We start from the raw sequence: 71757 nt of genomic DNA, 5'->3' as shown, positions 1-71757 counted from the left end.
ATAGTTTTTTGGCAATATTATCAATAATATCGCTGATACATTAGCGATTCAAGTGACATCTAGAAATTATGCAGTAAAAAATATCGCGATACATTGGTCTTATTGGGAATAACAAGGGAATCATAGCATGTCAGTACCAAGAAACTACCGGGGTGGGACCAAGGAAGTATAGAGTTTTTGAGAGGGTCGGGCGAGATATTGCAAGTGCATTACAAGATAGTGAGTGGGCTATTCAATCAAGGAAGCCGTCATAATAGTTGCCATGGGCTCAGCGGTTTGGCTGGCTTGGGAAAATAAACAAGTCAGATGAGATCGAGGCGAATAGTAATGATCAAGAACCGGCTGAAAAGGAAGTATTTAACACCATGATGGCACCCACCCGAGCCGTGGTCACTTTTCCAATGCTAAAATCAAATTAGTGTGCGGTGAAAGCATTTAATTACATTAATTAAGAAGAAAGTTTTCATTGAATGCATAGTTAGTTGGACGAAAATGTAATGTCCAACTAGTTTTGTGTGAGCATTACTATATATATATATATATATATATATAGAGAGAGAGAGAGAGAGAGAGAGAGAGAGAGAGAGAGAGAGAGTAATGGTCTCCTGCTAACCATCCGACAAGATACCTTGGTGCGGTCCAAATTCCCACTGCAAGAGGGAGGCGGATTTCTTGAGAAAGCCTTTCACAGGAAGTTCCTGCGCAAGGATGGTGGGTGGGACCCACCACTATGTTTGTCAGAAATCCACTCCGTCCATCCAATTTGTGAGCTCATTTCATGACATGCGACCAAAAATCAGGAGAATTAAAAACTCAAGTGGGTCTCACGAGATGGAAAATTGGGGAAAGAAATTCCTAACCTTTCTGGGCTCCACCTTGATGTTTATATGTCATCCAAACCGCTTATAAGGTTATTCCCACTTGGATGAAGTAAAAACACAGTAAATTTGGGCTGATACAATACTTTTATGGCCAGTAGAATGTTTGAACGGTGCTCGCTGAAAACTCACCGTTTCCTCTCATGTGGCCCACATGAGTTTTGAATCCTCCTGATTTTTTGTTGCATGTCATGAAATGAGCTCGAAAAACGGATGGATAGAGTGGATTTCTCACAAACATAGCGGTGGGTCCCACCCACCATTCTTGCCCGGGAACTTGCAGGAAATCCACGTCCCCACAAGAGACCTTTGTGGGGGTGCGAATTGGCTACTGATAGCGAGACTGCTACTGAAGTGACGTCACCAAATTCTGTGGCCCCACCATGACATGTTTTGTATCAACGCCGTCCATCCATTGGGAGAGATCATTTGAGGGTAATATCCAAAGAATGAGTCACATCCAAAGCTCCAGTGGACCCCACCACAGAAAACAGTGGAGAGAGTAACGCCACCGTTAAAAACTTCTAAAGGCCACAAAAGTTTTCGATCAAGCTTATATTTATATTTTCCCTTATTTAATGTCTTTGTTAACTTTTGAACAGGTTAGATTTCGAAAAAACATCATGGTGGGCCTTAGAAAGGTTTCAACGGTTGGCATCAATCTTCCCGCTGTTTTGTGGTGGGGTCCACTAAAGCTTTGGATCTGCCTCATTCTCTGGCTCATGACTTAAAATAATATCTCCAAATGGATGGACGCTGTGGATACAACACATACGTCATAGTGGGGTCCACAGAACTTGGTGAAGTCACTTCCGTAGTGAGTCTCGCTACTCAACCGTATCTAATCCGCGTCCCTTAGTGCACTCCACCTCCCTATCCTCTTGGGAACTTAGATAGGGTGGGCCCTATAGTGATGCGTATGTGAAATCTACTCCAACCATTAGGTAACTGTTGGAAATTTGGTCGTAGGGCTAAGATAACAGGTAGATATGAGTCGTGGTCTCCTGCACACGGTCTTAAAGTGGGGTTAGCTGAAGTGGGGCTGACCATAATGTTTTGGTGAAATCCACCCCGATCATCATGTGAGTCACCCTGTTTTAACTGTAGGGCCCAAAAATCTGCACAATCTTTAATTCAAGTGAGCCATTCCAAGGATAATATGTGATCCTGAAAGAGTAGCTCCAGAGGAGGCTAAAGTTGTGTGTTATTAAAAGACTTAACCGAAGAAGTCTCTATCATCATTGTGTCGTTGAAACACTGGGTTTAGTTAGGCTGTGATCTGGACCATCTTGATGTATGTGCTATATATCCACTCCGTCCATCCATATTGCCCACTCATTTTAGGGCATTGACCCAAAAATGAACCAGATCCAAATCTCAAGTGGACCACACCACAGGAAACATTTGTGGTTGAACGCCCGCCATTAAAAATTTTCTAGGGCCCATCGTAACGTTTATTTGTCATCCAACCAAACCATTAGATGACACAAATTCAGGTCAGCGACTTAAAAATCAGGCCCATCCATGATACATGCGGCCCATAACTAGTTAAACAATTTGGAGGGTAAGCGTCACCCTCATACTATTTCCATTCTTATGGTCCATTTGAATCATGGTTGGGGTTGGTTTTTCACCCATGGGCCTAAAACTAAGGCATTTACTTGATAGTCAAAGTAGATTTTTTTAATGTATAATGGTGGGACCCACCGGAGGTGGACCACCCCTTCCGTGAATGGCTTTCACAACCTCAAATGGTGTCCGCCTGATTTTTGGTCGCATGTCATGAAATGAGCTCATAGAATGGATGGATGGAGTGGATTTTTCACAAACATAGCAGTGGGTCCCACCCACCATCCTTGCGCAGGAACTTCCTGTGAAAGGCTTTCGCAGGAAATCCCCGTCCCTCTTGCGGTCGGAATTGGACCGCACCAAGGTATCCTGCGGGATGGTTCACAGGATACCATTACTCTCTCTCTCTCTCTCTCTCTCTCTCTCTCTCTCTCTCTTTTTGTGATTTCATTGGGCAACGCCTGGTGTGACCCATTTACATTCTTTTGAACCTGTGTGTATATATATATATATATATATATATATATATATATATATATATATATATATTATTGATTCAGACGTGTTTCACTGCTGAGTTTGAACTTAATATTTGGGACTTGGACCCAGTCAATTTGGTTAAGTCCTGAAAGTTAGTCTCAGAAGTCAGAACATTGGTAGATGCATGCTTTCTGTGTTACTTATAATGAAGATATGGAAGTTACCGTGTTTCATCAGAATGGCCATTGACCCAAATGGCCATTGTGCTCATTTCTTCTATTTAAAGAAATGAGCGCACTTGCCTTTTGGAATCAGTTTGATGGACTTTCTCCATTCCTCTCAATATTAAAAGGGATCTGAGAGTGGACAAGATAATGACCCTTTATAGAGGAAATCTGAGGACAAGGAAACCGATTTCCTCAATCATCCTATTTTCGCAAATGCAGGAAACCATCACATGAAATCAATTTCATTTCCTCAGTTACATTTTGATTTCCATCAATCCAAACACCCTTGGCTCTCTCTCTCTCTCTCATTGTATAAATCCACAATAGCTAATTTTAAGTTTTTCCTTTCTTTCTTTTCTTTTTCAGCTTCCAAAGCCTAAGCCCCCCACAAAGTGGGAATTGTTTGCCCAAAAGAAAGGTATCTCAAAATTTTGTGCACTGTGCAAACTATTTACCAATGACTGATACATATGTTAGAATTACAATTCTAGGAGAGCGATCTGCTGACCCTCTCAAATGTAACATGCTAGTTACTATTGCTTGAAATTTCTGCAGGAATAAAGAAGCGCAAGAAAGATAAGATTGTATATGATGAACAAACTGGAACTTGGAAGCGCCGTCATGGCTATGATCGTGTAAATGATGATAAGGATGTACCAATCATCGAGGCCAAAATGACAGACGGTATAGTTTAAGCATGGAATTTCTTCTTTTTCTTCTTCTTTTCAAGTTATAACTATCTTCCCAGTGTCTAGTGTTTTTCAATGATTGTATGAGGAAAAAAAATAAAGAGAAATAAGGCTTCATACTTTTCACCCAAAAGAGGGGGGGTAGTGAAGAGGTTTGCTGAAGGAACCTTGTTCTTGATTATGTTGATTGACGATCTCAACACGTGTGGAAATCATCTTTTTGATCGTTCCCTTTGTCCATTTATGTTTAACTCTCTCTTTTTATTCATGTCATATGTAACTGCTGTTGTTGCAGAGCCAGGAGAAGATCCTTTCAGCAAGAGACAGAAAGAAAAGAAGAATCGAGTCGAAAAGCAGGAAAAGAACCGTTTGCAGAATCTGAAACAAGCTGCTAAAGTTAATGCCTTGCCAAGGTTGTCTTTTCACCCTCTTTGATAGGGTTGGCACCCGCTATTTTCTTCCATTACATTAGCCTATGACTGTTTGTCAAACGTCAATCGGGAACAAAGAAATGTTCCATATTAATATCCACTTGAATTATATTTGAGTTATGGTATTCACAATTTTACTTGGGATTTGAGACTCCTATTCCTAATTTACATAATCATTTTGCGATTTTATTTTATTTTCCTTATCCAACTTGTGAGATGTTCCCAACCTTGCTCTCAAGCTCTTTCATTAGTTGTGTGATTATCCAAGTCCAGTTATCCTTGAAACTTTTCATCGGTTCACTTTTCTTCCGGTATCGAAGTCTCTGGTTTAAAACCATGTAACAAGGTTACTCCATAGTTTTATCCTGTCTTCCCACATATTCACCTGGCTATTAGGATGAGACCTTAGAACTATTTTACTCCTTATTTCTTGATATGATCTATATATTATGTTTATCTTCAATGTATTTTTATTTCTAAATATATCTGTTTCTATTTCATATGCTTTTGTCTCTTAATGTTTATGTAATAACTATCATTAATTAGTACTGTTTTTAAAAAAAAACAAAAAAAACAAAAGAGCTGAATTACACTATTATATAAAACTATGCAGGATGCTAATCTCTTGGGTTTTTCCATCACTGCCTTGCCTGACACAACGCATTGATTTTTAGAATTTTAGAATTGTTAGAAAATCTGTCTTTCAAAAAAAGAAAAAAGAAAAAAGAATTGTTAGAAAATCTTCAAAACATCTAACAAAGATAGTTTGGCAGCCATGTGCAACTTGCGGCGACAGCATTGCCCATAACAGGAACTCAAGCAGCACCAAAGAAAGCTAGTAAAGACGAGCTAGCCAGTGTTGCTGGGATGGCAGCGACTTCAACTGCAAGTGGTGGGAAATTCGACAAGAAGCTACCAGGAGAGAAGCCTGCAAAGCATTCTGGAAAGTACCGTAAGGTTGGTACAATGACAAATCTCCTTCATCATGCAAATTACACCTCCATATTTCTTCAGTACTAAAATGTAAGAACTTGTGCTGATCCACTTCTCTCAATCTCTGTTTAGTTCCTCCCCGTTGTGGAAGGAAAGGGAATGGGAGCGCAAGAGAAGCAGCAAACTGACAAGATCCTGAACAAGCTAATGTCCAGACACTCCAATGAGATACTTGACGTTGACAAGGCAAGCATGAAAGTCGAAACTCATCTATTTATCCTTCTTACTTTTGGGCGGACTCAATCTTCATTTATTAGTGAATTTGTTTGCATTGTGAAACAGGCTGTTGCAGTGTTCAATGTCAAGGGTGAGAAGAAACGAAGAAAGGCTCGTGAGTCATCTTCTACAACCTCAAGCAAGCTGAAACCCAAAAACAAATCTTTTAAGAAGAAATCTTCAAAGAAGGAGCGTTAGGAAATGAGGCAACGGAGCTGTATCCATCGATTACATGTAAGGTTAGATGAGCCTTTTGTGTTATTTAGGGGGGGAAAAATACAAACACTTAGGACAGATCAATGGGCTGTTTTCTTATTCTTTTCATCCTATGTTTGTCTTGGGTTGGAAGGCAGGTTTTTTGAGGTTGAGCAATGAGTTTCTGTTTTCCTTTTGTCAGTAGAATGATACATGAGAATATGGTAATATCTATATTTAATGAAGCCAGCTCAAATAACTGGGACACATCTCCAATGATGATTATACCTACACCTAATCAATGAGAAAGTTCAGTAGGAATGTTGGAGGCTTCATCTAATTAGGAAATTCTAGTCAGTGCTCGTAGACCATGGTGTGCAGACGCTGACAACCCAACTTAGCCTTTGGATAAGGTTTCTCATGATTTCATGGTCTTCAGCTTAAACTGGAATATTTTTAATAGGTGGTTATGAATCTCAGGGTGTTGATCATTTAGTTATATGGTAGAAGAGGAAACTTTGGTATTATTGCAGAGTGATGCATGATACCCAGATACTTGGAAATTACTCATGGATTGCATGAGTAGCATAAAAGTAATTCTAATTAAACTGTCCTGAATCATGGTTTCCAGGTTACATGTCTGTCGACATTTATTGGACAGTTAAAAATGAAATATATGCCATAGTCCTACTTCCACAAACAATTGTCCAATCTGATGTTGGGATTGTGGCTTAGTAACTATAAGTTCCAAAATTTAGTCGTTCAACTTTTGAGTTTAATGTATGCCATGTGTACAGTTTCTGAGCACCCGCATATCAAGAGTAGTACCCTGCCAGAAAATCATATTACTGATCAAACACCATATTTTTGTCTCATGGTCATGGTGCAAAATCACACTGTTGTCTTATGAACACGGTCATTACTTGCAAATGGATGGTTGAAACTAAACAAAGTAAGGTAATAACGGCTGTAATAATATATATTATCGGACTGTAGGGAGGCCCTTCTATATGGTTTTAAGGACCAAAATACAACCATAATATGTAAGCTTATCACGATACATTATTTGCCACCACCATGCCCCTTGGATGGCATCTGAGCCATGCAAAAGGTGAGCACCACTGCGAAGGCTGATTGATGGATGGCCAACTACTAACCTGTGTACCGCCTTGGCTCACTTAGACTGATTCATGATGGCCACACCTATGCATTATGTTAGACTGCCAGTTTTTCATTAGGGTCCAATAATGCAGCCCACTTCACAGGTTGATATTTTAGGGCCTGTTTGATTTCAAGGGAATTGGGAAATACCCTTGCAAAAGTTCATTATTACCTTTTCCTGGATTTTCAAATGCAATTCTGCCTCGAAATTTGGTCCGAAGAAGTTGACTTGCATTTGTGGACCCCATTGTGATGTGTATGACATATCCACACCGTCCATCTATTTTATCAGAATATTTTAGGGCCTAAGTCTAAAATTGATAAGGGATAAACACAAATATCAGCTTCAGCCAACACATCTAAGCGCCACAAAATTTTTATACGGCAAACATTAAATTTCCACTCTTTCCTGTGGTGTGGTCCACTGGACCTTTGGATCTACCTCATTTTTGAGTTCATGGCCTAAATGAAGCTGACATACAAGATGAACGGTGTTGATATATCATGTACATCACAGTGGACCCTATAGTTCTTTCACAGCCATCCTCGATTTTAACGCCAAAAGGCTACGCCGTCAACAACAGCGCACAGGAAACGAGAGGCAATTCCCTGGTAAGTAATTATTACTTATTTCACAGGTAATACCCATTTACTTCACAAATCAAACACGCCCAAGGGACCAGTGATTCATGTTGGGATCCACCGTTGATATGGTATGGATGTCCTACACATGGGACATGTTGGATAGTGGTTGGAACCATTGCAGGCACATGTAGACGATCAGTTCTCTTTACTAAATGCGAAACAGCTATTGTGTATGGAGGCTGGATCTGTACAATGTTTGTAAAGTAAGCTTATTTTACAACTCTTGCACATGCGGCCTACCTTGATGTTTTCATGGTATCCAATCTGTGCATAAGGCCCGCCCAAAGTGAGTCCCACTATGATCATGATCATGGGATTTCTATAAGTCTTAAGCCTATTTGGAAACATTGTCCTGAGGATCAAACCCGGTTCCTTGTGCTTCCGGTAGCCTCTGCTGAGACCACCTCATTTGAAACCTCAAAAATCAACCTTTTTAGCTCTTATCAATAATTCCATTCTACGCTATTTAAGATATTAGATTAAGTGTCAATAACGAGAAAATGACCACTGTAGACAAAACCTTTTACCCAGCGGTTTTTATGAAAGAATACAAACTTAAGTGACCAACTTAGACTAGCACGTGCGGACAGCGACTTTGAGGACGAAACTACCCCTCCTTTTCACTGCGAAGACGAGCGCTGACGCTCCTCCAACTGACAGTTGTACGAACGGCTTAAAAGAGATCAAAGTTACATGGCCCCACAGCTATGTATTTATATATCCACAACGTTCATCCATATTTCGAGATCATTTCGGAGCATTATCCAAAAAAAGAAAATCATATCCAATGATCAACTGGGCCACACCACACAGAGCAGCGGAAAATTGATTTTCATCGTTAAAACTTTTGTAGGGCCCACCATAACATTTATTTTCCATCCAATCTATTCATAAGGCCACAAAGACCTGGATGAAGAGGAAAAACGATTTTCATAATGATCCAAAACTTGTGTGGCCCCTAAAAGGGTTTCAACGGTTGACGTTCAAGTAGAATGGTAATGGCGTGGGGACAGGGATACGGATACAGCTACGGCTATAATCCGTAGCTATAGCGGTAAGTCGGCGTTCAATCGTGGATTCCATGATTCTACCGCAAGTTGCTGTCCTTATCGGCGATTAATCGTGAATCTCGCGATTGCACCCCCGATCTATGGCTACGGATTATAACCGTAGCTATTACCGTAGCTATAGCCGTATGGCTACGGATCATAACCGTAGCTATTACCGCAGCTATATCCGTATGGCTACGGATCATAACCGTAGCTATTACCGTAGCTATAGCCATATCCCAACACGGCGATTAATCATGAACCTTGCGATTCCACCCCGATCTATGGCTACGGATTATAACCGTAGCTAAAACCGTAGCTATAGCCATATCCCAACACACTTTCTTTCTTTCTTTCTTTCTTTCTTTCTTTCTTTTCTTTTTTTGTTTTTTTTTCTTTTTACATGGCGAATTTTATTCTACCTACATTTTTTTTCTAACACATATTTATATAAATATGTAAATATAAGCATATAAAAAAAAATCTCTTTTTTTTCATTTCTTTCTTTATTCATATAATAAGAATATTTTCTAAACCAAAATTAGTTACTGACGTACCATATATAATTTTAGGGCTGAAAGTTGGGCGGGCTCAACCCGACCAACCTGTGACCGACCCGACATTGGGTTGGGCTTGGTCAAGATGTATCGAGTTTGGTCTTGGGATTGGGCCATACAAACAGCAACTCAATAAAACTTGGGTTGGGCTTGGGTTGAAGTCTTGGAAATTGCTAGGAAATGCATGAAAATGACCGTGAAATGAAGGAAAATGACCATGAAATGCATGTAAATGACTATGAAATGTATGGAAATGACCGTGAAATGAAATGGAATCACTAGGATTGACCGTGAAATGCATGGAAATGACCATGAAGTGAAAGGAAATGACCGTGAAATGCATGAAAATGACCGTAAAATGAAACGGAATCGCCGGGATTGATCGTGAAATGCATGGAAATGACTGTGAAATGAAACGAAATCGCGGGATTGATCGTGAAATGCATGGAAATGACTGTGAAATGAAATGGAATCGCCGGGATTGCCCGTGAAATGCATGGAAATGACCGTGAAGTGAAGGAAATTGACTGTGAAATGCATGGAAATGACCATGAATCAAAACGGAATCGCCAGGATTGACCGTGAAATGCATGAAAATGACCGTGAAGTGAAGGAAATTGACCGTGAAATGCATGGAAATGACCGTGAATCAAAACGGAATCGCCAGGATTGACCGTTAAATGCATGAAAATGACCGTGAAGTGAAGCGAATTGACCGTGAGGGAAGCTAGAAATTCAATGAGGCAACCTAAAAATTGAGTGAGGCAACCTATGAATTGAGCAAAGAACCCTAAAAATTGAGCGAGGCAACCTACGAATTGAGCGAGGGAACAAAGGATTTGAGCAAGGGAAACTAGAAATTCAACAAGGCAACCTAAAAATTGAGTAAGGAAACCTAGGAATTAAGCGAGGGAAGCTAGGAATTGAGCGAGGCAACCTACGAATTAAGCGAGGAAAGTTAGAAATTGAGCGAGGCAACCTACGAATTGAGCGAGGGAACATAGGATTTGAGCGAGGGAAGCTAGAAATTCAGCGCGGCAACCTAAAAATTAAGCGAGGCAACCTAAGAATTGAGCGAATGAAGCTAGAAATTGAGCAAGGCAACCTACGAATTGAGTGAGGGAAGCTAGAAATTCAGCGAGGAAACCTAGGAAATGAGCAAGGGAACATAGGATTTGAGCAAGGGAAGCTAGAAATTCAGCGAGGGAACTTACGGATTGAGCGAGGCAACCTACGAATTGAGCGAGGGAAGTTAGAAATTGAGCGAGGGAACCTACGGATTGAGCAAGGCAACCTAAGAATTGAGCGAGGGAAGCTAGGAATTGAGCGAGGGAACCACGAATTGAGCGAGGGAAGCTAGAAATTGTGCGGGGCAACCTAGAAATAGAGCAAGAGAACATAGGAATTGAGCGAGGGAACCTAGGAATTAAGCGAGGGAAGCTAGAAATTGAGCAAGGCAACGTACAAATTAAGCGAGGCAACCTAGGAAATGAGCGAGGAAACCCGGTCGACTCCGCAAATGGCATTCACACCCCAAACATTTGAGATCGTTTTTTATTCCTCTAATAATTGAAACTGGAGAAACAAGTTTTTAAAATAATGCAAAAACCAACTTTGGTGTATGTGAAATCTTTTCGTATTTCAATTTTTGACTCAAGGTCAAGGGCTATTGATAAGCATAAATGTTGGGAGTTTTGATGTTTTGAATGATTTACGAGGAATTATGCTTGAAGTGGCTTGTTGTTGCTACAACTGATAAGAAAAGGATAGCTTGATCCTGGGATTTAGGAGCAAGGGTTGTTGAATGTCATCGTTGAGTTAAGAAATCCTGTAGGTAGCCCTAGTGAATGGGTTAGTAGTATGTTTTGTGTTTCACTTGCCTAAAACCTCAAGAAAATCAATTCTTTTTTATATTATTTACACTGCTACAAATTAGCATGTTGATTTTTTGCTTTCACATGTGTGCCTCTTCGAGATGCAACTGTGTCAGAACTGGAATATTTAAGTTCTCATTTTATTGGTGGCTTATGCATGATGTGAGTGAGGTCAAACAAATGAGTATGGATTAAGACTTACCGAGGATTCTTTTCTTATTTCAGGCTTCTTATGCCACCTGGTACTCCTCTTTTTCTTATCTGGAAATGGAGTTAAACATGTCAATCAAGTTCAACTAAAGTGGATTAAACAAGCCAATTGTGGCCAGCTCGGATCAAGCAGCTCCTTAATTCAGGTGGTTAGTTGAGATTCCCATGAAATTTTTGAAAATTATGTGTCTCCGTGGCTTGACAACCGCCGCGATACTAGCATAATGTTATTGTCGGGCCCACACAGGGATTTCGTCGAACATAAAACACATTGGTGGGTTTGCGCATTTATATAATCATCAAATTTAACATATGTATAGCATTTATAAAGGAATTATGAAAGAGAAAACCCGATTAACATATGGTTTGGTTTTTGAGTCGTCTGAACCTATCTAACATATGGAGTTTATAAGGATATTTGGAAAGAGAAAACCCGACTAGCTTAGGGTTTGGGTCAAGGGTCGGATCTCACCTCTTTGTCCTAAGGTTCTTTTTGCAAGGGCCCTGTGCCTAAGGAATCGCATGTCAGGACACATGCATGCGGCCATAGCTAAGAAAAATGGAAGAGATCTCAAATTTGTTACCTTTTATCAGCCACAATTCGCATTTACGGCGGTAGGGCCGCAGTCTCCAGCGAATGACGGATGTAGGAGTGTGGGAATTCCAATTTCCTACTCCCCAAGCACTCACACCCTTTCCCCAATCCTCTCTCTCTTTTAAACCCATCCTTCTCTATTTTCTCTCTCTCAGCTGCTATAAATTTGCTGTGGGAGTTAGGGAGAGAGGGTTTAAAGGTTTATATATACCCTGCAGCTTAGTTCAGTTGGCCTTAGTTCAGTTGGCCCCAGGTGCCACTTATTACCTGAGATGGCCCTTTGGGCCCATATATGGTAAATCGGGCTACCCTGATGGCCCCTGGCCCATCTGAGTTATGAAATGGGTGCCCCATGGTCAGATAAGGGACTGTCCAATGTTTAAACTCAAATGGATGTGGGGATTTATCGCAATATTCCGATTTGCAATTAATAGTTACCGTTCCTAAAGCCAACGTAGAAAACGATCGAAGCAACCTATAAATTGAGCGAGACAACCTAGAAATTCAGCGAGGCAACTTATGAATTGAGCAAGGCAACGTAGGAATTGAGCGAGGGAAGTTAAAAATTGAGTGAGGGAACCTAGCAATTGAGCGAGGCAATGTACAAATTCAGCGAGGCAACCTATGAATTGAGCGAGGCAACGTAGGAATTGAGCGAGGGAACCTAGAAATTGAGTGAGGGAACCTAGCAATTGAGCTCGGCAACCTACAAATTGAGCGAGGCAATGTAGAAATTGAGCAAGACAACATAGGAATTGAGCGAGGGTAAGTATAAGGTGAGATAGGGAAACTTGAAATTAGGCAGGGCAAACTAGAAGTTGAACAAAACAAGCATGAAAGTTGAGTGATGGAAACATTTACACGTTATGAAATTTAATTCATTGTAAATTTTCTGAAGTACAAATTGTGCGGGGTACATACAACACTATATATAATACAATATTCCTCAAAATTATCCTTTTCATCTCATGCCTACAACAAGTATCATTTATAGGTTACAGACAAACAATTATACGCTATCGACTTCCTCCAATGTATAGTGAATTTTTACATGTCTGTTCCCTCCAAGGTACGACTGCTGCACAGTATATCGATAAATTTAATTACAAATATGCCATAGTCAAAACCATTGCATTGCTTTGGCACAGATTTCATGGATTTGGCAGTCCAAGTCTTCCCTTCATGCGCGGTGACGTCTCCGGTGGCATGGAAGAGAATCGGGAGCGCCTCCGTCATCAAATTGATCATCTGCTTATACTTTAGGAGAGCATTTGACACTAAGCTATCGATAATAATGATCTCCCGTTGTCTTGGATATAGGACCATCAAGAACCAATGAGAGTTATCATGGTTGACGGGTACATAAACCTGTCCATGTTTAAGAAGTAGGCTATCAGTTAAAAAACATGATCAAAGAACACATTACGACCTTTTTTGATGTTATGTGATGAATAAATTACCCGTTCACTATACCAAATCTCCTTGGCGTGTGATTTACCCCACTGCTTGGCAATTGCGATGACATTGTTCATCATGCCTACCAACTTTGCACGTTCCGAAGCAGACTTCGAGTCCCAATACGCCCTTAGAGTCGGCATACTAGTTTGAAGGTATGGCTGTAACAAAAATCAAAGATCAATACAAGTAGAAAAACACGAATTAATTGAAAAAATAGGTTAGCGATACTCCGAACTAAATATTTATCATAAAATAAGTGGGACAGAACTTGCAATCTTGGGGATATGCAATTGCACAATTAGACTGCCTTTCCTCTAGGAAGTCAACATATTTGTCGATAGCCTACTCCACAAGATAATATGATTCAACAATAATCGATTAAAAGATATAACTATATGAAAGTCAATGTATATAGACACTCTCATACGAATGCTTACCACGTTATCAACCCACGCATCATCTACCCATATAGACTTGAACCATGAAGCCTCTACCGTCTCCTTATTTGCTTCATAGTATTTTTCTACCTCTTTGAGTTCATCCGTCGATAGCATCCTGAATGGATCCATCTGTAGATGAAATGGTATCGGAGATGTAGGAAAGTTTACGGCTTCCTCAGGTTGCCTCACCACGTTCGGGGTTGTATTGATCGAAGACAGGGACAAGAATGGAGAAACTATATAATAAGATGGCTTAAGTACCCTTTTAGTTCTCCTTACATAAACAGGAGGAGAAACGGGTGCTTTATCCAATAGATTATGCTCCGCCATACCATACGATTGCACCTCCAACTCCACATTTCCCTGTTCTTTTTCTTCCATATCCTCAACTTTGACTTTCTTCTTCAACTCCTCGTCCTCATCCCTCATAAACTGTCCTCTCTGTATATAGAAATATTCCTTCTCCTTCTTTAAGGTCTCCCTCTCTTTCGCTAAGTTTTCAGTTTCTCTCAATAACTCACACATCCGCCTATTCAACTCCTCGTTCATGATGAAAAATAATTCCATCTCTTTCTTCAACTGCACTCTCTCGTTTAGATCTACTCTCTCCATCTTTAACAATTCTTTCTCTTTCAACAACACCTCCCTCTCATCAAGCCTCTCTTCTCTCTTTCTCAACTCTTCCTTCTCTTTCCTTAGCTCATCCCTCTCCTTCTTCAACTCCTCTCTCTCCTTCTTCAACTCATCTATCCCAACCCTAAATTCATCCATCAAAAGAGATGGTTTCACAATATTCCCCCCTGATTCCTCTCCCTGTACACCTTTTTCATCACTTTCCGCTGATCCCCCCTCATCGCTCAATTCCTGAGTTTCGATGACCTTCAAAATGTATCAATGCACATATAAGAGTCGAAAAACTTTTAACGGTGAATTAAACAAATTTCATTTTAATTAAACGCTCATGATATCTCACCTGAAAACTTTCACGGAGCAAGCGAATGGCGTCCGTTTCCCATTCTCGTAGTGTGGGTTCCAAGTTCTTTATTAAGATAGTCTGTAAAAGAACCCAGATTGATGTTAATATACGGAGTGTAAGTGTCAAATCAAGCAAAGTGAACAGCCGAGAAATACATATACTTACAGCTTCACTCTCAAAAATTGCATATATTTTGTTGTACCTCCAACCCTTCCAACCTCGATATTGAATGAAGCGTGAAATTTGCGAGGAAACAAATGAAATAACACACTCTTGTAGGACCGGTAATCTCTCTACAGCCCATATCTGTTTTAAAGAAATTGCATGAGGATAAAAATCCACAATTGAATATAATCATGTAGAATAAATAAAGAGTTCTTACCTGCAGAGGAAAGACACAACCATATACATTGTAGCGAACCGCACCTGATGCCATCACAGCAGCTGCGACCCCTTGCGACATTGTATTGTATGCCAAACTACCCCAAGGATAGCTATAGAAATCCTCTATGGAGTCTACTAGGTACATATAATCTATGTTACACATAGTTTTCGATTCGGTTCCCCTAACAAAATACTCTACACACATAAGTAGAGCAACCTTCACTACATCCTCGTGCTTATTGGTATCAACTAATTTATTAAACGCATCTAATAAATGCTTCTTAATAATTGGATATTCTCTGAAGTATTTGTCCATTAATGTACTACTGATGGGACGCTTTTCTGGTATTGTAAGCTCCCCAGTCTTAAGTCCTGTTATGAGGGCGAAGTCCATCTCCGTGAATTGCAACCGTGTCCCCCGTATCTCAAATATAAGATCCCCTTTATATCTTACAAGAAGAAGGTGAAATACAGCCCCTATAAATCGAAAGGATGAGAGGTGCAACAAGAAGGAAAATAGAGATTGCTTGAATAGGCTTAGCCGAGTATCATGCTTCTCTAATCCACCCTTCACCGTGTTGAACCACCATCTCAATGAACACTTAGAGGATGGGTTTGGGAATTGAGAACAAGAATCGTCACCTACAAATATGTAATTGAAAATATATTAATAGCAAATTTCACTACTTAAAGAATCATAACGCAAAAAATTAAACATAGTTGAAATCGAGCGAAGCAAACTAAAAATTGAGCGAGACAAATTACAAAATGAGTGAGGGAAACTTGAAATTCAACAAGGCAAACATTAAATTTAGCGAGGCAAGATGAAACCGAGCTAGGCAACCTAAAAAATTGAGCGAGGCAAGGTGAAATTGAGTGGAAAATCTAGAAATTAAGCGAGGCAACTAAGAAATTCAGCGACGGAACCGAGACAATGAGCGAGGGAACCTAGAATTTGAGCGCGGCTACCTATCAATTAAGCGAGGCAACCTAGGAATTGAGCAAGAGGAGTTAGAAATTGAGCGAGGGAATCTAGGAATTGAGCGAGGCAACGTAGGAATTGAGCGAGGGAAGCTAGAAATTGAGCGAGGGAACCTAGGAATTAAGCGAGAGAAGGTAGAAGGATCCTAGAAATTGAGCGAGGCAATGTAAGAATTCAATGAGGGAAGGCAGAAATTCAGCGAGGGAACCTAGGATTTGAGCGAGGGAACCTAGAAATTAAATGAGGCAACCTATAAATTGAGCGAGGCAACGTAGGAATTCAGTGAGGTAACCTAGGAATTGAACGAAGGAACCTAGAAATTGAGCGAGACAACTTAGGAAATTGAGTGAGGCAACGTAGGAATTCAGCGAGGTAACATAGGAATTGAGTGAGGGAAGGTAGAAGGAACCTACGAATTGAGCGAGGCAACGTAAGAATTCAGCGAAGGAAGGTAAAAATTGAGCGAGGGAAGCTAGAAATTGAGCGAGGGAACGTAGGAATTCAACGAGGTAACCTAGGAATTAAGCGAGGGAAGGTAGAAATTGAGCGAGGGAAGCTAGAAATTGAGCTAGGCAACCTAAGAGTTGAGCGAGGCAACCTAGCATTTGAGCGAGGGAAGGTAGAAATTGAGCGAGGAAAGGTAGAAATTGAGCAAGGCAATGTAGGAATTTAGCGAGGCAATGTAGGAATCCAGCGAGGTAACCTAGGAATTGAGTGAAGGAAGGTAGAAATTGAGCGAGGGAACCTAGGAATTGACCGAGGCAAGGTAGGAATTGAGCTAGGCAACGGAGGAATTCAGCGAGGTAACCTAGGAATTGAGCGAGGGAAGTTAGAAATTGAGCAAGGGAAGCTAGAAAATGAGCGAGGCAACCTATCAATTGAGCGAGGAAAGCTAGGAATTGAGCGAGGAAAGCTAGAAATTAAACAAGGGAACATAGTAATTGAGCGAGGCAACATAGGAATTGAGCGAGGGAACCTAAAAATTGAGCGAGGCAACGTAGGAATTGAGCGAGGCAACCTAGGATTTGAGCGAGGAAAGCTAGAAATTAAGGAAGGAAAACTAGAAATTGAGCGAGACAACCTAGGAATTTAGCGAGGGAACCTAGGAATTGAGTGAGGCAACGTAGAAATTTAGTGAGGGAACCTAGAAATTCAGCGAGACAACCTAGGATTTGAGCGAGGGAAGAGACAGGAAGCCTCCAAAGATATTTTCAGGCCACAACAGCAAAAAAAGGCTAGGATCTTCCAGAATATGAGATTTCAGCAAAGATGATATGACCTCAGCAAGCAAGAAATGTGCCACTTGTGTAGAGAAATAGAATAATCATTCAATCACCTATATCTTGTTCGTAGAATGCCTAGGGATATGGAACTTCTTCAAACGCTTTTTAATTTGTTGGGTTCTCCAAAAAAGTGGCCTTGGTCGTAGGTGGGAGGATGAAATTGTTGTTTAATCAAGTAGGGAGAATTTTGAGGATGCTTTCATTTGACATAATCTGGTGGATCTAGAAGGAAAGGAATAAGAAATTCTTTGAAAACAGAGTATCATTAGAAGTGAGTGAGAGACATGATCAAGAATTTTTTATCAGTTGGTTGAATTTAGTGAAAATGAGTTTTGTGTCACTTTGGCATCTGTATGGAAAGAGCTTGAACAGCGACAACACGGACCAAAAAATTTAGTTGGTGTTATGAGAAGTGACTAGGGAGAAACAATATGGTGTTTCAGACCGGTGAGACTCCAACAAGGCAGGTGAGTCTCATTTATTTTCTAGGCTGGTTATAGTGGAAAGAGATGTAGAAAATGCAGATCAAATTTCATTGTTAGCAAAACTAAAAAAGTTGGTATAAGGTATGTGCTGATATTTTTATCATGTTTTGAGGGAAGCTAGTGTGGTCACTGACACACCAACAAAGGAATGCATTTTACCTTTACCTTGATATTGCATTTCGAGTCCCTTAGTTTTCATTAACAGAAGTTGTGTCAATTACAAGGAAAAAAAATAACAAAAGAAAAAGAAATGGTTGGTTAAAAAAGAAAAAGAAAAAGGTAGTTCTTGGGCTCGTTCATGAACATCTCAAACATTGTTCTAGCCCACAAATGTCAATATTGGGCTGTGTCATTGGTTGTAAAGTATCTGTTAGGCATCAACATTGGAATAACCGTAGCCATATCCATAGACCGGCGATCCATCGCAGCTCCCGCGATTCCACCACAAGTCGCTGTCCCAATCGGCGATCAATCGTGGATTCGGCGATTCCACCCCCGATCTATGGCTACGGATTATAACCGTAGCTATAACCGTATCTGTATCCTTTTTTTTTTTTTTTTACATGGAGAATTTTATTCTACCTACATTTTTCTCTAACACATTTATATAAATATGTATATATAAGCATATAAAACCAAAAATTATCACTTTTTTTTCATTTCTTTCTTTATTCATATAATAAGAATATCTTCTAAACCAAAATTAGTTACTTGACGTACCATATATGATTTTAGGGCTAAAAGTTGGGTGGGCTCAAACCGACCAACCTGTGATCGACCTGACATTGGGTTGGGCTTGAGCAGGATGTATCGAGTTTGGTCTTGGGGTTGGGCCATACAAACACCAACCCGATAAAACTTAGGTTGGGCTCGGGTTGAGGTCTCGGGTTGCCTGACCCAACACGAACCCGATTAATATATAAGTTCCTTATAAATTAATTATAATTGAGTGCAGATCATGTGTTGAAGGCAAAGGAAATTCCAATGCCTCCCCTCAAGCTAACAAGATATGCCAGATTTCCCTCTCCTAAATAAATTGCTTGATACAAAATACGACTTGTAATGGAGTAGTTGTCCTATATTTTAGCTTCTTTGTTTAGAAAAAAATGCATGAAAATGATGGTGAAGTGAAGGGAATTGACCGTGAAATAATACAGAATCACCGGAATTGAACGTGAAATGCATGGAAATGACCATGAAGTGAAGGGAATCGCCGGGATTGACCGTGAAATGCATGGAAATGACCGTGAAGTGGAGCGAATTGACTGTGAAATGCGTGGAAATGACCGTGAAGTGAAGGGAGTTGACCATGAAATGCATGGAAATGACGGTGAATCAACACAGAATCGCTGGGAATGACCGTGAAATGCATGGAAATGACTGCGAAGTAAAGCAAATTGACCGAAAATTAAGAGGGACAATGAAAATTAAGCAGGACAAACTAGAAATTGAGCGGGCCAAACTGGAAATTGAGCGGGACAAACTGAAAATTGAGCGGACCAAACTGGACATTGAGCGGGCCAAACTAGAAATTGAGCGGGCAAGAGCGGGACAAACTAGAAATTGAGCGGGACAAACTGGAAAATGAGCGAGCCAAACTAGAAATTGAGCGGGACAAACTGGAATTTGAGCGGGCCAAACTGGAAAATGAGCGGGACAAACTAGAACTTGAGCGGGCCAAACTGAAAATTGAGCGGGACAAACTGGAAAATGAGCGAGCCAAACTGGAAAATGAGCGGGACAAACTAGAAATTGAGCGGGCCAAACTGAAATTTGAGTGGGACAAACTGGAAATTGAGACGGGCAAACATGGAAATGAGCGGGACAAACTAGAATTTCAGCGGGCCAAACTGGAAATTGAGCGGGCAAACATGGAAATGAGCAGGACAAACTAGAATTTCAGCGGGCCAAACTGGAAATTGAGGGGGCAAACATGGAAATGAGCGGGACAAACTGGAAATTGAACGGGCCAAACTGGAAATTGAGCTGGCCAAACTGGAAATTGAGCGGACCTAACTGGAAATTGAGCAGGACAAACTGAAAATTAAGCAGGCCAAACAGGAAATTGAGAGGGACAAACTGGAAAATGAGCGGGCCATCCACCTCCAGAGCCATGAACAGACCTGAACAACGCATGAAAATTACCGTGAAATGAAACGAAATCGCCAGAATTGACCGTGAAATGCATGGTAATGACCGTGAATTAAAGACATCATTCACAACAATATACAACTCCTACAAAATTTACATCAACCCCAAGACAGCTCGAATTGAAAGGCCAACTCGAGGCGAGTAAAGTTGAGTTCAAGCCAAGTTCGACCATGGTGTATTGCAACTCGACTCGACTCGAACTCAACTTGACTCAGCATGGACGAGTCAAGCCGAGCTTGGCCTACCTCGACTCGAGTCGAACTTGACTTAATCCATCCATCATGAAGGAAACAAAATTTAATAAGAGGTCTCAACTTAATGACTCCAAAAACCCACTCAGCTACTTCTTTTATGTACAACCGCATGGGCTTGGATATATCATTTTAAAGCTTATTTCATACTTTTGATGGATTGAGCACCCTAGAAAAATCTCAGGTCCACTTACTGAGATTCCTCTCGTGTTCTTGTTCTTCTATCTAAGAAGGAAGTCCTCTTGCTGTTGAGTTATTTCAACAAAAGTCATATCTTGTTTCTATGGCCACTGCATATCATCATAGCTTTGTTTTGTTAAAGTCAATTGTTGAGATATTCTTGTGTGGTGGATTGAAGTAGCATTGTTTCTTGAAGTGTTATGTTTTGGAGTACAGCTGCACAAAGGGTAAGGGGGAAGCAGAAATAGGTTTGGGTATGGGAGTGGGGAAGCGTTTGTTCAAAATGTTAGCAAATGTGAACAGCTTGGAAATGGGAGGGGAGTGAGATTTATAGTGGGAGTGGCACCTAGGTAGAAGGTTTGTGCAATTAAGGATTTAAGCCATTGGACACCTTGATATCCACCGGCCAACACCTCTCTGGTCATCAAGGATAGCATTGATCCAGAACATCAAGAGTTTTCATAGTCAGGCCTATTTGGATAGGAAGTGTAAGACTCGTGTCATAATCCGTACTGTTCCGTTAGCTTCCGCGGTCCTTTCGGTCAAATTCTAGCAACCTTCGCACCGTATTCGGTGTTTGCGCACGATCCTAAGCCAGGTCCCACGCACCGACGTCGGCTTGATCCGAAAGTTGTATCATAGCGACCGCGTCGTCGCCGCGGTTCCAACGCCGTGACTTGCGCACCGAACCGATACCCAGGCAAGAAGATGCCGATCTGCGTTTATTTCGAGAAACACCGCGCGTTGCGAATTTTAAGGGAATCTCTACACAATTAGTCCCATCAATTAACCATAAATGCAACCATACCTCAAGTACTTCACCCATTCCCTCTTTTTCCAAAAGTCCACCATCTTTCCACCTCACCATTCCTCTTTTTCTCATTTTCAACCACAACCATCTCTCTTCTCCACCAATTTCAAACTAAACCATACCTCTCATCACTCCTTTCTTACAACCATCACTCCACCCATCCCTCCATCCATTATTTCTATCTCTCCCTCTCATTCTTTAGCAATTTTTTTCCAAATCCCATGAGAAATTTCACACATCCAACACACTCTCTCTACTTCAAGTGTGGCCCACCCTCTCATCTCCAATCTCAACCATTCATCTTTCATCAACCTCCGTTAAAAGTGAAGGTAAGGAGCTAAGGAGTCCAAGGGAGCAAGGAGAAGGAAGATAAGGTGGGCGATTTTCCATTATTTTAAATTTTAGGGCCCACTTGTTGGTGGGACCTATTTGGATGTATGTGATTTAATCAAGAGGGCCCATAGTGGTGGGGTTCCTCTATCTCACCGTGTATCTCTCTCTCTATCTCTCTCTCTTTCTTTCTTTGTAATGGTGTGGATCCCACCAATATGTGTTACATCTTCCCCGTCCATCTACATCAGACGGTGTGGCCCACTCTATTATAGGTGATGATCCGCACCATCCACTGTTTGAATGGGCCCAATGCATCTTTATATATATATATATATATATATATATATACATATATGTTATATTTTATATAATATATAATATAATATGTATTTATATACATATATAATATAAGGTATATATTATATATATATATATATATATATATATTTATTTATATTGGTGGGCCACGTCCACGTGGGGCCCACCACAATGAAGTGTCCAGCGTCCAGGGACGCTGGACGTTGGCAACGTAAAGTGCTAACTGGCACTGCTTTAAAAAAAAAAAAGGAGAGAGAGAAAGAAATGGTGAAGCACTCGTGCAGGCCCCACCTTGATGTATACATATAATCTAAGCCGTCTATCCCGTTGCCCAGATCATTTTAACCGTTGAGCTAAAATTTGGGACCAATCTGAAAATTAAGTGGGCCATACCATAGGAAACAGTGTTCCTACCTTCGATTTACTCCCTAATGCTCCTGTATATCAAAAATAGCCCAATATTGGACTCTATGGGCTTGTATCAAGCAACAGGGACCCATGGCTGGAGTGGATGTTGCTGATGTGGGCCCTACCATAGAAAATCCGCAGAAAAACTATTTTTTCAAAAAAAAAAACAACAAACCAAGGGAGGCAGTAGCGTCAGCGCTGCTGCTGCCACATCGCTGCCCGCTGACGGACGGACTGGCTGGGGCTCACGGCCCCAGCTGTGGGCCCCACTTTGATGCATTTCTCCCATCCAAACCGTGCATTTTATGGGTCCCCACAGTTCAGCCGTCCACCCCAAAATTCAGCTGTATATGGAACTCCGGTGGGCCACATCGTTTAAAATCATGTGAAGGCATGCCAAAACATATAACATCACTTGGTGGGGCCTACCAGAGTTTTGGATGTCACTGAAATTTGGTCTGGACCGTTAGTCCAGTGGGACACACAAAATGGGTGGGCTGGATCGTGGACCACATCACGGTGGGCCCTAGATTTGGGGGCTCTTCAATAGTTGGAATGGCAAATAAACATAAACCGTGGGCCTGGTCCACGTGAACTCCCACGCCAACAAAAAAAATAAAATAATAAATAATAATAATAATAAGTAGTATGGTGGGCCCCCTGGTCCGCGTGGCCTATCAGCAGGTTGGGTGAAAAATAAATATGACTGTGGGCCCATTTTGGACCCATTTTGTATGGAAAATAAATACTGCAGTGGGCCCTATTCAGGCCCACGTGACCTTATGAATAGATTGGATGATAATAAATATTTTAGTGGGCCCTACCCTGGTCCACATGATCTTATGAACAGTTGGGTGGAAAATAAACATTATAATGGGCCCTAAGTTGGGTGGAAAATAAACATTATATTAGGCCCTAGGCTGGGTGGAAAATAAACATTATATTGGGCCCTAGGCTGGGTGGAGAACAAGCATTATGGTGAGTCCTACTTAGGACCCACTTATGTAAGTATTGTAAACCACACCCTCTATTAGTGTGGGCTCCATCATAATGTATGTGTTTCATCCCACTGTCCAACTGTTTTGGAGATAATTTAAGGCCCATTATGGAGGCCCATCTTCATGCATTAGTGGTCCTTGTTGAGGCCCACCTTGATTTGTATTAGGCCCATATTATGAGGCCCATTGAGGCCCACCTTGATATAGATATGGGGCTCATGTTATGTAGCCCATTTGATGTATTTGGGTCCTTGGGTCAAGGCCCAATTAGATATACAAAAGGCCCATTACAATGTGTGATTCATGGAAGGTCATTCCTTGGGAGCAATGTTGGTTTGATGTCCACATTGAATGGATAATGTTGGTTAAATGTCCGCATTATAACTCTCCCTAAGGCCCACTGATAGGCCCATAATTATGGTAAGTAGGCCGTCTAGGGCCATCTCCATTATACCTAGAGCCCATCTCTTTATACATGTTTAGTATAGATCCATGATTCATGATCATTCGCACCATATGTATGCCTGATGTGAGGAGTGACCGATCATAGCATATACCTTTGGATAGACTGTTTATGGGCTCCCTGATAGGCGGAGTCGTCTCATATAAGTGCATGGTATATACAGGGCTGTTGCATGACTGATAGTGTGATTCATGCACTTGCATTTGTGTGATTGTAGTTACTGTATGCCCTAGCCACATCAGGGTCATGGCCTCCACAGACACATCGTGGATGGCAGGATTGGAAACCGGAAATATTTGATTCTAGCATACGGGCGCCATAGACGTCCCTGGGTGAAAATTCCTAAACCCGATGGTACCAGAGGATGACTCCAACGTCGAGACCGAGTGGATATATGAGCGCATGAGGGCCGAATACCAGGAGGCCGCGTCTTCCACTGTGTCGTGGTCGGTTGGAAAGGAGTGTGGCCTTACTCGCCCGAGGGTAGGGGGCAATACTAGGCTGAGTTTGACCAGCTCGCGAATGGGTCCGCTATCGACGTGCCGGATAGGTATTGGCAGACTATTGGTCAGGTGAATAGTGAGGTTTCTTACGCTCACTTGGACTGTGCGGCTAGGAGAGCGACAGTGCCATTTGGAGTGTATTGAACCCCGGTGATTTTTCAGAATGAGAACTGTACTGATACATGATGAGGATTGGCATGCTTGAGTTGCATCTCGCATCGCATGGCCGTATTATGGCCGATAGCATTCATATATTGCACAGCATAGCCTTGGTACGGCTGATTGCATTCATGTACTCATCGCCATAATTCCGCATTACTCTTACCTTGCATTTTGAGCACGCTTATATTGCGCACATACTTACACCACCCTCTAAGCTTTTTATAAGCTTATGCATGATTGATGCGTGCAGGTGACGCTAGGACGCAGTCGCAGCCCTAGTCTCGCTGTAGTTGGAGCGTGCAGCCGAGCTTCTGGAGTTTTGTTTCTTTTACTACATTGTATTTTTCCTTTCTGTCGCATTTTACTAAAAAGTTTTTGATCATAGTGGATTTTGTGGTGGTGTTCTTGTGGTTATTGTTTGTGGGTTATGCTTTTGTTATGCTCATTATGAATCAGACTGATGATTTGAAATCTTCCTTGTAGTATCCCAGGATCGGAACCTGGTGATTGGGTGCCGAGATCCGAAAATAGGGTTCTACGGAGGCTGTCGGAGCCGGATTCGGCAATCGGGAATTTTGTGAGCCCGGTTTCCAAGTTCGGGGCGTGACAGGAAGAATCCAAAATGTGCATATTGAAAACCTCCATGGAAAACTAAAAATGTGAAAATCATGGAAGGAATCCACAGTCTGCAATTTGTTTTGCAACTAAAATTTCCACGGAAATTTATTTGTTTTTACTTTTGCCATTGTTTGGATTGATGCTCTTTTTAGTGTGAAAAACCAAAAAGAACTCTTAATGGTTGGTTGGTGTTTCCAGCGAAGAGAGGAAATGCCCACGGAGTAGCTTGTTTGGGAGACATCAATTCAATTTTTATTTTTTTATTTTTGGAAACAATAATCATTTTATTCAATTCAATTGTTTTTCGAGGAAAAGACAATTAATTTCAACAGATACTTTATGTAATAGAAATAGTTGAATACATATCCATGGAAATCAATTTCTTCCAACCAAAAAATACTTTTTGAGTTGGGAGGGTGATTCTCCCAATGAACTGACTATACACCCTATTGACACAGGTGAACAATTATATACTTGAAGCTCGAGAGAACCATGTTGAAGGAATGTCTTTTCTTCTTCTTCTTCTTCTTCTTCAAGGCATTAATTATTAACAGAAGCAATTAAGCACATGCAGACAAAATATCTGCTTCACTATTCACCTCTCTGTAAATGTGCTAATCTTTCCTTCTAGTTATGCTGTTGAGCAAATTCTTGCATTTCTTAAAAAACCATTCTTTTTCTAGCTTGGTGTTACAGCCTACTTGCTGTGTCCTCTAAATGGATGCTCTCCTTGGACCTCTGCTTTCCTTTTGCTCAGCAACGGGTCATTTCCATGCATTTCACAGTCAATCCCGGCGATTCCGTGTTGATTCACGGTCATTTCCATGCACTTCACGGTCATTTCCCTTCACTTCACGGTCATTTCCATACATTTCACGGTCAATTCCAGTGATTCCGTTTCATTTCACGGTCAATTCCCTTCACTTCACCATCATTTCCATGCATTTTTTTCTAAACAAACAAACTAAAGTATCGGACTACTCCATTACAAGTCGTATTTTGTATCAAGCTATTTATTTGGGAGAGGGAAATCCAGCATATCTTGTTAGCTTGAGGGGAGGCATTGGAATTTCCTTTGCCTTCAACATAGTGATCTGCACTCAATTATAATTAATTTATAAGAAACTTATATATTAATCAGGTTCGTGTTGGGTCAGGCAACCCAAGACCTCAATCCGAGCTCAACCCAAGTTTTATCAGGTTGGTGTTTGTATGGCCCAACCCCAAGACCAAAGTCGATACATCCTGCCCAAGCCCAACCCAATGTTGGGTCGGCCACAGGTTGGTCGGGTTGAGCCCGCCCAACTTCTAGCCCTAAAATCATATACGATACGTCGAGTAACTAATTTTGGTTTAGAAGATATTCTTATTATATGAATAAAGAAAGAAATGAAAAAAAGCGAAATTTTTTTATATATGCTTATATATACATATTTATATAAATATGCATTAGAGAAAAATGTAGGTAGAATAAAATTCTCCATGTAAAAAAAATAAAAATAAAATAAAAAAATAAAAAAAAACAGAGAATGAAATAAAGGATACGGATACGGTTATAGCTACGGTTATAATCTGTAGCCATAGATCGGGGGTGGAATCGTGGGATCCACGATTGATCGCCGATTGGGACAGCGACTTGTGATGGAATTGCGGGAGCTGCGATTGATCGTAGAGCTACGTCTATAGCTACGATTGTAATCCGTATCTATAGAAAACCGTAGCTACAGGTTCCCAGTTTTTTTTCGTTTTTTTGCTATTGTAATCCCCACCGCCTTTTGTGGGTCCCATCATGAGGTCTGTGTTATATCCAAACCGTCCATATATTTGGCGACCTCATATTAAGGCTTGAGATAAAAAATATGATAGATCTAACTATCAAGTAGACTACCCTGTAAAAGGCATTGGGGAATTGAACGTCTACCATTGAAACCCTTTTAGGGGTTATCGAAGTTTTGGATCATTATGAAATTTGTTTTTCTTCTTCACCCAGGTCTTTGTGACCCTATGAATGAACTTAGATGGGGAGGATTTCTCACAGACATCACAGTGGGCCCCCAAAAAGTTTTTAATGGTTGACACTCATTCAACACTTTTTCCTGTAATGTGGTACACTTGAGATTTGGATATACCTTATTTTTGGTCTCATATCATAAAATGATGTGGAAAAATATATGGACGGCATGGATGAAAAGAATACATCTTGGTGGGGCCCACAAACCACCGACTATCCACCATTGGTTGGTGGCAAGGGGAGTACCCAATCTGTTTCCATGAAAGAAGGGGTATTTTCGTCCTGAAATTCGTAATCCGCACGTGGAGGTCTAAGTTGCAAAACAAAGTTTGTCTTCTTTCATAAAACACAGCTGGATAAAAGGTGGGGTCCACAGTCCTAAATTTCTCAAACCTAAATTAGTTACTTGACGTATCATATATGATTTGATGGTTGAAGGTTGGGCGGGTTCAACCCGACCAAAATGTGATCGACCCGACATTAGGTTGGGCTTGGACAGGATGTTATGGGAGTTGGTCTTGCGGTTGGGCCATACAAACACCAACCTGATAAAACTTGGGTAGGGCTCGGGTTGAGGTCTCGGGTTGCATGGAAAATGGATTCGGTGGGGTGGCAGAGAAAACAGAAAAACATTATGAGGGACATGTTTTCATGATTTTTCAATTATTTGCATCTGGAGAACTTGTAGCATGGAGGAATTTCGAAAAGTAGAAATTGAGCGGGCCAAACTGAAAATTGAGCGGGCCAAACTAGAATTTCAGCGGGCCAAACTGGAAATTGAGCAGGACAAACTAGAAATTGAGCGGGCCAAACTGGAAATTGAGCGGGCCTAACTGGAAATTGAGCGGGCCAAACTGGAAATTGGGAAATTGAGTGGGACAAACTGGAAATTGAGCATCATTCAAAGCATTCCTCAGAAGATTCATAAAGTATTCTTTTGGGACACCTCCATAGTTTAGTAGTGAAATTAAAGTCTTATTTAGGTACATTTTCCTTGGCTAGTTGCTAAAAAAGGAAGACAAGTAATTTGGATCAACTCTTCACATCACATTTGTAGATAACCCATAACCGTTACATACAAGTACTAAAAGCAAACAAGGTATTCTACTATTATTCACACAATCAATTCAAAGATGGAGAACCCCAACTTCTCACCCTAATAAAATTTCAAATACTCCCAACAAGGATGGAATTTATTCATAGAAGGATTGAAATTCTTCTTACAACATATGATGTATAATCCTAAGAAAAGGGCGGAAATAACACTGGCAAATGAGCTAAGGAGTCTTATTAGGACATGGGAGATCATCAATGTATATAACATAATCCTTCACGGGTGATGCTACAACCAATTCACTACATAATTAACAAAGAAGTGGTCACGGATTTATCGATGAACCAATAGGGTTGGTTCATAATGGAGTATCCCAATATTATTCTGATTTTTCATCCAAAAGGATTTGAATCAGAAAAGGTTGGATGTTTGGTACCTCCAAGACATCCAGCACCAAATTGAGAGATATTCTTGGCATTCTAGAGGCATGCAGCCTCAAGAGGATAAGCTAGGATGTTCGTTTGAGGAACATTTTCATAAAAATTGAGTAATCTGGTAGATATACCCTGGGTTGTTGGAAACTTATATTAGGCGCATCCCCTATAACTGATGAAGAATCTTGGATATACCCTAGCCCTATAAATGTGGGATCCACCTTAGGCGGTCTAAATAGTTCACATTTTGGCTTCATTGTGCATAGAACATCCCCACAATGTTCTATGTCTTCTACTACAAGTTTTATGGGTTTATATCGAAGAGCCATTGTTTTATGTTATGTTTGCAGCTTTTCAGCTTTTCATTGTTTTATGTTCAATTGCCAGCAGTTACGCCATCCAGGCATTGCAATGCCTGGTAATTGAAATATCCAATGCATCTAGATGCCCCCAATTCAAATGATCCTGAAGTAATCTCACATAGTTTTGTTTCTTAAAATTCTAAAGACTTACCTTTATAATTGGTAAAATTGGAGAAGCTATATTGGTGGGTATTTTGAAAGTGGCTTATTTCCCAGGGTATTCATTATGTCAAAGCATAGTTCTAACGTACTTAAAAAAATGCTATGACCAGTCTGATATTTGCCATGTTTCAGGACTTGCACATTTCTGTAAGGACAATGGATTTTCAATCTTTTAGAGTTTATTAACTACTCCCAAGAGCAGTTGAAGTTGGCGAAGCTAGCCCTTCTCTCCTTGTTCAGGTCTGTTCATGGCTCTAGAGGTGGATGGCCCGCTCATTTTCCAGTTTGTACCACTCAATTTCCAGTTTGGCCCACTCAATTTCCAGTTTGTCCCGCTCAATTTTCAGTTTGTCCTACTCATTTTCATGTTTGCCCGCTCAATTTCCAGTTTGACCCGCTGAAATTCTAGTTTTTCCCGCTCATTTCCATGTTTGCCCGCTCAATTTCCAGTTTGGCCCGCTGAAATTCTAGTTCGTCCCGCTCATTTCCATGTTTGCTCACTCAATTTCCAGTTTGTCCCGCTGAAATTCTAGTTTGTCCCGCTCATTTCCATGTTTGCCCGCTCAATTTCCTGTTTGTCCCGCTCAATTTCCAGTTTATCCTGCTCAATTTCCAGTTTGGCCCGCTCAATTTCCAGTTTGTCTCGCTCATTTTCCAGTTTGGCCCGCTCAATTTCTAGTTTGTCCCGCTCAATTTCCAGTTTGGCCCGCTCAATTTCCAGTTTATCCCGCTCAATTTCCAATTTGGCCTGCTCAAATTTCCAGTTTGGCCCGCTCAAATTCTAGTTTGTCTCGCTCATTTTCCGGTTTGGCCCGCTCAATTTTCAGTTTATGTTTATCAATAGCCCTTGACCTTGAGTCAAAAATTAAAATACGAAAAGATTTCACATACACCAAAGTTGGTTTTTGACTTATTTTAAAAACTTGTTTCTCCTTGTTTCAATTATTAGAGGAACAAAAAACGATCTCAAATGTTTGGGGTGTGAATGCCATTTGCGGGGTCGACCGGGTTTCCTCGCTCATATCCTAGGTTGTCTTGTTTAATTTGTACGTGCCTCGCTCAATTTCTAGCTTCCCTCGCTCACGATCAATTCGCTTCACTTCACGGTCATTTCCATGCATTTCACGGTCAATCCCGGCGATTCCGTTTTGATTACAGTCATTTCCATGCATTTCACGAGCAATCCCGGCGATTCCTTTTCATTTCACGGTCATTTCCATGCATTTCACGGTCAATCCCGGCGATTCCGTTTCATTTCACGGTCATTTCCATGCATTTCACGGTCATTTCCTTTCACTTCACAGTCATTTCCATGCATTTCACGGTCAATCCCAGTGATTCCATTTCATTTCATGGTCATTTCTATGCATTTCACGGTCAATTCCCTTCACTTCACAGTCATTTCCATGCATTTCACGGGCAATCTCGGCGATTCCGTTTCATTTCACGGTCAATCCCGACGATTCCGTTTCATTTCACGGTCATTTCCATGCATTTCACAGTCATTTCCTTTCACTTCACGGTCATTTTCATGCATTTCACGGGCAATCTCGGCGATTCCATTTCATTTCACGGTCATTTCCATGCATTTCACGGTCAATCCCGGCGATTCCGTTTCATTTCACGGTCATTTCCATGCATTTCACAGTCATTTCCTTTCACTTCACGGTCATTTCCATGCATTTCATGGTCAATCCCGGTGATTCCATTTCATTTCACGGTCATTTCCATGCATTTCATGGTCACTTCCATACATTTCATGGTCATTTCCATGCATTTCACGGTCATTTTCCTTCATTTCATTGTCATTTCCATACATTTCACGGTCATTTCCATGCATTTCCCGGCAATTCTCGAGACCTCAACCCAAGCCCAACTCAAGTTTTATCGAGTTGTTGTTTGTATGGCCCAACCCCAAGACCAAACCCGATAAATCTTAACCAAGCCCAACCCAATGTTGGGTCGGTCACAGGTTGGTCAGGTTGAGCCCACCCAACTTTCAACCCTAAAATTATGTATGGTACGTCAAGTAATTAATTTTGGTTTAGAAAATATTCTTTTTATATGAATAAAGAAAGAAATGAAAAAAAAAAAAGAGAAATTTTTTTTATATGCTTATATTTACATATTTATATAAATGTGTTAGAAAAAAATGTAGGTCGAATAAAATTCTCCACGTAAAAAAAAAAAAAAGGAGAAAAGAAAAGAAAAGAAAAAAGAAAGTGCATAGGGATATAGTTTTAGCTATAACCGTAGCCATAAATCCGGGGTGGAATCGCCGATTCCGTGATTAATCGCTGATAGGGACAGCGACTTGCGGTGGAATCACGGGATCGACGATTGATCGCCGAGCTACTGTTATGGCTACGGATTATAACCGTAGCTATATCCCTATCCCTGTCCATACGCCATTACCATTCTGCTTGAACGTCTGTCTACAGTTGAAACCCTTTTAGGGGCAACACAAGTTTTGAATCATTATGAAATTTGTTTTAACTCTTCATCCAGGTCTTTGTGACCTTATGAATAGATTGGATGGAAAATAAATGTCATGGTGGGCCTACAAAAGTTTCAACGATGAAAATCAATTTTCCGCTGCTCTGTGTGGTGTGGCCCAGTTGATCTTTGGATATGATTTTCTTTTTTTGGATAATGCTCCGAAATGATATCGAAATATGGATGAACGTTGTGGATATAATAAATACATAGCTGTGGGCCATGTAACTTTGATCTCTTTTAAGCCGTTCGTAGAACTCTCAGTTGGAGGAGCGTCAGCGCTCGTCTTCGCAGTTAAAAGGAGGGGTAGTTTCGTCTTCAAAGTCGCTGTCCGCACGTGCTAGCCTAAGTTGGTCACTTAAGTTTGTAGTCCTTCATAAAAACCGCTGGGTAAAAGGTTTTGTCTACAGTGGTCATTTTCTCTGTCAATAACCCATGAGCATAGTGTTTCCTAGTTGCGTGGGGAAACAAGGACGTCCGTCAGGTCTAGCCCATTCTTCATGGGGCTTCCGTTTTAAAAATGGTGGCGGCTCATCCACTTGTGTGCCGGTATCCAAACCATCCAAATTGATCACCCAATTGTGGATGGAGCATAATATCCCAAAAATCACATTGAGCACATGACCATTACCCATCTACAATGTGATTTTCGAGCTCATACAATTTAAATGGTCCAGATAAACCTACTTTCGCACCACACGTATGGAATTGTGAGCAGTGTTAGGTAATTTTTAATTGGGCACAATTGAACTATATGATCCGAGCATCACTCGCTAGCGTTTGAACGGTCAAGGCCCTATCCATGAGGGGATCTATCACTTGCTTTCCTTTTCTTACTTTATCGGTATACGTGCTGTCACTGCCCTCATGTCTGGCATGGGTCGGCCTATTTTTGGGCTATAAACATAGGTAATGCCTATTGGTGAGAAATGCTCGAGTTGCTCCCAGAGCACTAAATTATAATGCTCCTGGTTGCATAGGTTCACTTAGACGGCCCCATCGATCAATCTGATCTGACCACTAAGTTCAGAACTCATTTCACGGGCTGCCAGGAAAAAATTGCACTAGTCGGATGATCTAATCCATCCTTGATTTGGCCTTATTTCTATAACCATCCTTTTTCTAAGCATGGATGGGATGGTTACAGCTGACAAGCAAAAGTGATGGTCTAATAAATAGATGGATCAAATACATGAATGGGCCTATTTTTGTGAAAATGATCTTGACTGCCCATATTAGCAACCATTGATTGAATGCTTACTAATCGTCAGATTGTTGTGATGCTTGCATGGCTGCCATGAAATGTGCATTGGACCTAATGAACAGTCCAAATCAACGGATTGGACAGTCTCAAGTGACCCAATGCAACTAGGAGCACTGGAGCATTTTTCCCTATTGGTAGAACAAATAGGATAAGCTAATGCCCATTAATATTTTGACAATAGATGCATAGGTAAAAGCTATTGCACAACGGAAGTAACAGATAAGAGGCTGCACCGTAACCCAACTCGCAGCCCCCTGAAGATAACCCATCATACCATGAATCAGGCCAGTTCACTCGTCAAGTGGAGCGACTTGGTACGAAGGTGTAGCACACTTGACCGATTTTTAGACCATTGGCAGGCCCTGCCTCTTGAACGGATCATATGCCCTACACTAAGTGGTAGGTTGGTGGTAAAGATGGTGCTGCATCCAAAATTCGCAGGCAGCAGCCTATCAACAATCAGTTCCAGGTATATTCCGTGTTGACACAGCCCAAGTCCATAATGGAATTGATTTGGCACTGAAAGCGGGAAAAAAAAAAGATTCAAAGAGAACAGAACAATCAATATGATTCAGGCAGGGTTCTTTTTCCGAATAAGGTCATCTCAAAACGCATATCTTTCAAAAACACAAGCAGCAGAAAATCACACGTGAAAAAAAAAATGGTAAAAATAATCGAATTTTCAATAGTGAAGTATTAGTTTCTACAAAGCTGCTCTATCACATTATCACCCCTTAAAATTCTTTCCATGTCACAAAAGCTCAAGCTCGATGACTCAATCTTGATGGTATTGCTCAATGTCCAGAAATCAAAGACTCACAAAAACCCATTACCAATCTGCAATTAAAAGCAACAGTCCACATGCAAAACTTCAAGCCAAGCCCCCCCCTTTCATTTTTATTTTTATTTTTTCCTTTTTCAGTTATGTTCCTCACCATCCCCCAGCAGTTCCCTCTCCTCTGCAGCAGCGGCCATCAACTCATCAAAGTTCTCTGTCTTCCCAAGCAATATCTCAATCTAAATAAAGAAATGAGCAAGCATATCTTAACAATGACTGGAAGAAGAAACCGGCTCATTAAAACAGGAAGAATTATATGAACATCTCGGCTCTAGAATATGCAGAGGATCTGAGACCTCAACTTATAGTTCGTGCCAGCAAGGCCCTCCTTTCAATGATCATGACCATCGTCATCATCAGATAAGCCATCCCCCACTACTTGGGGTTCGCAATCATGAGTGTTGACATGATGAAAAAAAACTCTAATACAATAGCAGAATGACATGTGCAGGCACTGAAAACTTGTATGAATTGAAGCCTCAAATTTATATACACACACACACACACCCAATGGTCTGAAGAAAGCAAAAGTGTCTCCACTAATTAGAGGATATGATTGCTCAGCTAATATGATTTTCAGATGACGACCCACTCCCACTGGTTCGCCCTATTTGGCTTGTTTAAATTGGATAATGTATGCCATGCATTCAATTTGGCAGCATATCAACTACCATACCCAGGCAGCCTCTCCCATACAACTCCTGTTGATGTGACAGACAGCATGACAAATATCACCAAGATTTTGAATATCTCCCAATAATCTCGCAGAAAAATCATGATATTAACTCGGAAAATAGTAAAAAGCTTAAATGCTTTGTTATTTAAATATATGTATAATTAAATTTATTTATTAATCATAATAAATATTTTTAAATACTTTTATTTCCGGCTAGAGTTTCCCAATAATATCCCAAGAAACCCCCAAATTTTAAAAATCTCCAGAGAAATTGCCATGAACAAATCTTTCAAAAAAATCTCTCGATGTGAGCTAGCGACCCATCAGATCAACGGTCCTGGTTAGTTACAAAGTGGGCTCAAGGATACGTGCAGGTTCCTAAGAAAACATGTAAAAATGCATTTAGCAACTACCTTTGCTTTCTGGATAGGACGCCCTCTTGATTCGTCTTTCATATCAACTGTCGATGTCATGATCTCTGCAAATCATATTTCACATGACAAGTCAGAGTTGATTATTTACTTGAATTCAGAAAGATAAAGGAAGGAACACAATCTCACTCTTCTCGACAGCTAGCCCATTGTTCTTCAGAATCTCGGCGATGGTTACAACAGTGGCAATTGCTGCAAGTTTTCCAGCACAAAGCAAATTATTCCCAGGGACATAAAAAAGATGATAACATAGACAATCATCTAAGCATCCAATCGATGGGAAGCATTAGCTGCAGTACTGCTTATTTCCTGGATTTAGAAGCATGAAAATTGTTTCACAAAACATAAACTACTATCAGAAAATATAACTGCTTCTGTGACTAGAACACAAGCACCTGCCAGTTTCATTCACGAATTGTAGGATCCTCAATGAAAATATTTGCACAGCATACAGGATTTTTCTATTTGTATAAATGGGCCCCTTGGACCATTGATCTGGCCACACCATGTACGGACCATGCCCTAACCTCAATCTTATCACAACATTAGCAATTTTTCATAATAGTAATTTTATTTTATTTTTTACTTTCCAGATCATTTGGTTATATTTTTCCTGAATTTTCATGTTTTATTTATTTATTTATTTGAAGATTTTTTTTTCATATTTTATTTTAATTAAGATTTTCCTAAAAAGTAATTTTCGAAAGGTGATTCCTTGCTTTGTCACAAGAAAACCCCTAAATTTGAAGCGAAATGCTAACTCTGAGGTGATTTCCATGAGAGATTGAAGAGGAAATTTGCTGCATGCATGCCAACAGGTGAAGCTTCATGCTACTCATCTTGTTGGGCCATTGTGAACATGCCCTAGAGGAGACATTAACAAGGTTTACCAATCAAGTGACAACATGTCTACATTGAATATAGATTGTTGCCATCCTGTTCCTGACCGTCCTTTTTAATCATGCGTGCGCCACTTGAGCAGACCAGTCTTTTTTTATTTTTTATTTTTTAAAAAAAAAAAGGGAAGACTACCTATACATGGGTGCAACTTGGGCTAGTTGGATTGGGTTCAGGGTCAACCAAGTACAACCAACATCAATAGAAGTCAACCCAAGGCCTGACCTGAGCCCAATCTGACGCCCAGACCTAGCAGAACCTGAGGCATTAAATACTCAACCCTAACGCAAATACGTTGGGTCAAGTTGGGTTGGATTAGCAGTAGAATCTCGACCACATGTTGACACATAGCTGGCATCACCTTTAAATTACTAAAATACCTTAGGTTTAAAACCCTTCCCATGTCCATTAACATTCCAACGTTTAAGGCACTTGGAAAACTAAAGTTTGGAAAATTTAGCTTATGGCTACTCGTGAGGTTGTTCAGTTTGGGTTGGGCTGCTCGAGGCATCGACCCAAGCACAACCGAACATAGGGTTGGGTCAAGGATTTTTCGCTTGAGCTCAACATGACTTCAACCCAACCCAACCGACCTAAAGTTTAGGTTGGGCAAGTCAAGTTCAGGTTGAGGCCGACCCAAGTTGCACCCTACCCATACATGGTCCCACCCATACATCTGTGCTACGTTAGCATGCATGCTTCTAATAGCCTCTCAAATTCCTTAAGTGAATAGTCTAGCACTTCCCAAATTAGAAACCCTAGGAAATCCATGTGCAAAGAAATAGTAGAGAACAGAATTTGTCACTAAAGTTATGATAAATGGGATGGACTACCCCTATATTTGTTGTCTTAGCAAGTAGGAGAAACATTAGACCATTGACTTATCACAATATCTACCACAAGTGACTGAGGAACTTATGGGATCCAGCTGGCATGTATGTGGTGATTTTCGACTAACTTCTGATCTTTCTTAATTCCTCATCTCTTCTACTTGATAAAATATTATTGTGATGGCTGTGATCAAGGTGTTTTGAGACGTTGCAGAGTGCATCACTAGAATCTTCAAAAGATTAAAATACTCATCTTTAATGGTCATCAAAATAGCCAGAAGCTATCAAACAGCAAAAGTCTGGAGGTATTGAGGTTGAAAGTTTGCGAGGAGAGTAAGCATTGCAATCAATCAAGGTAGCTTGATCTTCTAGGCTGATAGTCAGGTGGAAGTCAGTGCACTGTTGGAAGATAATTGAGTTTTTGAGAGGTTGGCTTTTTGAGTGATGAAGGTGAATGGATCAACGTGGCATCCTAGGCAACCAGAGGCATGGTGTGCCGTAAAGGCCTTTATGTAAAGGTAATGGTGGCAACTGTCACATGTTACAGGGTTATAACGGCCGTTATGACCATTACAGAAAAAATGACCCGTAATTGCCGTCACAGACCCCCTGTAAAGACCGTAATGGCCTTTATGTAAAGGTAATGGTGGCAACTGTCACATGTTACGGGGTTATAATGGCCGTTATGACCATTACACCATGCCAGGCTTTATATATTCATGAAAGGTAACAAGAACATAAATTATTAAAAGATCCTTGTATTTCTTTTAAGGGAAGTTTCTTGAAAGACCCAAAAAAAAAAAAAAAAAAAAAGGAATAAGAATCCTTTAACACTATCATGACATGGTATTACTTGGTGCACATTGATGGCAAAAGGAAGATTGATGAGTTTTTTTTTTTTTTTTTTTTTTTTTTTTTTTTTTTTTAAATTATAAATTGATGTATTTATATTTTTCATTTTTTGTCAATTTTTTTACGAAAATTGTAAAAAAAAATAAAAAATCTTACGATTTACGATATGATTTGCGATTCAATACGATTCAACCCCTACTACAATTTGTGATAAAATAACGATTTTGACAACACTGGTTTTTACAAGTAACCTACGTCGGGTTGGATCGATGGAGGCTATTTGTAAATGATCCAAATTGTTTTTGGACTGTTGATTCATGGTTCATCTTCCCGAACATCCACTTGGAGCTTTGGTTTGAAGATTTCTTTGTTTCTTTGGGGTCCTATGTTAGAGAGGTCATTCAGATAGAACGAGCAACCAAGCGTTAGAAAGAGATCAGCTCGGCTAGGCTTCTGATCCGGGTGAAGAGGGCAGCAGTGGTTCCAACCTCTGTGAAGATCGTCACCAGCAAGGATTCCCTTGAGATTAAGGCGATTGGAGAGGGGGTTAGGGACCCGACTCTTTCCGGGGATGAGGTTTGTAGAAGTTCTCTACATGGTCTTTGCCATCCACCAATTGCAATGCTTCTAGTTGCCATGGCCGATGGAGCTTCCCACGGAATGTCTCACAAACCACAAGCTCATCCAAGTCCCCCGTGTGAACTCTGTGTCTCCTACCTTCCAGTCCTACGTGCGAGGCAAGTGTCCCCACATACACTCCTTCATATGGATAGCTGGCCCCAGTTCTTCAGACAATTGTCTAGTGCTTTAATGTCTCCACCTAGACTTAGCCTCCAGACACAATTTGCTCGGATGATAATATCACGAATTTATCGCATTTGGGGAGGCATTCAGGCTCTTATCTCCCTCTCACGACAATTTCTCACGTTCTAGCATTTTATCGACTTCTATTCCTCCCCCCATTAATGGGACGTTGGTCTCAAGACCTCCCTCGAGCATTACACTAGCCACCTGTCAAGAGGAGCCTTGCTTACGATCGTCAGTGTTTCGACTACTGACAACGTAAACATTAATACACTTCAGACTAAGCATATCTTCTTTCGTTAGCAGGAGTGTATCAAGGGGCAGTGTGTCTTCCTCTCCGTGCAACAAATAATGAGAATGGGACAATTGTCCTTCTCCGCCCTGCCTCATATGGTGGCCAACCAAGATTGGAGGGCACTGCATTGATGGTTGGAGACAACTCGGTCCAATCACCCTTCTCTAGTGATGCCTTGGGTCAGGAACTGTTGATACATGCTCCCTCCATCAACCCAATTTCAAAAAGTTTTTTTAAGCGAAAGTAAGTTGCCCTCTCTCATCCCTCTTCACAGGTAGAGGGCTTCTCTTCATATGCTAGTTCAGAAGATGGTTCAATGGGTAGTAGCTATGATGAAGACTCTCAGTCTCTTGGAATCTCTCCCAACTTTGACAATTGCCCTAACCACCTCTCTCCTCAAATCAAGCCAAACCCAAATGGGAGCGTCCTCCCGGTTGCTTAATTCTCATTTCCTCTTCCCCTTTTCCAATTGAGGTCTGCACACTCCTTCGCCCGTTTCTCTTAGGTCCCTCTTCTAGTCGATCTTCTATGTTGTTTGGTCCTTCAGCTACTTAATGGTGATCCCTCAAGAAGTCCCTTCTCCCCTATCCCTTGTTTGCCTAAGGTAGGGGGCTCTGGAGATTTGGTCTAGGTTCCTCTATAGGAAGCTCTAGAGGTCTCCCCTCTTAGGGCCTCCTCCTTATTGGATGATACTAGCAATTCTCGGGGGGTTGTTCCCCCATCGGCTATTCCGATGGAGGATTTGAAGGGGCTTGTGGAAGCAATCAAGAAACAGAGATGGGTTAGGGATGCCATGTGCCATGTGGGAAGTCTCTTGTGTGTGGTGGCGAGGATTATATTGCTCTCTTCAAGCATGTTGCAAAGAGGAGCCTTCATGTCACTGTGGATGGGGTCCCCTCCCTTGACTCTCCTAGATCTTTTCCCAACAACGAGGAGCTTTAGAACAAAGGAGTGAGCCCGAAAGGTCTTTTGGAAGCTATTCCTGAGTAAGAAAGGGTAGAGGGTCTAGTACAAGGTATTCCAAAACAGTAACGGTGGCCGTAATGGCCACCACAGTTACCGTTATGATACAGGCCGTAACGGCTGTTACGGCCCTCGTATCGTTAGGCCATTTTATTTTTATTTTGAAAAAACTATTTCTGGACCGTTATGGGACCGCTATGGGACTGTTACGACCCTGTAACGCGTAACGGTTACATGACCGATTTTGAATACCCTAGTCTAGTATGGTGCTCCAATGAAGATTCTCAGTTGGAATGTGAGAGGTCTAGGCTGCCCTCATAAGCAGTCTTAGGTTAGAGAGATGTGCTCTCACTTGAAAACCCATTTAATCATTTTCTAAGAAACCAAGCTACAATTAGTGGATAAAGGTATTATTAACTCTATTTGGAAAAGGAAACATAAGGATCGGTTAGCTTTTGGATGATGTGGGTTCGGCAGGAGAAATTCCAGTTCTCTGGGATTCCTCTTGTTGAGCTAAGGAAGATAGTTGGATGGGCCTTTTCTTAGTTAATGTGTTTTTTGCAATATTTCTTTGGGTTTCGTTGTGTGTTCTTTGGTGTTTATGGCCCAACTAGACCATCTCTTCGCAATTCCTTTTGGAGTGAATTATCTTCTGTTAGAGATAAATGGTGTTGTCATGGTGCGTTGCAGGCGACTTTAATGTCGCTTAGTTTATTCACAAAAAACTTAATGGGAGTTGGGTCTCTTCTTCCATGAGGGGTTTTTCGAATTGGGTGATCAATCATGAAATGTTGGAGTTTCCCATGGGTAACGTTAAATATACTTGGTCTAATGGCCACTCTTCCCCAGCTATGTCTTTATTAGACAGAGTATTGCTCTCTCAAGACTGGGTCTAGAATTTTCGTTTTGCTCGTCAAAAAGGTTCACCTAAACCAGTCTCTAATCCATGTCTTCTTCTCTTAGAGGTTGATGAGATCAATCGGAGGCCGAAGCCCTTTATATTCGAGCTAGCTTGGGTTGAAGTGGAGGACCTCAGCTCTCTAGTTTCGTAACGGTGGTCCTCCTTTGATATGGTTGTATCCGGGTTTTAAGTTGTTTAAAAAGTTAAGAGTTGCTGAAGACTAAATTGAAAGCCTAACATCAGGGAAGTCTTTGGTCAAAGAGTTTAAAATGGTGTCCCTGCTCTCTGCTATCCAAACTTTGGATGTCAAGGAGGGACGAGGCCAACTCTTGGAGGATGAGATCTCTTCCAAAGCTAAGTTATCTTCCGACTATTGTGCTAGATTGAAAGAGCTGGAAATAAAATGGTGTCAACGTTCCCGGTCAGTCTAGTTGAAAGAGGGTGATCACAATTCAAAGTTTTTCCACAGAATAGCCAGCGCTAGAGGGCAAGCCAATTCTATTTCCTCTCTAGTTTTAGATGGTGTTTCTATGAATGGTAAGAATAATATTTGCAATTCTATTGTTAGCTTCTATACTAACTTGTTGTCATCAAATAAAGTTTCTCACCCTCGTATAGATGATTTGAATTTCAATTGTGTTTTTGTTGAAGATGTTGCCTCTTTGGAGAAGCATGTTTTGCCGGATGAGATTAAAGCTACGATTGGGGATTTGGGGAGAGACAAATCCCTTGACCCATATGGATTTCTAATAGCTTTTTACCATACCGCTATTGGAAGTCCCTATAAGATCTTGGCTAAGATCTTTAATTAGAGATTGAGATTGGTGATTCCCAAAATCATCTCTCCTTTGCAAAGTGCCTTCGTGCAAGGTAGACAAATTTTAGACGATGTCCTAATAGCCAATGAGTGCTTGGACTCTTGCAAGCGGGCAGGTAGGTCGAGAGTTCTTTGGAAGCTTGACCTTGAAAAGGCCTACGATCATGTAGACTGGTCTTCCTTAGACTATATGATGGAGGGCTTAGATCCGTTCCTGTGTTTCCTCAACTTGATTTTCAATCCTTATTTATGGATCTCGCTTTGGTTTCCTTAGGGCATCCAGAGGCCTCCGTCAGGAGACCCTCTGTCCCCCGTTCTTTTTGTGTTAGTTACTGAAGCTTTCATTTGTATGTTGTCCAAGGGTCAGGATGTAGGGTCTTTTTAGGGGATTCCAGGTGGAGAACTTTCCTCAACGCATCTGCCATGTTCAGTTTGCTAACGATACATTGTTGTATTGTAAAGAAAATGAATCTGTGATGATCTTTTTAAGTATCTTAATTGGCTGGTTTGAAGCGGTCTCAAGCCTGAAGTTGAATTTGCCCAAGAGGGTTTTTTGGGATAAATTTAACCTTGGAGGTAATCTCTATCTTAGCTTAGTCTTTCAGTTGTAAGGTTGGGTCTCTACCTAATACATATTTGGCCTTGCCCTATGTATAGGAAAACCCGCTCTACCTTTGTGGGACAAGATCATTAAAAGAATGGAAAGGAAATTATCCCCTTAGAAAAGCCAATCCCTCACCTTGGATGGTAGATTTATTTGATCAAGGCTTCCTTTTCTAATCTGCCTATCTATTTTATGTCATTGTTTCATTGCCCTAAATCGGTCCTCCGCAAGATACTTGAGTTCAAGGAGGGTCTGCTTTGAGGAAACCCCCACTTCTAAATTAGGAGGAGGTTTGTTCCCCCTTTCTAAGGGTGGAGTGGGAATAGAGAGGTTAGATTTGGTCAAATGAGGCATTGTTGGGTAAATGAGCTTGGAGGTTTGGTCGAAAGGAAGAAAGTCTTTTGAGATTGGTATTTTTGCTAAATATAGGGGTGTCTCTTGAAGGTTGGTGGACTAAATCCTCTTCTCTACTGATCTTCCTTTTTATGGAAAGGGATTGCTAAGGTGGCTCTTAAGATTTTCGGTAGCATGTCCTTTACCTTGGGTAATTTTATGAGGATCAGGTTTTGGTCTAATCTGTGGTGTGGCAGCACCTCCCGCTTTGAAGCCTTCCCAGCACTTGTTGATGTTTGCCCCTATCTGAATATTTATATCGCAAATTGCTCTTTTAGAGTGGGCGAACGGGGAAATTGGCTTCCTCTTTTTAGAAGGAATCTTTTGGATCTCGAAAACCAGGATCTAATGGCACTTCTTCCTCATCTGCGGGGTCTTATCCCTTTCTCGGGTTTGGAAGACTCGCAAGTCTGGTCTCTCGTTAGTTCGGGCCTCTGCTCAGTGCGTTCCTTCTATGGTTCCATTGCTCTCCCGCACTTGTTAGAAAGATGTCGCCATATGGGGGTAGTTTGATTTTATGAAGTGCCTCCTAAAGTTGTTGCCTTTGTGTCGCTAGTGGGACTGAATCAAGTGCTTACAGCCAACAACTTGCGGAAAAAGAGGCATGATTCTACCTAACATGTGCTTGTTATGCATTGAAGATGCAAAGTTTGTAGATCATCTCTTCCTCCACTATCCTTTCTCTTTAGAAATTTGGTGGAGAGTTCTTGATTTGGCTAGGGTTTCTTAGGTTATGTTCGAATCTATTGATGACCTTCATTGCTTGTGGCATGCTGACCCTTAAGGAGTCATCAGGAGAGAGAAGTGGAGGTCTTTGCTAATGGTTGTTTTGTAGGCGGTGTGGTTAGAGAAAAATAAATGTTGTTTTAGAAAATTGAAGGTCTCTTCTCTTCAGCTAGGGTGTTCATTAGGGTGCTGATATTTTTTAGAGATTAGGCACCTTAGCCCTTTTTCTTTCGTCCTTTGGGGTTTGCTTGATGGGGACATTACGCGCACGCACGCCGTCCCCTACGCACGTACGCCATAAGGAGGGCCCCACCGTCGATCTGGATTGATGGCGACGTCCAAGGAAGGCCTCATAGTTAGAAAACAAAGTTTGGTTCAGAAGAGTGGGCCCGATAGTTAAGAAAAGTCCATCATAGGATCTCATGATCATGGCCCACTAGTCGAATTGATTTCATATTTTAGGTTTTGCTTATTGTTATTATTTAGAACATCATGAACGCTTTAGATTTCTTTGCTTGGTTTTTATTTTAGTTTACTTCATCGCCAAGTAATAGGTTGCGCACATAGCGCTAGTTTTTGGGTTAGGATTTTCCTATAAATAGGCAACCCTTGTAGCTCTTTTGATTCATTTAAGCTTAATAAAAATTCCTGCTTTATTTTTCTGCTCTTTTAGTGAGTTGTGGAAGAATTCAAAAGTAGGTGCGAAGCCCTCCCTTTTCGAAGGGTTAACTATGTGGTGTGAAGCCACATCTATCTCCATCCGTCCCTACCCTCTCTCATCCACATATCTTATCTTCTATCATCATTATTGTTTTAAATTTTTCAATTTTTGCAGCTATTCATTCCCCTATAGCCAGTTTCCAGAATCTGGACCTGTAAGAGGGCTAAAACTTCGGCGGAGCACAACACCTCGACCTTATGTCGGATCGTCGTCAAACTTAGAGGGATTGGATGTCTCCCCTAACCGACCAAGGCCTAGGTGTCACTTTGGGGAGACGGGCTTCCATCACACGTGCGGCCAGCCCACCCGCGCATGTGCATCAGCCCCAGGTCACCATCTACGCGCAGGAGCTTTCTCCAGGGTTCCTTGAATTGAGATTGGGAAATCCCTTAGAGTAGAGACTGTTTGCTATGCATGAGTGGTTCATTTCTATTTCCCTTTGAGATCGTTTGACTTATAATTTTTATTGGTCCAGTCCTAGCCTATGTAGGCCTGGACTCGCATAGATTCCCCTTTAATTGAATGTTTAGATTTTCATATGGGATGTGAAATTTGTGTAATTGTTTCTGAATTGGTATGATCTAAGCTTGAAATCTTGCATATCATATTTAAATCTCATTTCCTGTATCAAATTTAGTATCAGAGCTTAGGGTTCTTATTGGAGAATACATCACATATTTAGGGTTTAGTTTGTTTAAGTCCATCATGCATCCGGTTTCATCACATGTAGCTTTTAGGAGTCCATAGTCCCTGATATTAGTTGCTGAAATTTCTTTTAGCAAGAAGTTAGCAATATACATTGCTGTAACTTTCTATTATTCCTTTAATTTGACAACTATATTGCCGAATTTTAGTAGCACTGCGTAGTTTCCCTCATATAGAGTCTCATAGGATCATTTTGTCTCATATAGTCGTCGTAGAAAGTCCTTAGGTGGAGTTAGCAAGTTATATGCCCACACGTACAAGTCATGGTTTTGGCTAGCACCCTACACTAAACATGGAACAACTGCTAAAGTCACTAAACAAGCTGTCCCAACAGATCGAGTCTTGGGATAAGCACTTGGAATAAAGCATAGATTAACGCTTTGACCAAATAGAGGCCTCCCTCAGGACAAACCCCACCATTAGGGAAGATAACCAATCTCAGGCAGGTGACCAGGAGGATAGACCAATGAATGGAGTTAGCCAAGTAATCAGTTATGGGAGTGCACCTGTGCACCCACCCCATGAGGGACATCAAAACCCCTATTTTGAAAGGTACAACATGTGCGGCCTTGTGGCTGGAGAGAGTACACCAAAGGCTAGTGTAGAGTTACCCACTGAGGCCATGCCGGTGGTGGATGAGTTTAGTGATGTCTTTCCTAATGATCTACCGGATGAGTCTCCCCCTAGGAGGGATATAGAGCACACCAGAACATGGGACACCGTAATAACTACAGCTGAGTTTGCATTTAATAGTTCTGTCGATAGGTCTATAGGTCTCAGTCCTTATGAAGTCATTACAGGTTAAAACTTAAGAAACCTATTGATCTTGTCCCTATGTTACTATCTCATAGGCTGTCAGAGCCCGCAGAGTCTTTTGCACCTCACATTCATTCATGGCATAAAGAAATTAGACAGAAGATCACTAATAGTAATCAACGTTACAAATTTTCTGCAAACCAACATAAATGTTTCAAGGAATTCAATGTAAGGGACCGCATCAGGGCCGAGTAGTATCCTCCGGGGACCATTCGTAAGTTACACGCGTGTAGCGCTGGACTCTTCAAAATTATAAAACAAAACGGTCTCAATGCGTATGTGGCAAATCTTCCACCCTCCATGGGAATTAGTTCCACATTTAATGTGGAAGATCTAGTTGCATTTCAAGGGGTCATTAATGCATTGTCCAGCCTTTCACCTAACCATCCTGATTCTCCAGACGTTTCCCTTGATCCATGGCGCCCTCCCGACCAATCTTCCTAGCCTCTACGTCCCATACCTACCTGTCCTGACCCATTTTCTTAGCCTCTATCTCCCACACCTACCCTTCCCGACCCATTTTTCCAGCCTCTACGTCCCATACCTACCCGTCTCGACCCATTTTCCCAGCCTTCGCACGCCCAAAGAGGAAACATAGGATATCCTGAACCATCAGATAGTTTCAACATCGGACGGCGGGTTTCAGAAGTACCTAATTAAATGGAAGTCACGCCCAGCTTCAGACAGCATGTGGCTCACTGAGGAGAAGCTTCAGAGAATTGATCCTGACATCCTGGAGCGATTCAGGATATTTTGCCAGTGGCAAAATCTTCACAGCCAGGGAGAATTGATGGGGACATTACGCGCACACGCGCACGCACGTCGTCCCCTATGCACGTACGCCACAAGGAGGGCCCCACCGTCGATCTGGATCGATGACGACGTCCAGGGAGGGCCTCATAATTAGAAGACGAAGTTTGATTCAAAAGAGTGGGCCCGATAGTTAAGAAAAGTCCATCATAGGATCTCATAATCGTGGCTCACTAGTCGAATTGATTTCATATTTTAGGTTTTGCTTATTTTTATTATTTAGAACATCATGAATGCTTTAGATTTCTTTGTTTGATTTTTATTTTAGTTTACTTCATCGCCAAGTAATAGGCTGCGCACATGATGCGAGTTTTGGGGTTAGGATTTTCCTATAACTAGGCACCCCTTGTAGCTCTTTTAATTCATTTAAGCTTAATTAAAATTCATGATTTATTTTTCTGCTCTCTTAGTGAGTTGTGGAAAAATTCAAAAGTGGGTGCGAAGCCCTCTCTTTTCGAAGGGTTAACTACGTGGTGTGAAGCCACATCTATCTCCATCCGTTCCTACCCTCTCCCATCCACATATCTCATCTTCTATCATCATTATTGCTTTAAATTTTTCAGTTTTTACAGCTATTCATTCCCTTACAGCCAGTTTCCAAAATCTGGACCTGTAGGAGGGCTGAAACTTCGGTGAAGCACTACACCTCGACTTTACGTCGGATCGTCGTCAAACTTGGAGGGATTGAAGGTCTCCCCTAGCCGACCAAGGCCTAGGTGTCACTTTGGGGAGGCGGGTTACCATCACACATGCGGCCAGCCCACCCATGCACGTGCGTCAGCCCTGGGTCACCATCTACGCACAGGAGCTTTCTCCGGGGTTCCTTGAATTGAGATTGGGGAATCCCTTGGATTAGGGACTGTTTGCTATGCATGAGTGGTTGATTTCTATTTTCCTTTGAGATCGTTTGTCTTATAATTTTTATTAGTCCAGTCCTAGCCTGTGTAGGCCTAGACCCGCATAGATTCCCCTTTAATTGAATGTTTGGATTTTCATGTGGGATGTGGAATTTGTGTAATTGTTTCTGAATTGGTATGATCTAAGCCTGAAATCTTGCATATCATATTTAAATCTCATGTCCTACATCATTGCTCCAGCCTTGGGGTTGGTTTTTTGTATTTTAATTTTCAATATATTTTTTTAAAGTTTTTCTGATTTTTTCCTTCTTCCCTATTTTGTTTCCTATTTTTTTGTTTATGGCTCTGCCTTATAAAATTTTCTCATCTTTCAAAAAAGAAGAAGAAGAAGAAACCCAGCAAATACTAAACCCATAAATTACCAAAAAATAAAAAATAAAAAAAAGAGTTGGTTTAGAGACCATCACTTTAGTTAAGCACATTGGTCTTCCCGTTTAATTCTCGAAAAGCATGACAAAAATACCTTTGTTTAGCAACAAATATCCAACATTGAGGTTTTATGTTCCATCCATGTTTAGCTACCAGAAACACAATACACAATCGCCTTTCCCACCCATCAATTAACATTGAGAAAATGGCATCCACCAAAAAGTGATATTTATTACCACTCTAACCCATCAACTGACATTGGTAGAATCATCCACCACATCATGAAATCTAATAGACAACATGATAAGGCTCTGCTACTATGCAAGAAGGCAATAAATCGTCTCCACCTCATTCAATTCTCTTTGACATAAAGTTGTTAGTCCCAAAGCATAGTTAAGACAACTATTATCACTTCTCATATTTAAGTTACAAGTAGTCAACGACGTAAAAGAAACAACTTGCAAAGAAGGAAGGCTCCAATGATTACTAGGACCAAATGCCTAGGCTCGTAACAAGAGGAAGCCTCGAAAAACAAATTTTGGAGGTTTCAATGTAACAACAATGAAGTAGTTAGATCTTTATGCATGGGCATCCGATTTTTGCAAAGTCCTCAAATATATATGCAACAAGAACTATGTCTCATTAACTTTGTTTTGAGGTTAGCTAGTTTTTACTTGGATGTTAATATTCTAGTTGCTAGTTGCTTTTCTTGGTGTGGTGGGCAGTGGTTTGGACTCCACCTTGTTGTAGGAACTTGCACGATGAGGAGGCAAAAGAGTTTGTTAGGCTTAAGGAAAGCTCCAAGGGTGTATTCCAGCTGTAGGCGAAAAGGATTCTATGGTGTGGAAATACGACAAGTTGGGGCGGTTTTCACTCTGATCCTTCTATAGGAGGATACCAAACACCTCTTCAGGTGCGAGCAAAAACCGCACGACAAATATTTAGTTCTATAGTGCCTCTCCTAAAGTGGCGGCTTTTGTTTGGCTTGTGGGGAGAAAGGTGTTAACTATTGACAATCTTCAGAAGAGATTGATGGTATTTCCCAACAGTTATGTCATGTGTATGGAAAACATAGATTCCATTAACCACCTTCTCATCCATTGCACCTATGATTGTAAGATGTGGGCGTGATTCCTTGGTCTGTTCAACATGGCATGGGTTATGTCGAGGACCATTGATGATCTTCTCGTGGCTTGGCATGGGGAAGGTATAAAGAAATATGGTCAAATTTTCTGTTGATCGGTCTTTATGGCGGCTCTTTGGGTATTATGGGAAGAACAGGATAGTCGATGCTTCCAAAACAAAAGTGGGTACATGAGGGAAGTGATTAGGAGGGATAAAGTTGAGGGATTGGGTTGGGCTTCTTGTATGAATCCTTGTAACATTAGCTCTTTATATAGTTTGTTTGGATTCTAATTTTGCTTCCGCCCTGCCATGTTTTTAAAAAAAGTTCAGCTATCTTTTATCAAAAGAATTTGTTTCAATGTCATTCTTTCTTCTTTTTTTCAAAGGAAACATTTATTGCCAAAAGAAAAAGAAGATAACAACAAAGGGATGAGAGTCCTGAAACAATAGAGAAGGCCTGCTAAATCCAATTTTGACATTACTCTTTAAGGACAATTTTTTATTGAAGGATTAGGAATATAATTTTCATTTTGCTAGAAGAAATTGCAATTGATAAACCTAAAAAAGCAGAACATGAAAATGCTGAATATTTGGTCATGTGCGGGAATGACAAATAATCAGGGGACCAACTTTTCCTTTGTTGTTTTGATCTTTTTTGCTTCCTTATGGGGTGTGGAGAGAGAAATGCTAGGATCTTTGAAGCCAAAGCTATCTCCCTAGAATCCATTTTTAGGTACATTGTCTCCCTTTGCTTTCTTATGGGTTGTGGAGAGAGAAATGATAGGATCTTTGAAGCCAAAGTTATCTCCCTAGAATCCATCTATAGGAACATTGTCTCCATTGCTACCAAATGAGCCTTGGCAATGCCAGAGATTTCTCAGGGGAAAGAATAGTCTCAAATCTGCCCCCATTAAATTTCTCATACAAAATCTTGGTACATTAAAAGCCTTTTCCCACACACCAAGTGACAATGATAAATTAGATATCTGTTTACTCAACTATCAGCCAAATATCATATTTATTTATTTGTTACGGATACGAATTTGGATGTTATTTAGAGAAGTCAGATACGAGTCGCATATGGATATCAGAAGTCAAAGTCAAATTCGGATATCAGGTGTGGGAATACCTGACCCATTTATAGCCCTAGTAAAGATTGTTTATTTAAAGAAATAATAAAAGGACAAGCAGCAACATATGACTACAAATAGCATTCAGCTACAGCTGCACTGCTACAAAGGCATGCAAATAACCTACACAAACCACAGCCTACCATATAGGCCCCAAGCTTACAGATCAGTACAAGGAGCACTAACACTAATGAACTATTCCCTCCTGTTTGGGAATGAAAAAATCTTTAAGTTACATTACGACAACTCTTCCCAGTTCTAAAGGGGGAAAAAAGCCTTGGAAATTCCTTTAAATTTACAAGTTGCTCCAGCCTAGTCAATAAGATGGCTGCTAATTCTGCTACGAATTGTGGGAGTTGGAGGATGTTTCCATGAAAAGATGCTCTTGTTCCTTTCAATCCATAACCCCCAAATAACATCAAAGAATACACTCCTCCACAGCCACTTTCCATAGCTTCCCCAAGAAATTGTTAACCAGCTCTCTGATGCCTTCACAACAGTCTCAGAAAAAACACCCAATTCATCCCAAACTTGTTAAGAATTGCCACCCAAATTTTCTTCACAGCCCTACAATGTATGAGAAGGTGATGCACCATCTCCTCCCCACACAACACATGATGCACTTATTAGGAATGATCCATCCCTTCAGCTGAAGACCAATCTGATTGTTGAAAATGACAAAGCTGCAAATTTCAGCAGTCGTGTTGTGATCCTACTACCTCTAAGTTTCTTGTATCCAAATATGATGGTGTTGAAATCCTCTCCCACGCATCAGGGAATGTTATACCTGTTGTCACTGGCAGACAACTCCTCCCACATGAGACTCCCTGGAATGGGACCCATAAGGCCATACACTAACGTCATCACCCACTAGAAGGATTCTCCCACAACATGGCAGATGAGATATAACAAGAAAGAAGCATGCTGGACATCTTTCACACATACAGTGTCACAGTTCCACAGGATGATAACCTTCCCCAATTGATCCCCTGGACAGCACAAATGCGAACTCTTTGTTCGCCACACACCATAACTCATCCACAGTCCTAGCTGAAACATCCCCCAATTTAGATTCTTGAAACATAATCATGTCAACATTCCTCCTACACGAGATCCCTCATCACCAACATTGTGGGCATTCCACAAAACAAGCTTCATCGATTCACCCTAGCATCTCCCTTTACCTTTTTTTGTCTCCACTTTTAGCTTCAGAGCACTTCTCTCTGCGAGATGCTTGTCATAATTGATAGCGGATGATAGCTTTGCTAATTCCCTTCTCCCTCTATTCTTAATAATGGAATCACCTCCACCATCCCTTCAATCCCTCCCCTCCCCTTTGAAAGATAACCCCAAATCCCTTCCTAATTCCCCCATATTAATGGTGCATCTATACTCACCTGAAGATTGTAAGCATCTTGTAACTATCCTAAGCATAAGACACAAACCTGCTTATCTGATGGCTACGCTCATACTAGAGATATAGCACAAAGCAACATGATTTTGGACCCTTAATAAGATGGGTCCCACAGAACCACTGTTGGTGAATTTCAAAAATTGGATGATCCTAGTCAATGATCACCCCTCCATAGTTCGATCAATCAAAGGAATACAATTTACAATCATCAATCAGTGAGAATGTTTACAGACTATTTAGAGTATTATTGACCGTTTTGTTGCACATCCAATTTTTTAAGGAGCTCAAAATAAAGAATACCGGTGTATGGTGAACCTAATAGATAACCTCTACAAATATTTCCTAATGCATGTAAACAATTAAGAGTAGTTGAGCTCATGTCACTAAACTAATATAAAAGCATCCCCCAGGAAAGCATAGTTAATACAAAAAGAATCATGCAAAAAATATTTCAAAAAAACACAGTAGAGAGAAGGTTTTTGAGAAAAGATACCCATGCCAAGAGCAGAAAGCTCCACTTCATTATGCTGCTGCATATACCTCTGCAAAGAATGATCACACACCCAGTAAGATCAAAAGGCTGCCGCCGACATCAAATAAAGTGTCACAAATCGTATGTAACCATAGCATGTGAGGTTAGCCTAAAACACCATTACAGCCAACACGTAACGTGTAGGACATTTGGGCCATGGAAAAGGTGGGAGCCACCACGAAAGTCATCCAGCACTACAATCATGCAGATCCACATATCAGGTACCCATATGGCCATACACCAGGTCAGATAATTGCCCGTCAATTAATTTCCGCAAAGTGGCCTGCCAAATGGGTGAACTGGTCTGACCCCTTGGCCAAAAGGTCTTCAAGGTGGGGCCCACCTTTTGCAAAGTTGGGAAATCTGACACAAAAGACTTGTCGGCGGATCGCACATCAAAATCGACAAAATTAATTGCAATCATAGAAATCAATATTCTTTAATTGATAACAATCCACACCTCAAACACAACACATATACCAATATCCACGAATCGAATTCAAAACTCTAAAATCCCTAAAAATAAAATCAAAGGGAGAAAACTTAATCCTAGACCCGAGAAAGTAATGCAAATGTGAAAAGACGTGAGTTTCAATCAGAAACCACAGAAAAAAAAACCCATAGAAAGGGGTGGATTTGACAAAGGAGGTACCTTGGCGAGATTGACGTAGAAGAAGAGGGGTTTCTTGGTGTTTGAGACCTGAATCCGATTCTTCTTGTGGGAATCCCCGCCACCGATGTTCATGTTATTCACCCCTTCAACTATCGCCTCCATTGTAAGGAGCAGTAGCAGCAGCAAAATCAGAAGATAGGGACGTAGAAGAGGAAGAGAATCGAAACCCTAACCCCCTCAGGAGGTTGGAAGCAGCAGCGATGCAGAAACAAAGCAAAAGAGAAAAGGAAATCTCAAAAACTATTCTTCTACTTGGATTATATCACTATGCTTAAATAGCGGGAAGCGCTCTATTTATTAAAGCCTACAAAACATCAATACTACTCGCTCGCGTGTGTTAAATGAGAGTTCTTCGCGCCACACATGTTAAGTGAAGTATGTGTAGGGCTTGTATACCACTCATCATGTATGATGTTCTGGTGAGTTTCCATTAGAGGGAAATAAGTCGGTCTACTTAATCAAATCTGACACAAACTCTCCTTGAATATGGACCGTTCGTCTTTTCTTGTAGTTATTTTTATTCTTGTACAAGTGTGGTTTTTTCTATAGTTCATCATTCTGATTTTTTCCCATTAAGCCATTCTTCTCACCATATGAACGGGTCAGATCTTTTACGCATATGTTGTGTTAGCACGTGCGCCTGAAGCCTACTTGCGCATCTCAGTCGAACAAAAAAACTGGCTGGAAGCAGATTGGCTGGTGTACGGCACAACTCCGTGGGAAACGGATTGGCTACTCCCCCTGACACCAGCCCCGGAGCTGGTGGTCGGTGCCCTGTGGGCCCACCATGATGTATGTGTTTCATCCATTCCGTCCATCTATTTTTCTAGATCAATTTATGGTAATGCACATACAATGAGGTATATCCCAGTCTCAAGTGGACCACATTACAGGAAACTGTGTTGAATGAACTTTGACCGTTAAAAACTTTTTGGGGGCCATAAAAGTATTGGATCAAGTTGATCTTTGTTTTCTCCCTTCATCTGGGTCTTTATGACCTAATCAACGGATTGGATGTCAAATAAACAGTATATCGAGCCTTTGGAGGATTTAAATGATGGATATCCAATCACTATCGTTTTCCTATGGTGTGATACACTTGAGATTTATATTCCTTTCATTTTTCGGGTAAAGACATAAAATGATATTTAAAAATGGATGAACTGAATGGATGAAACACATACATCATGCTGAGGCCCATAGAGCACCGACAACCAGCTCCGGGCCTAGTGTAAGGGGAGTTTCCAAACGGATTGGCTACTCCCCTTGACACGAGGCCCTGGGAGCTGGTGGTCGGTGCCCCGTGGGCCACCATGATGTATGTGTTTCATCCATTCTGTTCATCTATTTTTCTAGATCAATTTATGGTAATACACAAACAATGAGGTATATTCCAGTCTCAAGTGAACCACATTATAGGAAACTGTGTTGAATGAACTTCGACTATTAAAAACTTTTGGGGCCATAAAAGTATTGGATCAAGTTGATCTTTGTTTTCTCCCTTGTGGGTATGTGTGGGTACGTGTTGCCAATCCGTTTCCAACTCGGCGTGGGTACGTGTTGCCACACAATGATGTATTTATTATATACACACCGTTCATCATTTTGAAAAAATGATTTTAAAGCATGATCTCATAAATAAATAATATCAAAAGCTCATATGGAGCACACCATAAATAATATCAAAAGCTCAAATGGAGCACACCACACAAATAACATTCATAGAGCGCCACCTTAACGTTTATTTTCTATCCAATCTTTTTATAAGGGCTTTAATGATAGATGGTTAATCCTTACCACTTTTTGCAATGTGGTCCATTTAATCTTTGAATCTGTCTTGTTTTTAGGCTCAAGCCTTATGACAAGCTAACTAAATGAACGAACGGTTTAGATATAACACATATTCATGATGGGACCTGCATCTGGTGACGCCAACACGCCAGCCAGGACGGTGGTGTGAGGTACACCAGCCAATCCGCTCCAAGGCTTCCAAACTGGCAGGCGGATTGGGCGGTGAACTCACACAATCCGGTAAGTGGTGGGAAAGGACGGGCCACCATGATATATATGTTTTATCCACGCCGTGCATCCATTTTTACATACAATTTTTAGGGCATTAGCTCATAAATAAGGAAGATCTAAAGTTCAAGTGCATCGTACCACTGAAAATAGTGGGGATTGAACGCTCACTGTTGAAAACTTCCAAAGGCCACAGAAATTTATTTGCCATTCAACCTATTAACAAGGTCATCGGAACCTGGATGAAGAGAAAAATAAATATAACCTTGATCCTAAGCTTCGGTGGCCCAAAAAAGTTTTCAACTGTATTCATTTGATCACCATTGTTTTATATACAATGGTCCATTTAAGCTTTGAATCTGACTTATATTAGGACTAATCAAAATATATCAGATAAAACGCATACATCATGGTAGGGCATACTGAGCTTTTCCACCACCTAGCTGGGTGGTGTTGGGTCACCACCCATCACAGTCCAGTAAAATATTGCATTCTTTGGAAAGGAATATACCGCACTGATGAACTTGATTAATGACCAAATGGATGAATAATATTAGGAGACAATTTTTCCACTGTACACCTAGCAGGATGATGTTTGCCAGGGAAGCGGATTAGGTGTTACCTGGGCGTCTTACCCTCACCGTGGGGCCCACTTGATGATGTGTTGCATATCCACGTCGTCCAGGCTGAAAGTCGGGATGGTTCAACCTGATGGACTATAACCAACTCGACATTGGGTTGGGCTTGGGCAGAATGTATCGGGTTCGATCTCCGGCTTGGGTTATACAAACACCAACCCAATAAAACTTGGGTTGAGGTCTTGGGTTACCTGATTCAACTCAAACCTAATCAATATATAAGTTCCATATAAATTATAATTGAGTGTGGATTGTTTGCGTTGAAGGCACAGGAAATTAAAATGTCATTGGGTTTCATTGGTCCACATTATTTCCGATGACTCAAGCTAACAAGATACATTGGATTTCTCTCTCTTAAATAAATGGCATGCTACACAACATGACTTTTAAAGTAGTAGTTATCCTATATTTTAGTTTGTTTGTTTAGAAAAAATGAACTTGTTTCCGATAAATAACTACATATATAATTAATAAATCACATGTACAAAAAATAAAATACGTATCAAAAATATTAGCATATATCTACCCAACCAACCTGACCCAGCCCTCTTGGGTTGAGAATTCCCAACCCGAGGTTGGGTTAAGTTGAGCTAGGGTCGAGGTATATGAACCTTAGGTTGGGCTAGGGTTGAACAGCAACCTGACCCAACCTACCATCCATCAATTTCTCCTGCTTGTTTTAGGACATGCTCCCAAATATTAATCAAATCCAAATCTTAAGTGGACCACACAACAGGAAACAGTGGTGATTGAGTGCCTCACCATAAAAATTCCAAAGGGCCATCATAAGATTTTCATAACGTTTATTTCCCATCCAACCTTTTGATAATGTCAAGAAAAACTGGATGAAGGGAAAATGCAAACCTCAGCTTAATCAAAAACTTTTGTGGCCCATAAAAAGTTTTTAAAAGTCATTCATCACTGTTTCTAATGATATAGTCTAGCATCCTAAAATGAGATGAAAAAACAAATAGACGACATGTACTCAGATATATAACAAATACATTAAGGTGGCTCCACACAGTTGGGGTAACACCAATAAGGTGTTTCCCGGTGATGGCTAATCCGCTCCCTTGGGCTGTCACCAGCAGGAAGATGAATAATAATAATAATAATAAATTGTGAATTAAAAAGTTACTAATAATTACTACCAATCGATAGCCACTCATTATAAATTAATTAGAGTATTCAGTAATATATATATATAAAAGATAGAATATATCATCGTCCATTGCTTATGAGCTATAAATTGTATGATTAGAACTGTATAATCAAAATGTCACTTTTAGAATCATAAAAAAATACAAAGTGAGAGCTATCCACAAGATGTTTCAAGATAATGATTGGACTTATTTTATAATATAGCATGATTTTTGCATCATGGCTTGCTTCTAGTTTTTTAAATGAATGAACAATAGAAATTGGCAATTGGTCACCCATTGTCCCATTTAAAAGGTTTTGGGATATTGCCAGTCCCGTAAAAGGCAGGGATGCGAACAAAACCCATCATTAAGTAATCAGGTTTGGATATCGACAAGGGCATATAGACACCCGGTCCTATTATTAATCAAACTCAGATTAATATCCAAACCCACATCAGGCCCTGTCGGGCTCGGCTCTGGTACACATTCAGCCCACCCAGCACATTGCCACCCTAGGGTAAGCCTTGAAGGGACTGTAGATTACGTGGAGCATTAGAGGTTAGTTGCTGAAATTGTGAAAATCAGGCCGTTTCACTACACAGGTAGATCAGTCTCCCCATCAAGTGGACGATTACGAAAAATGTTTTGGCTGTCCATTTTTCATGTACATTATGAACAGTGTGAGGATTTGAATGAACTGTTCTTTTAAGCAGAAGATGTATTCAGTGTGCTCCACTTGAGGTAAAAGTTCAGACAGACGTATGCAGCATTGGTACGTGTGGTTGCTTATACAAGCGTTTAGACTTACCAAACATCTTCAATCATTTCCCCTTCTTTTATATTTCAATCATCTTGTAACAACGCTTGTAAATATCATACAACGATAGGAAAAAATAGTTTCCCAGCTTAGCGTCCATAAGGATCACCAAAATCATGTCCTGATTATCAGTACCAAGCAAACCGTTGGCCATGTGGATCCTATCTTGGTCGAGGGAACCATGCAAAAACCTGGACAGACAATTACCAACCTGATCAAAGAATTACCGAAATGGATGGGTCCACAAAATCATACCGTTTCATTTTCCCCACCTCTCCTTGCATTTTTCAACTGACATTAGCAGACAACTGATGCAATGATTAAATAGCCAATCTTCATTGTTTTTGGGCAGCCAGTGTACCACTACGCGACGTCCAACATCCTTGGACTGTGCCATGTCTCCAATGAGACATGTGGGCCAGACATCTATACAGGTCCATGATGAAAATGGGGCTAGATACTTTGAGAGGTCATTGGTGAGGCATTTTCCACAAAGTCCGGTCGGCACATTAGGCAAGAAAGTAGCACCACTGATGGGGTTCAAACACTAGCACCAGACAGCTGCAAGTGATCAGCAAAGCTAGCAAACGATGGTCCATGAGTGCATCTGGTGCACCAGTACAAGACGGGGAGCACTACGGAGTTCACACCCAAAGAGCGGTTTGGGCACTTATTCTAGCACTGAATACCATGGAGATAAGGTTGCACCACAGCCATTGCCAACAACACCATACACGTGAGAAGAGACATGCAACCAAAACTGGAAATCATAAAAGACCTATTTTCTTGAAAAAAAGGGCCACCGGGATGAAAGCCAAGGGTGGGCCAGGACAATGATGAATGATCCCAAGGGTGGGCCAGGACAATGATGAATGACCCTGAGCAATCATCAAATATAGGAAAGGAATGGATGATTTAAAGACATTTGTGAGCAGCTCACATTCAACACACACGTTAAGTTTTAAAGCACTTTGTTCCAGGGTCCCATATGATGAGACTCATCATGCATGAAGGATATATGCTCAAAAATTCATTTCTTTTTCTTTTTCATCTCCTTTTTCTTTTTTAATTTTTTTGGTGAAAGATGGAAAGATTCTTAAATTTGAACCATTTCAAACACTTGATCACTCACTGAAAGCTGAGACCTCAATTTTGAAATGCAACATTTTACGATTGAGCCAAGGGATCGAACCCAAAAACCTAACAAACTCCTATACTTCGTACAACTCCTATTTAGCAGTCTAGTTAGTGGTTGCTAACAACACCCAAGTATGTGCAGTCACAGCAATGTTAGGTTGGACACACCACGTTTCGCCACTAAGATTAGCAATAATCTTGTAACATTCCAATGTGACCCCACAAAAGGATGGTTTAGAGGTAAATATAGTCAATGCTCCTTGTGAAGCAGAATAAGCTGTCGAAGCGCTAGAGAATTATTTGTGTGACGGTTGACGGTTAGAAGTGGAATTGTTTGATGGAGGAGATATTTGGTTCGAGCCAAGTTGTGGATAATTCCCTCCTTAAAGGATAACAAACCTAACAATCATGAGAAGAACTTCTCTACTCTGGGAGTGTGATGGACAATATGCAGGCAGTTAGAAATTTCTTAAAGAATGTAAACCTTGCATATGATAATTCAAATTAAACAGGCCAAATTACGTGCACAAGTTTAGATGTATTATGAACCAAAAGTTAAGATTATTTGATTATCTGACTCAGATTGGTAGAAAATATCCAATGGTCTTATTTCAAGAAACAAGAGTACACCAATCAGAGGTTAGGATAGTCCACCCAATCTGATTTTTGGACTGAAACTAAGCACCCGTAGGTTCCACAATTTAGTCAATTTGAGTTGATATATTCCACGTGTACCATTTCCTAGTGACTGTGCATCAATCATCACACGCAGCCAGAGCATTGGATAACTCCCTGACAATCACCAGGTATACAAGCAAACATGGAAAAAAATTGCAAGGAAATTGAACATCCTTAGTTAGCACTGGAGACATAATGGCCTGAAAATGGGAAATACAAATAAAATATGTACAATGAGCAGAAACCAACAATCAATTATCAAAATTCACAAAGCTCAGAACAGTGATCCAACAGACCAATGGCCCCAAATCATGTATAGTATTCATGCCAGAGATGCAAAACACTCGCACTCCCTAACAAGGCTTGCTAGCAAACATTCAAAATCAAACAAAACTATTAAGACCCTTTTTCTCATCCATCACTTTAAAATGGCAATAACATTTCCAACATTCCAGCTTTCAGTACAGAGGCTATCCTTGCAATCAATGTCACAGGTCAAATGGCTCAAAAACCAACACAAAATGCTGTTACTAGAAATATATTCCCAGTGCTTTACATATATCCAAAGACATGACAGCAAATCACAAAAGGAATGACAGATACCTGTGCAAACTGCTGCACTACCAACAAGAAGGATGCGCATCATCCTTGAACCGACACCATCCGCACAACAATCGGAAATGACAGTGTGAGCAGAAAAGCCAGATCAACAGGCTCAAATCAGAGGTCAAAATAAGTAACTGGTGAGACTACTACAGAAACCATTCCCCCCCAAAAGAGCAATGCAAAGCTCTGCATATGTATGAATATCTCATGCTGAAGTTAGTGTTGTAGCAAACTGTATTCTCTACTATATACAGCCTAAAAGCACTAGTAGAAACAAAAACAGAAGTCTTGAGAAATGGAAAGAGGGAGATAAGAGAAGGTACTTGTTTAGTCCCAGCCGCTCGCAACAATGGATCCATGTCCAAGATCATAGCCATGAGAAGAGGGGTAAGGGTCACTGCTGCTGCCATTAGAGTTGTAAGCACCGTTGCTTCCGCCATAAGAGTTATAAGAGCCGCCAGTACCACTGCCATAGGAGTTGTACGAGCTGGCACCACCACCTCCACCATAAGAGTTGTAGTATGAGCTCCCTCCCCTCGGGGGGGCATCCCTCCTGTAGTCATGCCCTCCAAACCTTCCACCACCAGAGCGGCGGTTTCTTCCTCCACCGCCATAATAAGACGAGGATCTCTCAGCATAACGACTGAGCCAGGAGGGAACCTCTTGGTTTGCTTCCTGCATGAGCTCGGCAAGTGGCTTGGCCAAGGGCTGGTTTCCTTCGCTGAAGAATGCAGTCGCTAAACCGCTCTTGCCAGCACGCCCTGTTCTTCCAATCCTATGGACATAGTCATCAATGTCTTTCGGTAGGTCAAAATTGATGACGTGTGCAACATGCGGGATATCCAGACCGCGTGCAGCGACATCGGTTGCGACCATGATTGGTGTCACCCCGCTCTTGAAAGATCTCAAAGCTTGTTCTCGCTCCTTCAAATTACACCAAGCAATTATGAGAAGCAACATACCTAAAAGTGGGGGCATCTCAAAACAATAGCCTAAAAGCATGCCAAAGATCAAATAGAGGTAAAGAGGAACTTGTGATAATCAGGTGCAGACACGAGTGATTTGCTTGGTAAAAATTAGGGAAAGCAGTCTATGAATCTATATTTTTTTATGATTTTCTTGCTAGAAGAGTGACTAGTGCATCATCACTTCCTATCAGTTGTTCTGGCCTCATTCTAAGTCACATGTACACTTGTTTTTAAGCGGCATCCAAACATACCCTTACTAACAAATGACACAACTTGCTGGACAAATTGCAAAGCATGGAAAGAACTTTATTAATATGTAGATTGGAGAAGATTAGCAACAAGCAAGGAAGAGCTTTGAGTCCAAACAGAAGATAGTATTGACAAAAACCCCGCAATCTTCTAACCAACGTTTAAAAACTCTCTACCCAGGGTTGGACACTTGGACTTCTAAGTTCCTCAGCCACCCAGACTAAAAATGCAACACTTTCAGGACAAAAGCAATAAGCAAAAGCAAACCAACCAAATGAATAGCTACCAAATCAAATTCACAAAACCAATGAGATAATAATTGAAAGAAGACAATTCGCAAAATGAATAAATTATCAGTAAAACATAGATTTAACTTTTATATCAATAAACCTACATGTTGCTTATACCCCCACATTGATCATCCCAATAACAAGCAGAAATCAAGTACTTGAGCACATGGTATGCCAAAACGGATATGTAATGGTAATGGTGGCTGTAAAGGTCCCCGTAATGAGGCCGAAACAGATTTTTTCAACCAAAAAAAGGCTGTAATGGCTGTTACAGCCACCGTTACCATTATGGAATGCCTTGTTAGTGAGGGGGGAGCAAACTTTAGCCTGAAGCAAAACAGCTTCATTTGTCAAGAGAAGCCATAAGATACATTAGTACAGGGGAGCCAAAAGGTACATTAGCACATAACTAACCACTGCTACCAAGTTTAGAATTAGAAAATTCAGCAAGACAATTATTTGCAATTCGGGAAATTTTCAGCAGAAGAATGGAAGATTAACGAGTTCCTTCATCCACCTCTCTTCCTTTCTTCTTCCCAATCATTGCATGTTGGGTAGCATTTCATGAGGAAATTGGACACACAACGCTCTAAACCCTCACTACGATTTTATTTTTTTTCCTTTTTGGGACTTAGAACACCATACCTTCTTTCTTTATCTTCTGCTTTTAAATAACCGAATAAATTGTGACTTACTTGGAGAATATCATCTTTTGAAAAAATGGCAAATCAGAGAACTTTTCATCCAAAAAAGGGGGGGAGAATTTTGTCAGTACATAATTGCCTATGACTAGAACTTCACTAAGCTACCGAAATGCATGACAGGTATTCCATACTGCTCCACTTTTATCCACGCCTGTTTGTGTGTTGTGGTTTTCTCGGCACTGCCCCTCCGTGACCCAACTTTGTTTGCATTGGGTGTGAGTGTAATAACTTGACTGGAGGTCAATATTTGAGTAGTGTCAATGTAAGGCTTTACCATTGCTAGTTCAAGTAGCTTGAGAAATGAGGGAAGGTTGGTGTCTGGTACACAAACAATCATAAAACTTTTGCCAATCTACCATTTAAAATCCAACACCAAATTGTTCATGGAAAGGCAAAAATGATGATATGATGAATACCTGGACTTAAAATTATTTTTAAAAATAAAAATAAAAAACCTTATCATAAAATGAATGCTAGAACCTCAAATAGGCTTTCTTTGCAACCAAAGTCCCTATTTAGTTTCTTCTATGAAGTTTGAACCCTCTATTCATTGCTTGATGCATAGCTGAAAAGCAGGGATGCCTTTAGGCCTGTAGTCGAAAGGATTGGATTTCAGCAGTTGCCTCGAGGCAAGATTAGTGTCCTACTCACCAAGAAGTGAGAAGTGAATGTGCCATCCTCATTCTCTATGAATCCACTAAGAAAATCAGGGCAGTGAGCAGGATTCAGATGTGAGAGTTCAAGTGGAAAAGGGAGCCAATTAGGTGCAATGAACCTGTGGTTCCCATAATTTTGAAGAAGCAAGATCACATAAGAAGCATTTGTATACAATAATATAGAAGGATTAGAAGCATACTTTCTATTCAATAGAAGAGAAGTATTTTCTTTATCAATTATGGGAACATAAAAATTCTAGATTTGGATAAAACAGAACCACAAACTGTGTAAAATTGACCGAGTTAAATGAGGTCATGATGGACCCTTGGAAAGGGTATAGGTGGTCCCTGGTCAGAGCTAGAAGTCCAGGAGTGGAAATGACAGCAGAGCAGTAGTGGGTTTGTAGAGTCTGTCTAGCATCTTCTGTTAGAAGATTCATTCAACTAAGAGAATCGACCATTGGTTCAAGTCACTTGGCAAAGCAGCATCTAAGACTTTACCCATCAGTGAACATAGTACTCCCATGCCCTCATATGAGCATAAAATGCCTATCGCATAACTATCTGGCAGAAACTCAAAACATATTTGAAATCAAGGAATCAAGCAATATCAAGATCCTCTTGAAATTAAGTAAACATGACAAAGTAATTTTCACACCACAATTCACAAAATCTAAGATAATAAAAAATGAAAATCAGAAAGAGAGCGGAAGGAATAAAAAAGCAACTGACTGGTTGTGTTCTGTCGCCGTGTATTGCTGTTGCAGGAAAGCCATTCGTAGATAACCAGTGCTCCAAAGAATCAGCTCCTCTCTTTGTTTCCACAAAAACTAGAGTCAAAGCTTGCTGCAGCACAAATAGCATGGATATTATTGATCATCAAAATCAATTGAGACATTGTTGGAAAATTGATATCTCAAACATATTTGCATACACAATATCACAAACATGGGCTCCAAGCACAACCACATCTTCCCAGTGTGCACAAAGAAAATACAGTGATCTCAAGACATGCATGCGTTTAGGAATAAGCCACCAGTACCTTGCCATGGGTTCCATTCGCTCTTTGGGCATGAAGGAGATCCATCAAGTGGCTTCTTTTATCCATTTCTGGGACAAATTCAACTCTCTGGGAAATAAGATCAGTGCTTGAACCAACTCTTCCAACAGCGAGAAAAATGTAATTTGACATAAAATCAGACGCTAGTCTCTGCACCACGAACAAACAACCATCATCAGCCTTGTCTTAGCTATTTAAGGTCAGGTTAACACATAAAAAAGGAGCATTTATAAGCATAAACTTAATCAACAGCAGATTATATTATTATAATCAAATATCTTGCATTATGCATCCGGATTTTTTCTTTTTTCTTTTTTCTTTTTTTTTTCTTTTTTGGCGCGCACTCAGTCCCTAGAAATGGCAAGAGAACAGAGTGGGGGAGGAAATAAGTACATGGTCAGAAGCATCAAGGCATAACAGAGTCTGGAAGGGAGGTCAGAATCCTATGCAGAAATTTCAAGCAACAGAAGAAGGACATGCTAAATGATCGAAAAAACCAACCTGTATCTCGTTTGGAAAGGTGGCGCTGAAAAGCATCGTCTGCCTTAAACCTGGTCGAGGCATGTCCATCTGCTCAACAATCTTCCTAATCTGAGGCTCAAAACCCATATCCAACATCCGATCAGCCTCGTCCAATGCCAAGTATTTTACTGCTTGGAGGGAAACCCTTGCTCTCTCAACCAAATCCACTAAACGCCCAGGAGTGGCAACTAAAATGTCAACACCCCTTTCCAAATCGCGCAACTGTTGAAAAAGAAAAAACAGTTCACTCAGCATAAACAGATACACAGAATAGCAAGCAGCAAAAACATGATAGTCAAATTATCAAGTGCAAAACATGCTAACAATATCTTGAGAGAACTATGCAAGTTAATTTATGATATAATCAGAAAATGATATTGCTTTTTTTAATGGATAGATCATGAAAATGTTATGGGGGTAGAGTCAGTACGCTGAACCAAATGTAGAGAAGGATCATGAGACTATACATATTTGCAAACATGTGGAAGTATTTTAAAGATGGAGATTGGAGAAGCATATGGCAGCTGGGAACTTTATTTTATGGACCATCCCAAAAACCTCAAAACCTCAGTCACCCGAAATCCTAGCAATCTTCTTCTCCTCCCCCTCCTCTTCCTCATTCTTCTTCCACTTCCGCTTGTTCTTCTCCTTATAGGAGCATGACTCGCCATATCAACAATCCAGATTGCAAAAAAGAAGTGAGGCAGTGAGTTACCATGCACAATGACACACCAGTGATCTCTAGGATAAAACACATTAACTTAGAACCAATAAAAACAATGAAAACCTATGATATTTCATATTTCACTTTGGGCAAATCATAGGATATTGATTTTAAGTGTCCAAGTACCATTCACATAAGATGTAACTTACCCAGAGGCATGTAGGTTAACCACAGAAACTGTTGAAGCTCAAAACCCGACAATCAGACACATATACAGTTAAATCATAACAATGGTGGATATGTTAAGTAGTTATATTTATTATCAACTAGTGGGTTATGGCACATGCAACAAATGTGGAGAGGAACCGTTTGGAAGATTGAGAAGATGTGTGGAGTGATTGTAGAAGGGGAGTCATTTGATATTCTGGAACTGTATGCAGCTGATACACATACATTTAGAGCTTGTACAAATGATATATACTACTCGAATTTATTTATTTATTTATTTTTAAAGGATGTATACTACTCAGTTAACCATCCAAATTGAAAAGGCCGTTGCAAATGGGTCATAATCCAAACATCATGTTGTGTGATGAATGCTAAACTCTGATCAGTAAGATGTTTGGTAAACTCATATCATAGGATATTGTTCATTGAACCGCCTTAACTGTCCACCAATCAGCCATTTGGTTAATCGAATCAGTACAATTTTTGGTTTATAGTCCATCACATTATGGACAGCAATTTAAACAATTTAATTTGAGTTACTTGCATGCCAAGTGTACAATTTCGTTATGCATGTGTATAAACTGTCGGAGTTTGCTTTACGTATTAAAGGTATCCTCTATCTAAAAATAGGGATGTTTGGTGGAAAGCACGAGTTCACCTCCAACTTACCTTATTCGGTTTAAAGCTGTTTCATGTCCTCAAATAATGTGTAGTTTTAGCGATCTGTAAAACTAAGTGCATAATTTATTTTTTGCAGTGTGTATGTATACTTCTCTCGTTATTATATAGTATAAATTATAAGACAGCTATCACTCAAAAAAAAATTAAGAATATTATTATCTAAGTACATTATAGTACATCCACGTCTATACCATATGTAACCTTCAGTTTCTTCATCCATGTAGCCTTCAACCCAAGGGCAGTTTCATCCTTTCGACTCCTTCGTGGGAGTAGCCTGACCCACTCTTCTCTTCATTGTGTTAGCCCACACAGAAGACACAGCATTCGGGAGCCCACGCAACAAAGGCTCTATGGGGCCTATCATGACAGCTGTGTGAAATCCCACTTCATGCATCAGTTGTGCTGGCTCATGTTAGCACATCAGCCTAAAAACGAAGGAGAACAAAAGCTTGAGTTGGCCATAGATTCAGAAAAGTTGGGGTGGGTCATCCACTGTTGATCCCTTCTCTCTTTATTTCCCTACATGAATATGCACCTGCGTGTAGTCTCACCTTTCAGTAGGCCCACAAGTGAATGGTCAAACCGCCTCAAGGTTTTCATGTTCCCCAAGGCATGGTCCCTTCACACTAAACATCCTTAAGCCCTCAGCTGTGTGGGCAGTCTGCAAGTGGACCAAGCGCTCATGACCCCATTTTCTATCTTCAAATTACCAAATTGGAGAATCACCAAGGCCTTTCAGCGATTCGACGTGCCCCCCTAAGCGTCATGCTTGACCTACTTGACCTCAGAGAAAATAGAATGAGTCTCCCTAGACTCCCACCATCTATCCCTCCAGTTTCTCTCCCCAACTCTCTCTACCATGGTGTGCCATAAAGGCCGTTGCAGGACCATAAATGCCGTTGTGTAAAGGTAACGGTGGCAACCGTTACACGTTACAAGGTCGTAATGGCCATTACAGAAAAAATGACTCATAAAGGCCGTCACAGCCCCATAACGGCCTATTATGCCCCCGGTAAAGGCCATAACGGACCGTTACAAGGCTGATATAGGTTTTTCGAGTTGTGGCTGTGGTGGCCTTTGTAATGGCCATTACACCCCATATTGTAAAGGTAACGGTTGTGACCGCAACACCCATCATTACCGTTACGGAATACCTTGCTCTCTACAGGTGCGCCCCACATCCCCCATCTCCTAGTATAATATAAATTGGGGAAAATGTAAATAGATATGGAGAATGCATTAAATTGTATACAAAACAAAATTGAACAAATGAAAGCACATAACCATGTTTGTATTTAAACGTTCTCTCCATCATGTGGCAAACATGGCAGGCTACTAAAAGAGGAGTCAGACCATGGTTACATGAGATAGCATACCACTATCAATCGATCAAAAGAGACAACAAATGCCACATGGCCTGAGAATGAAGCTGTGACATGGTGGTTAACAAGTGATGTATAATCCAATCCATTTTGACAAATATCGCTGAGATTTTGGACATCTAGCAATAAATTCAGAAAAAATATAGAAAGAGATATTACCACAATACTCATGCGAGATTTTCAAAATATTGGCAAATTTGCAAACTCACAAATCCACACACAAACGGTTAAGATAAAATATCAATATCCTGAAAAATAAAAATAAAAAAATCCTTAAATTTTCATTATATAAATATATTTCTAAAATTTTAGAATTTTTTATTAATTTATAACTTATATTTTTAAATATTTTTATTTTCAATGAGATTTTCCCATAGCATCCAAGGAAAACCTCAAAATCTGAAAATATCCCGAGAAATTTCCTGACTGAGAAATTGCCTAGATCAAGATTTGTCCTCATGATCCACGCAATAGGCTGGAACAAAACAGGTTGGTCCCAAAAATAAATACAACAGTTTCTGTACAGGAGAGCATGATACATGCAGAGATAGGGAATTGAATGCACCAAATTGCCTTTTTTTTACATTTAAAAAATTTTTAAAAAAAAAAAAAAAAAAAATTAAAAATAAAAATAAATAAAAATAAAAACAAAATAAAATAAACTTCTCTACATACTATGTGAATAAATTCCAACATTAAAGGGAATAAAGAATCTTCTCCTTATACTAACTTGTTTCCCAACTCTCTTTTTTCTCTATCCACCAGGCAAACAATGCATAGTCATAGCTTCATAGCTTGGTGTGATTCACACCACAATTAGCTATTTCTTAGTTTTTTCGAGTTCCTTCCCCATGGATGTGTTAATCACATCAAACTGACCTTTCAAAAACAAAACAAGGTGAAGCAGTCATGTTCCAACCAGTTCATCCACAGCTGTTTACACTAACTGGTTCAACTGCCAGTTCAGATTGGTTCTGTCCAGTTTGGACAGTTTCAAAATCTGAAATTGTTTGGATTGAAACAAACAGGAGAGTCCAGCAGTTTCAGTTGGACCAGATGGTCTGGTCTGGTGTCTAAAACACTGCATCAACCAGCAAAACGAGAAAGACGATTTTTGATCCCCCAACTTAGATCATTTTTCCTGTATTCCATTTTTCAAAATAGACAAAACATACAACAATAGACAGAACAAACCGCGCTAGGCCACCTTGCATCAGTGCCCAACAGTAACCTCGCCTAGGTACCTACTACTAAACAAGAACCACATAGATGAACTTTAATGAGCTCCACCCCATCCATCAGGTTCACTGCCCCATGTTTACCCTAAGGGTCATGATGATCCCAAACTCAGGTAGGCCACACCATAGGAAACAGTTGGGATAGGACGTCCATCATTAGTTTTGTGTAGGGCCCATCGTTTTTTTTTTTTTTTGAAAGATGATGAGATTTTATTAAAAAGGAACAAAGAACAGAGGAGAGAAAAAACAGCAAAACGAGATGCAGAGATGGCAACTCAACAACATCCCTGGAAACTCCATACTACAAGCTTAGAAACCGAGGCAGCCCATTCGATAATCAATAATCTGATTCTTTGGGAAATGCCTTCCGCTGACTTGTTGGAATTATTAAAACACCTCACATTTCTTTCTTCACATATTGCCCACCAAACCATGAGCAAAGCCATTCTCCAAAGTGCTTTCTTCTGTTGACTAAATCTGACACCATGCCATGCTAACAAACATTGAACTACAGATCTAGAATGACTCCACAGCATTTGAAACTGCCATAAAATGTCAGCTCATATCGCTTCCAACCGGGGACAATGAAGGAAGAGATGATCTACGGCCTCTTCATTTTGCATACACATTGAAAAAACATTAGGGATCACCATTCCTCTCTAGAGGTTGTCCATGGTAAGAACTTCCTTTCTCCCAACGAGCCACCCAAAAGCTTGAATCTTTGCAGGCACAGGATAGGATCACCCAAAACGAGTGCCCCACTCATCTCTATGGTGATCCACACTGTAAAAGAGAGTAGAAAGAATTAACCGAAAATGGGCCAGTCTTATCAATTCTCCACACCATCTAGTCTGGATCAGACTCAACCGGCACGATAACTTGGGACAATCCCATCCACACTATGTAAAAGAGAGTAGAAAGATTTAACCGAAAATGGGGCGGTCTTATCAATTCTCCACACCATCTAGTCCGGATCAGATTCAACCGGCACGATACCCTGGGACAATCCCAAAGATTAACATACTCTTCCACCTCATCCTGAAGGAGACGCCTGCATGGGGGCTCCCACACAACCGCCCCTCCAATACGAGAGAAGCAATTTGCCACCAAAATGAATGGATCTGGCGCTAGACTGAAAATGGAAGGAAACATCTCTTTTAGAGCTGCAGAATCCACCCAAAATCTGATTTTCTCACCATTCCCAAAATCCCTTTTAAGGCCCACCATTTTTCTATATGCCATCCAATCCATTCTGGTATGCCTCATCAAGATGGAAACGACTGCACAAAAACCCCATCATTCGGAAATTCAATTGGGCCATACCACAAGAATGTAGTGGTTTCTGTATAATTTTAAACTGGTGAGTGTTGAATCAGACTGACTTTTGGGATCAAGACCAAACAAGGGGTGAGGTTCTACCTGATGGACAAGGTGGATTTTCACGTGCACAATCATATCACCAGGATAGATAAAGTTAACCCCTTTTAATCCCCTGTGAGTTTTCCAGACAACAAATAAGGATTCTAAAAACAGCAGGGAACAGCAAACCTGCTGATTAATTGGAGCTCCTCCATATGCAACAACAACTTTGACACCAGTCTGATATGAGAACTTCTTAGCTTCCTCATGTATCTACAAACCAACAAAAATTATAAATAATTAATTAACTGCGGAAAAGGGATTTTAGAATTCCCAAACAGCAAGAAATCAAACACTTTAAAACCGCATAATTACAACATTGCACCTGGCACGACAACTCCCTAGTTGGTGACAGGATGAGCGCTTGTGGATATGCAGTCCTTGCGCCGCGCACTGGGCGCTGCGGCGGTGACGGACCATTCTGCATGATCCCACTGATGATAGGGAAGCAGAATGCAGCTGTCTTCCCCGACCCTGTCTGGGCGCAGGCCATAAGGTCCCTCCCAGCAAGCGCGATCGGGATCGCATGGCGCTGGACTGGAGTCGGCTTCACATACTTACACCGCGTAATATTCTGGTTAAGCGCATCACCCAAATCTATCTCAGCAAAAGAGCTGACGGACGGCGGCACATCTGAACCGCTCATCTCGACCGGTATGTCTTCATACGCGTCGAAATTGATCCCGACGCTGCTGTCCTCCTCGGAAACCGCCAATTCGGCCATCTTATCCGCAACATCAAAAGGGTTGGGTTCACGAGGGGCTCGCCCGCGGTCCCACCGGCCAGGGCCCGGGCGGCCGAATTCTCGGCTGCCGGACCGGTTTAACCCGGCAGCTGAATTCGAGTTCTCGTTCGAATGCCGAACCGGGAAATTATCGGTAGGCGTTAGATTCTTATTCCGCAGGTGCGGAGGCACGTACGAAGGACGGGTTGGACGAGGAGCAGCTAGGGTTTCTGGTGCTGCTTCGACAGAATCGGCCCAAGACGGCATTGTAAGAGGAATTGAAAACCTTGAATTCCTCGGAAACCCTGCAATGCCTTGAATCCAAAAACCCTAAAAATGCTAGAACTTCGAGTTCCCTCAAAAACCCTAGAAATCTTACAACAGAAACATGAGAAAACCTCCAAAAGTCTCCTCTTTTAGGAAATCTCACAAACGCTAGAAAATGTGAACCCTAAATTTCCATTTTTGACTTCCACAGATATTTTTTTTTTGGTGGGAAGGGATCGGTTTTTTAGAAAATATAAAGGGAGTGAGAGGCTTTTATCGGAAATAAGGGTTTTATTTATTATTTTTTTTCGAAATTAATACACGTGGCAGGAATATAGTGGATCGCAGCCGACCATCGATTGTGGCCCAACGTGGCGAGCCACGCTGATAATATCCCTCAAGTATACCGCCTTCTCTTTCTGAAAGTACGCCGTACGCTATTTTTGTTTTTTTCCTGATCAAAGGACAGTGACCGGATGGCTGGGATCTTCCGATCAGTGCGATTTTAGAAGTATGGAACATCAACGGTTCACCCACTACCGGGGATTGCGTCTACGCGACGCACCCAACGCGAGTGAAAAAGCGGCACTTGCGCGTGTACGGGCATAGGCCCATCGACACGGTATGGTTGCGAAGCCCAACACCAGCCAGTAAGCTAGCTGTGGGCCCACCATGATGTATGTGTTTTATCCACGCCGTCCATTCATTTTCTCCGCTGATTTTAGTGCTTGATCCTTAACAATGTGATAAATACAAGGCTAAAGACGACCACACCGCAGAAAACAGTGAAAGTTTTGGACGAAAATGACAATCTTGTTTTCCTTCGTCGAGGTATGTGTGATGTTCTGCACGAGTTAAAAGACAAAATAACTATGACTGAGGTCTTGGTACCGATCCCCAGTGGGGGTGGCTAGCTAACGGTGAAGTGTGAACTGATAGTAGGGTGTACTAACATTCTAACAAAAATCACTATGACTGTAGGCTCTATGAAGGTTTCAACCATGGATATCATTCTTCCCACTATTTCATGTGGTGTATTCCACTAAAGCTTTTGATATGCCTCATATTTTGTCTAATGCCTTTAAAATGAGCTCGAACAATAGATGTACGGTGTTGATAAAACATATGTGTTATGGCAGGACCCACACAGTTTAGTGTGTTTGGCTCACCAGTCAAAGAGTATATTGAGTAGACTCTGTGATGACAAATAAAAATCAATGTGAGCTTGAGAATGTTTCAATTTCATAAATCAGTATCTAAATTTGTTGCATATGGTGTGATCCACTTAATCTTTGTAGATACTTCAATTTTGACCTTATGCCTTAAATTCATCTTAAAAAATAGATGAATGGTGTGGATAAGACACATATAATCACTTTAGGCCCACGGAGAGCTTACTTGCTCGTTACTCAAACCATTTCCTTTGCGGCACACCGACTAGGTACTGAGTAAAGTATACTGACAGGGGAAGCATCTAGGGTTGTGAATGTTTGTGTCCTATCCACCTTGTCCATTCAATTTTTTCAAATTATATTAGGGCATCAGTCTAAAATTGAGGCATATTCAAAGTGTAGTAAAATTACACCCCATGAAAGTTTTAATTAAAGACTTGTGCTTGAAAACTTCTTAACAGCTATAAAGGTCCTTCTAACCTTATTAAAAGAATGGGTGGC

At 40.8% G+C, this 71757-nt stretch overlaps 5 protein-coding genes across 7 annotated transcripts in view; 1 reads left to right on the top strand and 4 right to left on the bottom strand.

The window, feature by feature from the left end:
* LOC131256081 (ribosome biogenesis regulatory protein homolog) overlaps positions 1-5969 on the top strand; it is a 16864-nt gene extending 10895 nt beyond the window's left edge. Inside the window, exons 3-8 of the mRNA XM_058257138.1 lie at positions 3521-3572; positions 3710-3838; positions 4139-4256; positions 5048-5231; positions 5340-5453; positions 5550-5969. Of these exons, the coding sequence (XP_058113121.1) occupies positions 3521-3572; positions 3710-3838; positions 4139-4256; positions 5048-5231; positions 5340-5453; positions 5550-5681 (729 nt within the window). The 3' untranslated portion in view covers positions 5682-5969. The remainder of the gene's footprint in view (positions 1-3520; positions 3573-3709; positions 3839-4138; positions 4257-5047; positions 5232-5339; positions 5454-5549) is intronic.
* Positions 5970-12816: 6847 nt separating this feature from the next.
* Positions 12817-13367, bottom strand: LOC131248800 (putative ubiquitin-like-specific protease 1B). The gene is made up of 2 exons (XM_058249260.1): positions 13230-13367; positions 12817-13137 (listed from the first exon to the last, which is right to left on the bottom strand). The coding sequence occupies exons 1-2, from the start codon at positions 13365-13367 to the stop codon at positions 12817-12819; spliced, it is 459 nt and encodes a 152-aa protein (XP_058105243.1).
* A 93-nt stretch (positions 13368-13460) lies between these two features.
* LOC131248792 (uncharacterized) lies at positions 13461-15421 on the bottom strand. Its single transcript, XM_058249249.1, has 2 exons — positions 15026-15421; positions 13461-13796 (listed from the first exon to the last, which is right to left on the bottom strand). The coding sequence occupies exons 1-2, from the start codon at positions 15419-15421 to the stop codon at positions 13542-13544; spliced, it is 651 nt and encodes a 216-aa protein (XP_058105232.1). The 3' UTR covers positions 13461-13541.
* Positions 15422-33418: 17997 nt separating this feature from the next.
* LOC131256070 (uncharacterized protein At2g34160-like) lies at positions 33419-52274 on the bottom strand. Of its 2 annotated transcripts, XM_058257118.1 has the most exons (5): positions 51975-52269; positions 51284-51332; positions 34831-34893; positions 34684-34748; positions 33419-33773 (listed from the first exon to the last, which is right to left on the bottom strand). In XM_058257118.1, the coding sequence occupies exons 1-5, from the start codon at positions 52095-52097 to the stop codon at positions 33675-33677; spliced, it is 399 nt and encodes a 132-aa protein (XP_058113101.1). In that variant the 5' UTR covers positions 52098-52269; the 3' UTR covers positions 33419-33674. The 2 variants fall into 2 exon arrangements, with proteins under 2 accessions (XP_058113101.1, XP_058113109.1); XM_058257126.1 differs by lacking the exon at positions 34831-34893 and having other exon boundaries at positions 51975-52274.
* Positions 52275-58271: 5997 nt separating this feature from the next.
* LOC131256060 (DEAD-box ATP-dependent RNA helicase 37-like) lies at positions 58272-70338 on the bottom strand. Of its 2 annotated transcripts, XM_058257105.1 has the most exons (7): positions 69419-70338; positions 69223-69306; positions 63461-63703; positions 62942-63109; positions 62632-62745; positions 59356-59956; positions 58272-58540 (listed from the first exon to the last, which is right to left on the bottom strand). In XM_058257105.1, the coding sequence occupies exons 1-6, from the start codon at positions 70082-70084 to the stop codon at positions 59360-59362; spliced, it is 1872 nt and encodes a 623-aa protein (XP_058113088.1). In that variant the 5' UTR covers positions 70085-70338; the 3' UTR covers positions 58272-58540; positions 59356-59359. The 2 variants fall into 2 exon arrangements, with proteins under 2 accessions (XP_058113088.1, XP_058113079.1); XM_058257096.1 differs by lacking the exon at positions 58272-58540 and having other exon boundaries at positions 58810-59956.
* Positions 70339-71757: the final 1419 nt, after the last annotated feature.

The sequence above is a fragment of the Magnolia sinica genome, chromosome 1 (genome assembly GCF_029962835.1).
Source record: "Magnolia sinica isolate HGM2019 chromosome 1, MsV1, whole genome shotgun sequence".
NCBI classification, from domain to species: domain Eukaryota; kingdom Viridiplantae; phylum Streptophyta; class Magnoliopsida; order Magnoliales; family Magnoliaceae; genus Magnolia; species Magnolia sinica.
This window is presented reverse-complemented; position numbering and strand designations above follow the sequence as displayed.

Coding starts and splice junctions, on each gene's coding strand:
- LOC131256060 (XM_058257105.1), bottom strand. CDS start 70,084: ATGCCGTCTTGGGCCGATTCTGTCGAAGCAGCACCAGAAACCCTAGCT. Junction 63,704..69,222: donor GAGCTCCAATTAATCAGCAG/GTTTGCTGTTCC, acceptor CTTTTTCAACAG/TTGCGCGATTTGGAAAGGGG. Junction 59,957..62,631: donor ACGGCGACAGAACACAACCA/GTCAGTTGCTTT, acceptor TGTAATTTGAAG/GAGCGAGAACAAGCTTTGAG.
- LOC131248792 (XM_058249249.1), bottom strand. CDS start 15,421: ATGGACTTCGCCCTCATAACAGGACTTAAGACTGGGGAGCTTACAATA. Junction 13,797..15,025: donor GTTGTGTCTTTCCTCTGCAG/GTAAGAACTCTT, acceptor TTTCATCTACAG/ATGGATCCATTCAGGATGCT.
- LOC131256070 (XM_058257118.1), bottom strand. CDS start 52,097: ATGGAGGCGATAGTTGAAGGGGTGAATAACATGAACATCGGTGGCGGG. Junction 34,749..34,830: donor TGGGCTAGCTGTCGAGAAGA/GTGAGATTGTGT, acceptor TATGATTTGCAG/AGATCATGACATCGACAGTT. Junction 33,774..34,683: donor GTCCTATCCAGAAAGCAAAG/GTAGTTGCTAAA, acceptor TTCTTTATTTAG/ATTGAGATATTGCTTGGGAA.
- LOC131248800 (XM_058249260.1), bottom strand. CDS start 13,367: ATGCCGACTCTAAGGGCGTATTGGGACTCGAAGTCTGCTTCGGAACGT. Junction 13,138..13,229: donor AGATTTGGTATAGTGAACGG/GTAATTTATTCA, acceptor AAACATGGACAG/GTTTATGTACCCGTCAACCA.